We start from the raw sequence: 60,948 nt of genomic DNA, 5'->3' as shown, positions 1-60,948 counted from the left end.
ATCTCATCACATACTGTTACATAGACATAGACACAGTATGATCATGAAAAGGCAGAATTGTTTACTGTTGATGAATGCAGAAATGTGCCTCTGTTTAAGTGATTTTCCAGTTGATGTTGTTAACACTTTTAGAGCGGCACTGTGTCTAATTTTAAATGTGAACCTCATTGTAACCTTCCCAGAGGGATTTCTAACTGATTTTTGTGGTCTGCAATGGAAGTATGTGCGTGACATGTGTATGTGTACACAGTATGTGGTGTGTGGGCCTGTGTGTGTTTTTTTTTAAGTATGCATATGCACAGATGTATGGCGTAATGTGTGTTTATGGGCATTTCACACCATATTTGGTAGCAGTGTTACAAATGGTAATGAAACTGCTGAACTGAAACAATACTGTGGAGGTAAAACAGTGTGACTCAAATGGGATTTTAATATGGACTTAAACATATGTGTGGCTAACAAAACAATACTTTATTATTAAGTGTGGGAAGACCCCAGTCATAAATAATAAAAAAAAACATTTTTAACCCTACATGTGATTTATCATGCAGTGGAAAGAGGGTTTCAGATAATAGCTTCTACAGCATATTCCTCTATAAAATTATTTTAGTACAAGTTACATGTTTTTTGTTTCCTGGACATGGATTCATTTATGTATCAAGTGTCCAGATTGAATGACCTAAGGTCAGAAGTGCTTACCAGGAGTTCTGAGAAGCTGTGGCCATATATAACTATATCTTCTGAGGCAATCAGACTTTGGCGTTTATTAGATTCATGTCTGGTTTTGCTTGGGAGACAGGAAACAGGCACTAATTTTATGGAAACCTTTGCTACTATAGCTAAATAAAGATGGACTGAAACCACAAATGTGGAGGAAAGGGTCACATAGTCTTTACAGTTCTCTGATTCTTGTAAAGACTATTTGGAATTAGTCCAGGTTCTTTGTGGTATTCACAGTTGTAGGGGTGGCCCAAGAAATAAACAGGAAATACATCATCCACAGAGTGTGCCCATGGGAGGAGAGGAGTTTCCTGCCTGTGTGGAATGCTGACTATCATGCCATGCCCACAGCTGCTCTATGGTTGCACAGTGTCCAGGTTGGCTATCACCACATTTGGAATAGACTGGGGTCGTTAACCATAACTGTACGAGATTAATACTAGTACAGTGTACTGTAATAGAAGTGCTATATAGAACAAAACAGCTGCAGAATCAAATAAGTTTAACAATTACATTTGGCATTCAGACATGGAAAACACCTAATGGGGCATTCCATCCATCAACACAGAAGAATGCTCACATGCACAAGTACAATCAGATATTTTTGTTAAATCTCAACCATTTGAAGACTGTTATTGTCACAGCTGGACATCACAGTGGAAAAACTTATTGCTCAATGAGTTCAGTTCACATTTCCAAGAATAACAAATCAATATTTTCTGGACAAAACAGAGGTACCCTCCACAAGCTATGGATTTAAACCTCACAGTAACCCTTACCCTGGCACCATCAGCCAGTGACGAATCAGCAACCTGTGATGTTTACTTCAAGTTGTATACATCACAGACGAACTGGTGAACAAAGAGGAGCGTTCATATACAGCACTGTGGAGCAGACAAATCTCATGATGCACAGTGAGAGAGCTGCCACTAAAAAATGACTGAAATCTGAAATACTGTTGCATCTGTAATAGTTGCATGTGATAAGACTTTTGTCAGCATATGATAAAATGGGCCTCTTTCACTGTAGCTACAGGTAGCGAAACTCCAGGTATAATCCTCTTCCCACACAATACCTCCTAACTAACCTTTCCATAACAGCGCCTTCAGTGCTCTCCTTGTGTCAGGATTGTCTTCATGAAGTGTTCCTGCCAACCACAAAAGGTTTTACTGCACAGTCACATGGATTATTCCCTGGCAATTGGATTATGAGTATAGAACAAGTCCTCAGTCTAAAGAGGCACATTAGAAAATGGCTCTCCTTTGCCCCAATCGCATTAGTGCTGCACAGAGCTGCCAATTAAGAAGCAGTCAATGGTGGTCCGGCATGACTTTTATTAGTTAAACAAATTTGATGAAAGTTTGTGGTTTTGACCTTTTTTCTGCATTAAGGTGCAACTGGAGGCATTGAGGAGCACAGATGAGATGGAAAAGGCAGATTATTCAAGTCTTACTTTAAAACAACAGATCAGAGGTGCGATTATCTGCTATGAAAATGTTCTTTATCTAATTAGGTGACTCTAGATGAGAAAACAATTTCATCTTACCCAGTTAGATTATGTTATTTCTGGTTTGAAATTATCTTGTCCCAGGTCTCACTATATCCATTGCTAAATGCTGCAGCAGAGCGAGTGTGGACATTTTGACTCTGTGGAGCCTGTATCTCATGTAACAAGAGGTCTTAACTTAATAACCACACTATTGTGATTATGTTGTGAAACTGTTGTGGTCCAGAAGTAAGCCTTGTCTTACATCCAGTAAATTCAAGATTCCTCAATACATTGCTGGTTATGCTAAGCAGCTTGACATGAAAACACAAACTGCTGAACTTCGGATTCATTAACGTCTTAAAGAGCAATTAGACAACCCATGAAGTTCTTTTTTTTGTTGACCTTCTTCGGCTTAAATCCTCATCTTGCTGCAGTGATGTGGAAATCTCTCAAGGAAGCAGAATTAATAGATAAGTGGTTTCATCAGACTATGTTTATGCTAGATGCATTGTCAACCATGAATACTTACAGTGTGACCAACCGCAATAATAATTCATGATCACAATAACATTGTCACCAGCTAGAATTCATTTAATTTCAATGGTATCATTAATTACTTATTAGCTTGACTAGATTCACATATCAGACATCTGCGAGTCAACAGAAAGTACTTCTCCAAGGCCTCCCCAAAGTACTCCCACACCCAAGTTTTTGTAATGCTGACTACCAAAGGTGAAACATTCCTCAGCCAAGCTTTAAAGGTCTCCTTCGTCAGCTTAAGAGCTTCCTTCACATCACTTCACATGTGCCCAGAAAGTGTTGAGGTACATCATCCAGCCGTACCATCATCCACCCATTATCTATAGCTGCTTATGTTTTGCATGGTCTCTGGAGCCTATCTGAGATCACATTTGTCAAAAGGTTGGGTGGACAGGTCAACAGTCACAGGGCTCACATATACAGGATACAGACAACCACGGCCCTGGTTCGACGCTGGACCTTCTTGCTGTGAGGCGACACCACCACCCTGTCCTACCTTATGTAGTGCTTGTTGTTATGGAGTGCTTGTTGGGTTGGAAATGGTTAGAGTGGCATCTACACAGGCATTCCAAAGGCTTAACATAGATTTGGGTTATCTCTGGCGTGTTCCTTGTCTTGTGGATAGGATCCAGATTATTTTACTCCCCTTGTATTCCTCCTGTCCCAGCTTGACACAGAGGTCAAAGCCAGGTCATGTTCGTCCAACAATTTGCTCTGACTTATAGCTTTAAAGTTGCCTGGTCAGTACATTGTATGTGCCAACGATATTGCTTTTGCAAAAATTACGTTTTGGAGGAGTTTTACATAAAGACACTTTGTTTGCCCCTGCTGAACTCACTCATGACAGTGAGTGAACTTTCTGACTGATTACTTTTCTTTCCACACAAGTGTTATCAAAACGCACAATTGCAAATGTGAAAAAGTTGTGTTTTCATAAATCCTCAGTTTCTTATCTTGTACTTTTTATCTGAAAAAGCTTTATCAGTGTTAATCACTTTATGGCTTCAAAGTATTTGTTTCTGCAGTTAATAGCTTACCTAATTTCCTGTTTATTGTAAATGAGACGTGCGAGCCAGACCGATGCTGTATTTTTAGTAGTGTGTCCACAGTCAAAAGGGACAAAAATAACTAATAAAAGATGTCAAGATTCCTGCTAATTTCACTCGATTTTATCACCACACAATGCAACGCACAACAAAGCAAGACAACAAAAGAGCTATTCACAGCTAGACATGCTAAAAAAGATATTAGTCAATGCAGCTCAGAGAATATCTTGGAGAACAAAAAAAATAAAGTATTGAATCTTTGGTGCAGCATTTTCTCTTCAAGGTCAAAAGGCACACCTCAAAGGTGCACATCTTTTATTATTTACTGAAAATGGAAAGTGTACATTTAGGACAGATCTAAGTCATTAGAATCAGAATATGCATCACTTTCGGTATGACCTACCAAGAATCAGTGTTTTAAACACAGTATTATGTCAATGTACTTAATAATGTAATTATTTCTTCAAGAAAAATTGCTAAACATGGTAAACTGGCATGTGTGCATCAGAGGACTATGAACAATAGCGGCTTAGCCAGAAAAGGTGCAAAGAATGAGCAGTGAAGGCCTGTATGCCAGTGGTACAACGGGCTAACAAAAGACACAGAAAGGCACAGTCAGCCACTACCATAAGCCCAGCACTTAAACTAAAGAGTGAGTCAAGAGGGTCCGTCACCTGAAAACTGACATCAAATCAGAGCACGAGGTCTTCAAGTGTGTCTACAAGAAATTCTTTATTATCATAGTGTATATACTACAGACTTCTTCATAGATAGTTGTCACTAACATTCAACAGGACATTGGTATTGTACACAGTATTTTTGTAAACATAGTCCAGGAAAGCCAGGGTGTACTTGTTCACATTCATACGCAACAAAGTAGCCCAGGGTTACACTGAAGAATATTTTTTCTAAATATCATCTTAGCTATACATCAAACACCATCATGACTGTGGACTGTTACGTTTAAAATACTTTACATTCACGTTTTGTTATAAACAATTTGATAAATACAAGATTAGATATAACAAAAGAATATATTTATATATTTTTTATATCTTCTTATATATTCCACATATATTTGATTTTTTTCTTTGTGGCTTTATTCCTTTCAGCAAGGGTCTGTTTCAACGATTCAAGGTTAAAATTCAACTGCATTCCATAAATAAAAAGGGGAAACAGAATAAGATCATCAAAAATATTCCTAAAGGAGCATATTGGCACTTCTATGGTGATGATAAAGTGGAACGTCACAAGATATGTTTCAAATGAAAATATAAGGGTTGTTTTCTTGCGGTTAACATACTAGTGGATATACAGTGCAGTGAAAGAGGCATTTGACAGCTGTCACTCTGTGTGCTGTACATGAACAGCAGACTGTCTGATTGGCAACAAACACACACACACACACACACACACACACACACACACACACACACACACACTTTCTTTATCTCTCTCTCTTGCTCTTTCTCTCACTGTCTCTTTGGGGGAAAACCCACAGATATTCCTTAGAAGCACTAAACTGGCAAAAAAAAAAAAATTGGAAAGTAAAAGTCACACAAACATAATAGAAAGCAGTTTGGAACAGATATTAACAACCATTTGTTTTACTGAATTTTTCAGTAAGCAGCCAGGCACTGACCAGCCTTAGTCTTTGCGTTCTTTTAAAGCTTTAGGGTTTTGCATGCATTATTCCCTTTTTCTGTAACAGAATGTGACACAAAAGCATTATATCAGGCCTGTTTTCTCTTTGCTAACAAGCTTGACCTTGATGCGCTGTTGACCTCCAGCTCTTTGACTTGAATAACAAAGGACTGAGTCAAATCGAGAGACTGCCATCCACAAACTGTGGTTTGATTTAGTCAGTTCCTGAGTCAACACAGTTTTTTTTTCTTCCTGTACGGACTATAAGAAACGTGGAGTCTCGCTTGATAAGGCACTGACACAGATAAGCAACTCTGCCAACAGAACAGCAAGAACAGTTTCTTCCAATATCACCACAACAATAATCATCTGCTTAAAAAAGTTTAACAAATGAAATATTTGGGTCCCCTGTACAACAATACACAGGGAGATATGATTGTTTTGGTTTAAATTTTAGTTTCTGTCCCTTCTAGGAGATAAAAGCCACATCACAAATTATACAAAATCATATCTAGAGTTATGATGAATTAAAACAGTATATAAAAATCATAATGACGCATATGGGTGAGTAATGGTACATTTTACCCATCGGATGTCCCTCCCTTATGAGCTGTAGAATGGTATTGAAATGTTAAAAGGCATAATTCAGGAACTGAAGCTACTGCTGAAAACAAAGGCCTTGGCTAGTTAAAGCACAGGCAGAAGAGAGCAGAGGCTGCCGAGAGAGGCTGGAGCTCGGTGCTCTCCTTGTCTGTCCGACCACTGGTGGCACACAGGAACCCCAAACACCAGATGTGAGGATGGATGAGGGCATTCTGGGTACATCATCAGATGGCCAACCAATGTCTGAGCTGGAAAACAAAAGAAAGTCTGGGTGTGTTTTGTGATTTAAATGTCAAGTATTTTATTCCATTTTAACTGCCTTGTTTGACAGTTCCTCTCTTTCTTACTCTCTGATGTTTTTTTCCTTTAGTTAAAAATGCCATTTACAGTCCTTGTTTTATCATCACCTATTGTTTTCATAAGTCATTCTTTAATATTCTGATACATGAGCAATAGTCAGTGCACAATTCAATTCATTAAAAAAACAATGATTTGCTCTTACTTTGAACTGCCGCACATTTCCTTCAGCCACCAAATGATGTTCATGTTCTGGAGTAATGCAATAGCCTATCCTCTGCAAAATAAGCAATTACAACTCATTATTCCAACAGACACATTATCAAGGCATGCATATGGTAAATCACACCGCACTCACTCGCCCTTTAGTACTGCATATATCAATAGGTCTTCTTCAAACTTTTCTTGGAGAAGCCAAAGACTTGAGATGTAAGAGGGAATGCAATCAAATCTACAAGACATTAGTGAAACAGTCATTATGGACTTTATCTCTGACAAAATATGCCAATGCTTTTGGGAACCAGTGAGGAATCCTTATCAAGAAATTCAGAGATTTCTAGTGTGGTTATTATGTGGAGGAGACGACCAAATCTTGATAGGCGGTGACAGGAGTTTTCAGGAGGAGTGAGTGTCTTGAGAACCTGGGAAGAATCTTCAACCTTGAGCACCAATGGGAAATGCCAATGGGATGAGGGAATTGTTACAGGAGAGTGAAGCTGACACTGGCTGACTGCTGAGGGATGAAAATAGCTCTGTGGTGCTTTTGATGATTACGATCGCAAACTCTAAATGCTTTGAAGAAATCACTTCATCTGAAAGTGTTCTCACAGTGCCAGTGTCATTGAGTTGAGAGGAAAGTTCCCTCATAAAGATTGCTTTTTCGAGTTAAAGAACATGCAATATTTCCTTTAGTCACAATTATACCGTTTAGCAGTGCTTTCATGTGACTAATCTTCATAAACAGATATCTGCATACGAACGTAGAATGTTTATAGACAGAGCAGTATTGACCAATCACATATGGATGGGCTTTGTTTGCATGCAGATACTCATCATCTATCGCCTGAATTGTTTAGTTGAAATGTTTTTGTCACATCTCCAGTTGCTAATCAGACTGTATATAATAATGACCTGGGCACGGAAGAGGAATTTTTGGATATCGTGGTATGAAACATTGGCCGTTGCCCCCATAGGCTAAAATGTTGTCAGGTGATAGTTTTCCGAGATTGACATTTGGCCAGTGTCATGCAGTGTCAGTTTGCACTGTGTGTGAGCTCTTATTTATTTGTACCATATTTCTCAGCACAATCTGTTGCCACTGAGCACTTGTTTTTACCATAGTCCATCCTCTTAAGTGATCATCTCATATCTATCTATCTTACAATGACTGTTCACCCTGTACGACAAATATGTTTTGATACCAACCTCTTTGAATGTTCCCGGTACACTGAAGAATTTATACAAGGCGTAGACGGGGACAAACATCATGGAGGACATGGCGATACACCAGCCAACCACGTTAGACCAGTTAGGGAAGACGTACTCATCGTACTTCAGACCTGATGATGTCACAGTGCTAGCCACCACCACAAACTGTGATGGAGAGAAAGAGAAACCCACACTTAGGGAGTGTTTCATCTGGTTGGATTGGTGCTGCTTCAAATGTTTGAAGTCTCTTTATAAGTGCAGGTTTTCCCACCTGCATTCAGCCTGTACTCGCCCCTACCCTGCCTCTGATTTTTCTCTTACTGTAACCAAACAACAAACACTAGCCAATCAGAGGGGTATTAGACATTTTTTGGACAATTATGAGGGTTTCAGAGTATTGGATCGTGAACATGCACATTTTACATTGTGAGAAAAAGGTTGGATGAAGTTGAATATAATTGGTAGGAGTGGTGTTGTATCATAATATTTTTTTTTCCAATTACATGCCACATCTCCTATGTTACAATGTTACAATGGTGCATGATGAAAAAGCTCATTTAACAGAGAGGATAAATGTAATTGTTGCACTCTATTAACTTGGTAATTCTTGATGAGGATCTCTGCCCTTTTAGAGCACAAAGGCTCGTCATTGGGGCGGTACCCTATATAGCAAAATATATCTGTAATGGTAATTTATTTTTAATCTTTCCCAAAATGTAGAATGACCAATTCTCCTGCATTGTAGTTCTTGTTACTGCTAACTCCAACTGTTATCAAGGGGAGAGTGGAAACAGCAATTTGTATTAGAGGAAGCACATGGCTGTCTACACCCACTCATGGACAGCAATGGACGCAGCCATGTGCTTCCTCCGCAAATGGAGGCGCAAGCTACTTATTTCACACACTTGTTTCATTTTTCAGTGAGAAGGTGCAGAGGCTTGATGGATACGTTCTTCTTATCTAATTTATTACCTGAATTTAGGTATTGGTTCTAATAGATGTGATTTCTGTTCTGTGTTAAATCTTACAACTGAACTGGCAAGTACTGACACAAGTAACATATTTGCAACATTTCTGCTGGAACAAATAATACTTTCATACATCTTAAAAGCATTTGTGAACGGCAATTACCAGAAGACGTCAACCATTAAACCAGTTTAACTGTTGATTCTTAAAACATTCTCGGTTGATTTATCCTAAATTTGCTCTTGGTCTAGGATCAGCTGTTATCCCAGTCCAGTGGAATCAACCCAATGTAACAGCTTCAGTGATTTTTAAAATCCTCTCACCAGCAGGAAAGCCGGGCTGACAAATTTCCAGCACAGCCTCCAGTAGATTCCTGGCTTGAAGCCCATCATTCGCTCGATATCTTCACTAAAGCGGTCAACACCTGGAGTGGGCATTAAAAGTTAAACAGCAATGGTTACTCTGGAGATTTATGTTGCACACACTGAACATTTCATCACTGTAGGCAGACAGTCCTTTGTGCGAAGTATGGAGTCTCTTTGGACAGTCTAAGGAAATGCAGCACATGATGTACTACACCTTCGTAGTCCACTGATATATTTTTTCCTGATCTTACCTTGAGCCGACATAACTCATCATGTGTCTTTGGCTTATTTGTTTCATTATTTCATCAAGATGCTGCCATGCTGTTATCCATATTTAATGTTCTGTTTTTTGCTTGAGTTTCGCAATTTTCCTGCAGTATTTTCCTGTAATTTTACCTTCCTTTTCAACAGATAGTGATGAGATAGACCAGGCTTGAAAGGTCAGATAAGCCTGGTATGTCTTCTGGCATGCAATCTTATGACTGGGTGAGTGAATGAGATGTTTCACGTTTATCGTATTAATTTCTTGCGAGTATAAAATTGTAGTGAAATAAGAAATAAGTGCTCGTAATGTTAATGCAGTAATTTCATACCGTAAAACCACGACACTCCGATGGCTTCAATCAACACACCGAATAGAATAGAAGTCCCTGCTGCATACTTGTCCAGCAGGGTCAGGACATAGATACCACCCTACAGAGAGGGAGAGAAGATTTAATGTGTGTGCATGTGTGTGGTACATATTTCATCACCATAGAGATAAGTGGACCCTTGTGTGCAGTCGGTGAGTAATGGTCTCTGAGCAAAGACACACATCTTCATGGATGATGAGGGGTTTCTGTGTGTATTAGCGGTTTTGTACAATAACACTTGTCCCAGAGATCTAGCCTAGGAAAGGTATCATTCACTTTCTCAATAACTTTTTTGTTTGATTAAGGGAAGAAACCACATGAATCACTAATATAATAGTTTCGGTCTCCAGTGTCTCCTTGTTGCTGATACCATGTGAATGAATACGGACTACAGAGAAGATTTCCTTCCCGGATACAGCTCATTCACTTCATTTCTAATTTGGTAACAGAATGAATGCAATAACATGTTTGATCATTTCTTCGAAGAGTTCTGTGACATTTTACAGCCGATTTTTCGACATATCATGAACTCTTCCTTTCAGACTGCGGAGATATGCAGCTTAAAGCTGTCATTTATCAGGCCATTCCTACATAGATATACCACCACATTGGAAACATTTAAAACAGATTTCTTGACAATTTTGTAGTATAGGCTGTCATTCATTCAGCTAGATTTTTCCAAATAATTACCTCAGCAAATATTATATTGAAAGTCGGACTTTGACAAGGACTTAATTCAAACACTGAGTGTACATTTCTAGCACTCTGAAAGCTGATACTGACATTAGTAACGCAGAGCAGGGCAATCAGGAAAGTTCCAAAGGCTGTGGCGAAGGTGAAGAGCTTCCTGTTTCTCTTGAGGATCTTAAAGTCATCTGTCAGGCCTGTGATGACTGCCTCCATGCCACCCATCTGTTGGACACAGGGAGAGATGTGACACTCTGAAATCTCTACCAGCTGAAAGTGTTCTCTAACAGACAAAGTTCATTCGCCTTTGAGACTTTGGCTTCAGTCAGTTTTTTATGCTGACAGTGGTTGAGCCAGAGGAGATCTCTTCAGATTTCAAGATGACAAACGTTTTTCAGGTCATTTCTAATAATTTCAGATCATTTTTCAGTAATTGCAAATGTGTTGTACAGTTTTGATGTACAATGTTGTATTTTGACGTACAATCCTTAAAAATGTACCATAATGTATTTTAACTAAGACTGGCAGGAGTAAATGTGACTTATTAAATAGCAGTGTAACAAAGTTAACTTTGATTGGGTCAAACGTAAAATACTGACATGGTCGTCTGATCTACTTAATAAATGACTAAGGGATTACTTAGGGGCATTGGCTGATAGATAGGAGATGATTTACTATCCTTTATTTATTTAGTGCCTGAGTGAGTCATTGGACAAATGTTTTGTTTAATTTTTGCTGACTTCTGAAATATATTTTGTTGCAGCAGACTGAGGAATCTACTTTACTTTGCTCTCATTAGTTAAATTCTTCAACTCACCCACACCTTCAGTCAACAAGAATCATGTTGGTTTAGAGTTTTACAGGCCGGACAAGGATATCCACTCTTATTCCCTTTATTATTTTCGGCAATAGCCATCTAAAATAGCAGTCAATTATAATATTATAATAATAATATACTCAAAACAACTTAGTCAGTAATCAAGTCTTATTTTTGAATAAGCAGCCTATGTTAAAACCACTCAGAACCTCAGCTGTAATTATAAACGTTGCGTGCTTGGAGGTGTAAATAAACTGGAATATCTCAGAGGTGAACTTGCACAGGGAGTACTGGTATACAATGACCATTATTTCCCACCAAATGTCAGGTTTAATGGGCACCTCAGCTCGGCTACCTAACATCATACATGGATATCACTACTAGCCTGAGGAGGTCTCCATGTGCACTGTGTCTGCTCTGCACAGAAAAAGTAGCACTGAGTCAAATATGGGGAAAACTACTCCTCATTTAAGAGAAAGAACTTTATTTATTTTTTTTTATCAGACATTTTATCAGTGTGTATGTAACACAGCTGTCTCTGTCCATCTCTGTCTGCAGAGATTTCTACCTCTGGAAATAAGAATATGATTGTGTTTGGGACTCACCGCACTGTCAATGCCCAGAGTCAGCAACATGATGAAGAATACAATGGCCCAAAATGTTGAGCCAGGCAGTGTAGAAATTGCCTCAGGGTAGATGATAAACACCAATCCTGCCCCTGCACATACACACATGGAAACATGCACACGATAGGACAATAGGACAATGATACTGGCTGTCGGTGATTGAGTCCAGTGCTGATTTTTGTGGTTTTGTGATATAACATATTGCCCAAACTAATTTGTACATGTAATTTCACAGCTATTGAGGAAAAAAACTATTCTGGAACATCAGCACTTACCCTCTGTTGCCACATCCTCTATTCTCACCCCATGTTTATAAGCCATGTAACCAAGCACAGAGAAGATGGCAAACCCTGAGAAGAAACTGGTGACGCAGTTCACAGTGCTGGTCAGCAGAGCATCCCTAGAGAGAAAAAAAACACACACCAACAAACGGTTTCTAAACTGCTAAGCTGTCCAATCCTAAAGGTCGACATTTGTGCTTTTGGTTGTAGCTGGCTAAAGGTTCACAAACTCTGTTTGTTAACAGGGACAAACTGTCTCATGTTTAGAGACATTCAGCCAGTACCATTCTTTAGACATGAACATGTGAAGTCACCATGTGTTAGTTGATCTTCAGCCAAACACTGTTTCAGAGAGGATATTCGGGCTGATAAGAAGCTTTTGTTCTCTGCTCCTGGTTCGTGGTTTTATCGGTAATTAGTGTGCAGTTCTGTGGCCACTAATCTGCAGTTGTCTGACAAACTGAACAAGTTCGAGTTGACCTTGGCTGCCTCCTGGGCCGAGGGGGCAGAAATCTCTCAATTAAGAATTTTCTTCCCACTGACTTTCCCCACAATTTTTCTTTTCTTTTGAGTGCAGGCACTGATAGAACCTTCTCAATTTTTATTCAGTCCTACTCTTCAGTCTGGTCTCAGAGGTCATTACACTCTCACAGCTGCTGATGCACATCACAAATGCCTCACTGTAAACCATCTATATAACCAACTAATATATTAACTCTAGGCAGAGAGTTTGTTATTGTCCACGCAAGCATAATTGGACAAATTATTACTGAGGCAAAGTAGTAAAGGAACAAGGAATCTGTGTCTATATCACTACAGAAAGCTGCCCCGTTTGAGTACAAAGCGCTGCCAATATAATTTAAAAGAAATCCAATCATCTTCCAATACTATACAGATGAAGTATGATTTATTGATCTATTTAAATTGTAGTGCCTATATTTCCTGACTCATTTCAATAAGCTTTTCTTTTAGATATCTCAGTTTAGTTAACGGTTTAGCTCAATTTGGAAAAATATTCATCATAATCTAGAATCCATCTGTGCGAGTGTTCAAGCAATAGTCTGTGTTCAGTGCTTGTTTTCCTCACATCACCAGCTCTGCTGCCTTTGACCTAATTTGTCACTGAGGGCGTAATGTAAATCCCACCTGCCAATGGGGCACGAAAGACGAGGAAGGCATGAGGCCCTGTTTGAGTTACAGGAAGATGCGGAAAGTGAGAGAGGACAGAGCAGGAGGGGGTCTATAATTCTTAAAACATATGATATTCCACTGATTTCGCATGGAAGCCTCTATGATGACACTATACACTATATGTCATCTGTTGTGAGATCATTTATTTGATAAGAACTTTTTGAATTTTTAGTTAGTGGTACTGTCACAGCGACATCATTTCAGCCTTCATTGTCGTAGGGATTTTGTGGAGCTCCAGCAAAATATGTTTTGTCTACTGGGAGTAGTACATTTATAACAGTGATCGGTTAAACTGCTGTTTTGCCAACAACGTCTGTCTCCAACAGCACCACTGCAGCCTATTAATGTGGAAAAAGATTAGACAAGCTCACAACCTCATGCCTGCTTTTTCTGAAAGAGAGCAGCACTGTGACAAACCAGCCAACATACAGCCTTTGGCTATTATCTGGCAACCCTTCCTGGCCTGTACTTTATCTGTCCCACTCACACCTGGCTATTGGGGTCAGCTGAACAGATTAGCATCACCTCTGCTGCTTCGTGATCCAGTTACGTGCTGCAGAAGGCGAACTGCTCAAAAACAGGATGTTATGTTGCTGTGGGCTTGTTTTGGCCTATCAGAAAGCACAAGTGCAGGTTCTTACCTGTAGCAGTTATTGTCAAATTTGTTATAGCTGGCAAATGCAATGAGCACCCCAAATCCTGCCCCTAGTGAGTAGAATATCTGCGTAGCAGCATCAATCCACACCTACGGCAAAAATAAGATAAACAAGAAAGCTTATGAATTCCTAAAAACAGATGCTTCAAGGCTAAAATAACATACAGACAGGCACTGGCTTGAATGTAAATACTGATCTCCATTATTTAGGCCAAGCTGTGTGGCTTTTATTGGAGAGCACACATATTTACCTGTATGCTTTTTTATTAGCCAGGAACGCCTAGCTCCAGTTTGCAAAACATATGAGTTAGGTCTATACATTAGTGCCACAAATGTTCTGCAAAACAACTCAACTTTTTCTCAACTCTTACATCAGCTCAGCTAGTGAAAGATTGTACAGTATCTGAAATATGCATGTGTAGAGTATTCATTTATTCATACACACACATTCAGTATGGGAGACACCAGTGGGAATCTAGCCTTTAACCCTTTGGGTATAAGCTGCTCCACCCAATGAATTATGGAACAGTAATGCAGAAACAAGGCTCTCTAAATCTACCTAGACTCTGAAGCTCGTTAAGTCTGAGAAGATAAATCTGAAAGTCCCATGGGTAAAAGAAAAACCAGATGTCAAACACCAACGTAAAACTAAAGGTGTGTCCACCATTAAAATATGGGATTTCATTCTCAAAGCAAGAATTATTCCTTTTTTTCAATAGTGATCCCGTCCCATTAAAAATCTCCCCAACACCCATGGATAGGTTTGGGACCCACATGGACCATTTCTAACCTCTAGATTGTTGAGCCGCTTGAAGTCGATGTGGAGGTAGGCCCTGATGCCGTCCATGGACCCCGGCAGAGTTATGCCTCGGATCAGCAAAACAAAAAGGACCACATAGGGCATGGTAGCTGTGATGTACACCACCTGAAATACACACACAGAACAAATGGGTGAAAGGGAAAAAGTATATCATAAGACCCCTTTTCTCATTGAACAATTCTATCAATAAAAGGGAAATTTGATTTTGTGTTGATTTTGACCCTTGATTGAATTTGTTCATAGATGGAAGTTACACGCAAGCCTAACCTAAGAGATTTGGCTGCTTGGTAACTGTAATTTTGTTGAGAAAACAAAACTTATTAACATTCTCCGTATTGCATACCTGTCTGGGTGGAGGAGAGCCAATTCAGGATCAATTTTGAATCCTTTCAAATCCCACAGTTGTCTCCATCTGTTGAATGACCGACCAAGGTTGACTTTTATTTTCGCCCATGCTCTTTAGCTATCCTTTTTAGTTTTTTTTATTTGTCCTTCAGTCAGTTCTTTTCTTTTCTCTTTTCTCCTGTCCCAGTATCAGCCACAACCACAGAATATAATGTCAAAAGTAAAAATTCTCTTAAGAAAAGTCTCTTCCTGCTTCCTCTCAACTCGCTAAGGTACCACTCACTGCACAACTTTGGCTGGGAAAAGGTAAACATAAGCTCTTCTGCTATGTGTGCCGTGAATCGTTTTGTCTGATTTCAAACTGGACCTGGGAACAGGCATTAACAACTAGTGTATATTGAAATAGCCAGTCTTCTTGCTGGTGGTCTTGTTTGCTTACCTATGTCATACAGAGGCATCACTATTAAATCGAGAGTTTCATCACCAGTTAAAAACTCCTTCTAGTGTGTTTAATCAAAAAGAAAACAAATCCCACTCCTCTCTGTCTCAGTTGTAAGATTATGTGCTCCAACAACACAGCATGTAAAAAGGCTGTATGTGCAATATATGGTGGGTATAATAACTTAAACAATATGATTGTAATTTAAAAATCATTGTTTGCTTGAATTTGTTGCTTGAATACAAGTAAACACAGTATATTATATAGGATTTAATGTAAAGAGTAAACATTTGGCCTGGTACCAACCACTTACAATGAGCTGCTTTACAACACATCTGCAAAATGTAGCAGATTCACAGCTACCAGTCAGTGATAAAGTTGGCATAAAATGGTTCTGGTTCAAACTTTTGTAATCAAAAGAATTAAAAACTGAGAAAGCAGCAATTGTTGCTGTTGTTTGAGTGTCCAGTTCTGTACCTTTCCTGAGGACTTGACACCTTTCCACAGGCTGAAGTAGAGGATTATGACCACCACGACCAGGCACAAGGTCAGCTCCCAGCGAGGCAGGCCCAGGTCATGGATACCCCTACTCTGATGGAGATGTAACACACCCCGTCTGCAGAAGGACACGCACACACACACACACACACACACACACACACACACAAAACAGAAAAATATATTTCATGCGATATATTCTTTTAATTCGATTTACAACATACCTTATTTCCTGGAACGGTAATTTTTCTGTGGTATGGCATGTTGTTGTTTTTTTTGGCTACAACAACAGTTAGAGGCCAACCCAAATTCTCCAGGAGTGGGCGGAGTCTAAATAAAACAGCCCACACTGTAAGCGCCTGAGGTGAGGGTGGGAGATGAATCATGGGACAGAGGCTCTCTTACAGCACTTACTGTGCACCTTCAGCCAGCATTTTCTACACTGTCGCCCTATGTCAGTGTTGGCCAGAGCATACAGCAAATGAACTCACATTTTTTCAACACCAATGTAAATTAGATCACACAGCTGTCAATTGACTGGCTTTTAAAGTGAATTCATCTCTTTCTCTCTGTACTACACACAAAATGCTTTGAAACTGTCAGTAATTTAATATACTGTCGTGTTTAAAGTAATTGTTTGTTGATTATCAGCCATTCTCCTCGAGCAAAACGCTTACTGTCAGATCATGGTGAGCGTTTAGAGGTTTGACTGTTTTATCATGACATGATGAAACAAAGGGAGAATAACGGTGTCTCTTCCATCCCTATCTAAATATTGTTTCCAGCTGCAAGCTCATTCTTTGAATGTGCGTTCAGAGCAGTGGGAAAGAAGTGCACAGCTTCAGTTTACAACAGTGCAGTTGGAGTAAAGTTAATGTGATGTATTACATACAATTGTGGCTGCTTTAGTGAGAAGTTGCTGTCGATATGTTGTCCTGACATCTGCTGACGGTATTCAACAGAAAATGGCCTTCAAACATGAGAATATGCAGGATACTTGGGAAGTATGCTTGTTTGTTTTCTTTCAGATATCGAGATAAGACTGATATCTAGCTCATTTCTGTGCATACCGTTAGCTTGGGTCAGGAGGTGTTTAGTTAATTGTAACATAAAGACTGGAGGCACCCTAACCCCTCACTCTAACACCCCCCCCCCCCCCCATGCTGGAACTATTTCTTGGTGAACAACCGTTGGTGCAGATGAAGCATAGTATCTCCAAACAAAGTGTTTGTTGGATGGTCAAACAACATTTCAAACCCCCCATTAAACTGCTGTTTGTCTATAACTGACATGTTTACACTTGTGTTCATGCCGAGTTAAACAAGGAAGACCCATTGCGTCAATAAGACAGCGTCAAAACTGTGACTAAATGCTTTTTTTCCTTGTTTTTTCTGGGACAGAGCCAGTAGTTTTCCTGTCTTTATGCTAACAAGCGATGTTAAAAACATCCAAACTGTAGCTCCATACGTAACACACAGACATGAAAGGGATCTCTTCACCTCACTCTCTGCCTAATAGGTCCAGAAAGTCCCAGGAACCAAACTGAAGAGCTCAACAAAGTGACTTCTGCACATTTGTGCATCCACTGCATCTAAAGAATCCTTAATTAGATCAAGTATATCAATAAAAACCAACAGCTTGTTTAGGGGAGGACAGAAATTTCACCACAGGAAAAGATCCTGCAGTGAACGCCTGTGTTGCTGGAAAAGTCCCTATGGTCAAAAAGTACCATATGATGACACAAGACATATGGCTCATTTGTTTTGACCAAAAGTGACCAACACTGGCCATCGCTGGTCGTGGTCAGCAGTTTGTGCAAATTGATGTCACAGTTTAAATCTTATCTTTATCTTTGTGTTATTACACTTTGTAAGCCATTCTAAGGCGTAAAACTAAATGCTTTGTCCCCTGCATTGGCAGTAATGGACTAGACCATCTTGGACCTGGTCTGTATGGCCACAATCATGCCAGTTGGATTCACAGTGTTGAGCTGACTTTGAACTGGGCAGCGGTTCTTTTGTACATGGACATACTGTCCATGACACTATCATTTTTGTTAATGTGGTTAAATGGTTGTATGGTCAAACATGGCAATTATTGCTAAAATACTTGATAAGGTTAATCCAGCTAACAGTTTGTAATATTTTAAGCTAGCACTGGAGACCATGAGGCGCGCAAGACACAATGCATTTGTCTGTGTGTGGTTGCTGTTGGTTTACTAAAACACTTTCTTAAACACTGGACCAATTTGTGTTAACCTTCAGCATTCCTTGTTCATATCTAGGTTATTATTTGTTAATGGTTGACTTTTGCACCAAATTGTAATTATTGCACCAGTATTTTGTCATTGTGCTACTTTTATCCTGCACCAATACATAGCCAATAGAGGGCAGCATAAGACAGCTAAAGCTACATTTATTCACCAGCGTACCCAGTCACAGTAAGCTGATGTCTAGAGACCACAACTGTTGTAATATTCCTTTATTACATAACTGTATTTATTATTTGTGTATATCCAATTCCACATGTTCATTGCACATGTTCTGCTGAAACTGTGTTGTTGGAAAAGTCTGTGGACAATCATTTCTACATTATAGTTTCTGCCTGCAACTTCTAACACGACTATCCTTGTGCTGTAAACCAGTTATAGAGCCTGTACACAACGTCCATTAAAACCAGGAGCAGGTTGTATTTTATGTGGATATCAATAGTCTACAGTAAAACATTTAAAAGCACTTTCCTTCTCACCACATTTCTCCTAAAACTTTCCACAAGAAAGATTCAATTAAGTCAGCATGTGATGTTATGGGTTTATAAACAGCGGAACTGGATTTGGATCTGATACTCAGTTGCTTACACTACAGCATGACACAAGAAAAACATGCAAAGAAGTATGTTCAGACATACAATCCGAAGGGACTGAAGGATCTGTGAAACTCCTCTTTAGCGTTGGCTTATCTTTGACTGATAATAAATTCAAAGCTATACGGTCTTTGGGGGAGCAGATAGCGTGAAGACATCAGTTTATTTGGGGAGGGAAATTTAGAATCTATGCTCTGAACTAGAGACCTTGTGTTGGTGTTCTGTTTTAATGCCCCAAGGCCTCCTTGCTCATCTGATAGCATTGATAGTACACTGCCAGTAAATGCACAGTGTAACATCAATCCAGGTCCCTTTGGCCCAGTAACTCTAAACACATTTACTCTTATCGTCACTCAGCGGGCTGGTTATGCTGCTATCCTAACACTCAGTGTTGCCATTAGCAGGCCTCTGTATACTTGAGGCTGGCACAGCATTGCATGCAGCCTGGTCTTAATGTTGGTTGCATTACGAGAAAGAGGGAATGTGAAAAACACATAAATAAAAGGGACAGACCTGAGTATGAAAAACAGCTGAAGGGTTCTATCTCATTTGTGATCCTGTCCTTGTTATTTTAACAGTAACTCTTTCAACAAATATGTTAAATTGCACATGAGATCGAAGTGAAAGCAATCTTCTCAAGTGTCAATGTAATTAGATCTTTTTATTTAAATGAGGGCTATTCATCAAGTCTAGTTATCCTTGACGTGACCTTACATGCGTTTGCCTCAGGCTTGATCAAAAGAAAAAGGATATGGGCGCACGCAAGCAAAAGGGTCAAAAAACAACTTTAAATAAATAAAACGAAATTCTCTGGATGTCAAGCTTAAATAAAGACAGTTTTTTTTTTTTTTCTATTCTCAAGTTAAAATGTTTATACCTGCAAGCAGAGAGACGTACACAGAGAGCTCAGTGTTTGTCAGAACATGTAACACTTTCCTTTGCATTTTGATACAAGAGCGTTCATGAACTGCACACTCAAAAGTCAAGCAGATTAAATATTCATATGAATTATTTATATACATGGCCACTTTGTGTTCACTTAATTGCATGAGTGACACACACTACATACTTTAAGCCCAGATATTATGTAATTGGGACTTGCTAGCCTGATTTTTAGCTTTTCCCCTTGAGATTAAGGGCCAGGTTGTGCTCTAAAGAACTAGTTTGGACATGCTGTTCAACCAAGTTGGAAGGCAAAAGTGTTTTGAATGGCCAACCTTGGGGGCAGGGTGAAAAACTGACTGATAGAGATGGATGACATGTGATAATGGTTTGCCTATGGGACAATGGGTGCACACTTTTGGACAATCTCTGGAAGACAATCATGGTGTTGCACCCAGTTGTGCAAATCACAAGAGACAGAAATAGAAATTCAAACCCTGCTTATTTTCTCACCTCTACACACCTGGCCAATCGCTGCTTGGAGTGAACATCAATGTCAGGATGTTGGTTTCGGAAAGTTGCTGAAATTGTCAGACATGACCCTCCATAACTATGTGAAAGCCCATCCCGGCTGCTTCATGATGAGTGATGAGACAGCTTTATACGGTAAAGTTAATGGATGTGATTCTGGGATTGGGGTGTTAAACATCTGGGAGGTTCCTTTAAGCACTGAGGCTGCTCAAGTTGTCAAATAAATCACAGGGAAATGCACAGATCTCTTGTTTGCAGGTCAGTCTTTTGGCAGAAGTCATGTTTTGGGTCTTTGCAGGGCCTCTTCTACCCCTCATCTTCCAAACAAGCCCTGCCATATGATTTAAAATGTACTTTCATATCGCCCACATTGAGTCAAGTCATAAGGAGGTTCACAAGGTATTGATATCACATAAATGTATCATCGCGCCTGTCAACAAAACGTAAGCAGACGCAGAGTGTCGTGCTTTCACTTTGTTGAATTAAAAGGCAAACCAGAGTGCCTAAGTTAGATTGTGAGAACACGCTCAGAGATTACAAGGACAAATGCGCTTGGATAAGGTTAACGCCATTCTGTGGAGTTTGAGTGGCCAACAGGCAGCTTTCAGCAGACCACATTTTGATAAGTTTTGTGGTGAATGAGCTAATATCTAAGTAAAACTGTTGCAAAGTGTCAGTTTGTCTGCAAGAATTCATGGAGATGAAGGAAAACCTGACATGGAATCTCAGTGATACAAGGTGTGTGTGTGATTTGGCCTTTATGGTGGACATTACCAAGAACCTCTCAGAGCTGAACCTCAAGCTCCAGCCAGCTTCTCAGCCCTCTGCTTTCAGATGTGAAATAAGTAGAAGTGAAATTAAAACTGAGGAAAGTGCAGCTGGAAAGAGGAACCACTGTGCATTTTCCTGCTCTGAAAGAACTAAAGCTGCTATGACCTCTGATTATAGTGCTGAGTGTGAAAACTCCTTCAAGCATTTGGTGAGAGGTTTGAGGACTTGAAATGAAAGGAACTGAACATATTTGCTCTTCAATGTGGAACCAGCTGATGTGCCGAACAAACAACATTCAATCATTTAGCTGCAAAGCAGCGACCTGCTACTGTGAGCAGCTCTTTTCTAAACTGACTCTTGTAAAGACTCAGAGCCCCCTCCTCCTCATCTCCCCTGATCGCATGTGCATAATACTGTATATAATACAATGAGCTTCTCAGGTGCTGCCCAGTCACCAGTGACAGCCATATGAAAAGTTTCTGGGGGTGCCACTGAGAATGGCCCTTGATAGGAAAAAGGTTCCCCACCCCTGAAACAGCTGGTGAAAATAGTGGAGCATGTAGCAGCTAAAGAGCAAGACATTTCTCTCAGAAGCTGAAAACAGAGCTAAAAGGCAACTTATGTTCATCATGTGTCCAGAAACATGATTCAGTGCTAATGTTGCTATATGAATCTACTTGATGTGTCAATGAGCACCTGTTTGTCCTGCACAGTGCCATTATCTGCACTGTTAGCAAATCAGTTACACTGCATGTACTTTAAATGAACTAAATGACATACACTTCATGATCAGTACTGTTGTGTGTGCGATCATGAATAACCAGCTATACTGTAAGTCTTAGGAAATGAATCAGCTAAAATATGAACTTAACAGTAATACTATACTACATGAAGCACTAAGTAGCGAAGCACACCAGTTGAGGTGCAAACTCAAGTAAGCCCGACTGTTCCATTTTACAGTGGGTTTTATTGTCCTGTTGATTCTTGCCGCAGTCTACACTCATGATAGCTGAGGATAATAGGCTCAAGAGGGGTTGTGGATGTAGAAGATTGCAAGAGGTGAAGCAAGAGTTGGCCTCACTCTCTCATGCTGTGCTTTGGCATTGCTCCTGTGCTCAAAGCTAGCTGTAAGCAGGAGGATTTATTGTCCCCTACAGAGCCTAACCCCTTCTAAGGTCTCTGTTGAAGTACCCTATTGTGGCCAGTCTGTCTGCGCACATCTAGAATTTTTTTCCTATGTGTGAAGTGTAATATTCCACCTGGAATATATATTGTACTATCTGATTTTATGGAAAATGTCTGCTCAGTGAGCAATATTGCATCACTTTTAATTTACAAGCCTGGAGCTTTTGTGTGAACACTGATCTCGTCATATTAAGTAAACAAACTACTAACAATATATCAGCTTTGAGAATTGGTGGAAGTTGAAAGATATCATCTGATCAGATTAACAGACTGAATGAAGCAGGGGTGGAACTTTTACAGCTCAAATATTTGCCGAGATGCATGCTCCATGTATTCTGTGCGTCATGCTTAGCATGTGTCCCATGTTGTGTCCAAGTCACTTCACAGACTTCCTCTGGGCTGCACAGTCAGTCTTCACAGAAGCTGGGGAAGAACTGGCTGTCTTTGAAGTATAAACAGATGGAGCCTTTTTTTGCACTTCAAAGGTTGCATTTGAACTTTTTATGTATACACTTTTTATAGTATAAACAGTTAAGACTGGGTAAGTCCTCGACTCACGTTTCAGTGACCGGTCCCTCTCTTCACATGGACAGTGGTCCACTTGTTTCATGGGGATGCACATGCAGTTCAGGTATTTAGATAACACTCCCAAACAAGACAGCATCACTTGCACATGATGCTGTTTGTTGTTGAATGGACTGTAGTTAATACGCTGACTCAGCCAAATTGTATCTGTTACAAGTGTCCAAATGAAACAAACATCCACTAATAGACAACGAACAACACAGCAAACAGAGATGGTCTTTTGAGGACAGTGACGACATGCAGGCCAAAGCTTTGATGTTTTTCATGAAAATACTGTAAAACGAACTCTTTAGTAGCATCTATCCATGTAACAGTGGATAAGACCTCTGCATTTCATATTTACTGTGGGTTATTTGATCCCTCTTTTTGTTGCTTTTGGATGCTTGAATAGTTGTGATGTACAGGATTTCCTGATCCTGTTAAAACCTTAAAAAGTCAGGTTACCCTAAAGTGGTTCTGCTACATTGTTTTCTAAAGTTGCATGTAATGTAAATCATGCCATTATCTACACAGGTCACTATATGATAAATGAGTATATGGTAAATGAATTGCTCTGATTTTCAGAAATGACTCACTCATAGTACTCTGCTGCCGGGGTGATCTTGTACTTGGCGTAAGACGTTCCATTGCCGAGGACAGATCCATTAATGGCTTTGGGATCGGTGCAGTTTGGACTGTTCCAGCTGTTGTCACATCTGAGCCAGGGCAGCTCGCTGGTCATGGAGGAGAACAGGTAGTAGATGGACCAGGCAATGATGACATTGTAGTAGAAGCCAACATACAGGGCTATGATGATCACTGTGTAGCCCACACCTGAGGAACACAGGTGAACAAACCCATGAAGTCATTGTTGTCTTGTCAGTTATATGTTACATCCCAACATTATAGGTTCCATAAGGTGTATTGCTTCCAAATAATTTCTATCACTACATGCTTCATCCCAAATACTGATCTGTGCAGATATACTTGTTATATGTGATAACACTGAATAATGTATTTGTTTTAGGAGGTGTCATAATCCAAAGATAAATAAATCATGGACAGCAAATACAGACTGCAAAGTTGAGTCAAAGCAATAGTGACATAATTCACATCAACAGACACTTTATCTCAAAGAACGTCTCCTCCTGTTAGCTGCGTTCGTGTGTTAGCTCATTTCTCGAACCTCTACAAATCTGAAATATTGTTCAGACCCATCCACTCTGTGTTCCTGCTTACTTTCTGTCATTTTGCACTTTTTTTGGAGGGGTACACTTTGGGATGAGTTGTTTTGTCTCCATTGGAATGTCATAAACCCATCACCCACTCATTCTCGGCAGGAAAAAAAACAAGCCCTCCTCAGCGCTGACGCCAACAAAAGCAAGGACTGGTGCTGATTCAGTAGTGGAGACAGAGGTACATGTCTGACAGTATTTGAAATATCCAGCATAAAACAATAATCTGTTGAGTAAGAGTCATCAAAGTCAGATGAAGTCAGGTCTCATGTGCAGCTACAGTTTTCCAGATGCATGGGTAACGCTGTAGTTTACAGCATGCAACGTAATTCCTCCCAATTTACAGTGTTTTGTGAAACGGTGTACTAGTACAGCATGTAGACATAGACATAGACAAACTTTATTGTCATTCAGTAAATAGCAGGTGTGCTCCGAATGAAATTTCTATTGCAGCAGGCTCAGCACAGGGTTGAAAATAGTTTAAAAAGTATATGTACTGATACATACATGTTAGGGAATAGAGTCTTGATAACTATATTGTTTTTCAATGTGATCGGCCTACTAAGGGAGGTTGTGTTGCCATTTTTGTGGAAAGCTATTTATCTGCATCTGTCCATACATCTGTATCCAAGCAGAAATGTGTTGAATTCTTGGCTGTAAGTGTTCATCAGGGGGAAAAATAATACAGGGTACTAGTTACTGGGTTTTACCGTTCACCTTTGACACTTGTGGGTGTGATAGATGGTTCATTTGACTTTATATCCAGCTGCGACAGTAAAGAACTTCTTAGCCTGGGTGATATGGATATTAACTGGTTTAACTGAAGCTTCTGATATTTTGAAAAATCTCTGCAATGAAATCCATCTCACTTATCTCCTCCCCTACTGGGCCAGATCCAAAGAATACACGAAAGGCCAAACCTTTATATGTTACCTCAACCAATAGACAACAGCATTACAAATCTAGTGCTCTTGTCCCTCTTGACTTCAGTGACCACTGCCCAATAGCATGTGTCCGTTAGATGAAATTACAAAGCATGAAAACGAAATCCCCGCTGATGAGCAGTATTTTGTCAACAGTGTAATAAGTGTCTCACTGTTATTTAAAATAATCTCAAAGCAAAGGAAAACCAGCTAAGTTTTGGAAAACTGTTGAAACATCATCATATAATTCTACTTCATCCTTACCGGATGAAATTGTCTCAACTATGTGATGCATTCAAGGAACACGTTATTTGATCAGGTTATATGCTTGGTAATGTCGGACCTCCTCCCACTTTCTCTGATCACAGTGCGCCTTGCTGGCAAAACAAAGCTAGCATTCAGATCTATTCACTGAAGCGTGTTACGAATCTTAAAGTGTTTAATGCTCTTAGTTCCATTGATCCAAAAAAATCCACAGTGGCTGATCAGTTTGAGCCAAGGCTGTTATTATTGGCAACCCCATTTTAAGTTGAATGTTTAACACAATTTTAATCAGACTGTGAGCAGAAAGCCCTGACTTGTGGAAGGCAGCCTACGTCCTACTGTTGCATAAAGGTGGTGAGTCAAAGCATTTTCATCTCAACACCCCATTTCAAAATCTTGTCAGTCACGTTTCGGACCAGAGCGTAGTTATGTGACTGTGTTTTGAAGTTTTGAATGGTGTTGCGAGTGCATTAGATAATAAGCAGGACTGTGTTGCTCTTTTTATTGACATCTAAGACTTTTGATACTCAAATGACTCTTCTCTCAATGGCCCTTCCCTCACTTAAGTAAAGGAAATGATGACGTGTACTTATTCCTTTGTATACGACTGTCCTTTAGAGCTACACAGAGGTCACAGGTGAAAGCAGCACAGACTGTCCTCCATGGAGCTGTTGTCAAGCGACACTATAGAAATGTTTTTATATGGTGCCTGTGGTTTTGGCATTAGGTCTGCTCGGCCCTGTACGTAATATTAAACAGCTTGATGTGCTGAGTTTTGAACCATAGCTCGTCATATAAATAAAGTTTGTCAGTGACTGTAGTGTGCATGTCCTTTACTTTTCATGACAGTTACACTGTGACAGGACATTAAACCGATCATCTTCTATAAATGCAGCATCATAAAAAAGCTTTTCTGCTTCATGAAAGTCAGGGGTAGGGATGGGTCATATACAGCCAATGAGACAATTTGATCTGGCTGAAAAGACAGTTCATAAACACACCATTACGTGGCGGTTGATATCAACAAAACGTAAGTAGAAATAGCACTTTCCAACAGAAATGGACAAACAATTTTTTTTTGTTTTAAGTAAAAGGAAAACCAGTATGCCTAAGTTAGTTTGTGTGATAGTTTGTTAGTTGTTAGTTTGTTTCATAATGATGAAAAAACTGATCTTGAGTGTCATTACAGCTTGAAACATGCTAAACTGGATGAGCTAGCGCTTGGATTAAGTTAAGGCTCTTCTGCGAGTTTGCGTGGCCAACAAGCAGCTTCCAGCAGACCACACTGTGACAGAGACGGTGTTACGAAGGAAAGCTTTGTGGTGAACGAGCTAATAGCTAAGAAGCTGAAACCTTTGTGAAGGAGTACCTCGCTGCTGTTGTGCAGCTGCTAGCAACGGACAAAGTAAAACTGTTCCTGACAGCCTACAACATGTAATTATCCAAATGAATAATAATAATTTATCCATTTCTCTTGGAAAGCCTGACACTGCGCTTGTACTTATGTTTCATTGACGGCGCCATGACGCATTGACGTTATGTCAACTGCGATGTGTGTATTGTGCTCACGGACCTCTCGGAAAAACATGTCAGTTTGCTGTTTAATGTTGTTTTCTGTATCGCAGAAAAAAGTAACTGTTTGGGTTAGGGTTATACAAATGTACATTGTACGTATTTAGGAACTACATGGTTTGCCGATCCTCATTTTTTTTATCATCTGCACCCCTCCAGTGTATGTAAGTAGTTTGTGGTATTTTGAATTTAAATGCTACATAGAACTCATTATCCCATCTTCCCCCAAACTGCTCAGTGATGATCATACTGTAACCTGTAATAGAGGAATAATAATACCTGGAGAATAAATTACATTAATAAATTACAAGTCCCTAAATTGTTGCCCCCTTAATTCCAAAAAATCTCAAGTGTTACTGATGCATGTTGTTAGAGTGCCTTTTCCCGCTGATCCACACAAGCAAGCTAATGCTAGTCATGACAGTTTAATAGCTTTCTGAAGGTTTGGCTTTACAGTAAAGTCCATGACACAGGGAACAAAGACAATTTTGTTAGTCCCCAGTTCCAACAAACTATGCAAGCTTCAGTTTAAAGTTTACACCACATAAATCTTTGTCAGTTTTTTAGAATGTGCTCAGTGCTCACTCTCTGTATTGATAGCGCATAATAGATGCTGTTTGATTTAAAATTTTTCTTTATGTTTCTGACTGACTTCGTCCTCCTCAGCATGCCATGGACGCCAGCCTGGTTTGGTTTTGCTTCACTCATTTGAAATCGACATTTGTAAAAACACAGGCATGGGTTCAAGGTTGCAAGTACAAGCAGAGAGAGATCAAAAACTACAAAGAGGTGAAACAAAGAAAGAGGTGCTGTGACAGAGAGATTAGTTACAAGTGACACTTATGGGCCTATGAGGGGGAAAGGACAAGAACAAAGGGATGAAATGAAAGGGCAAGACACTGAGGAGAAGCAAAAAAGAGCATGACTGAGCTTTAAGTAGCAAGAGGTTAGAGAGAAGCTGAAGTAAACAGACATGTGTGTGTTCTTGTGCACATGTGTATCTGTGTGTTAGCATTAAAGCTCACCTTTAAAGACAGGGCATATTTTCCAAACTGTAGCTGCCCCTTCCCTGTTGTACTGGCCCAAGGCAAGCTCCATGTAGAACAATGGCATCCCCGCAATGACCAAGAAAAGAATGTAGGGGATCAAAAAAGCACCTGGAAAAAAAGAAACAATTACATTTCATGCTAAAGATTTTTAAGTATCTTGAAGGTAATCCCCTGCTGGCATGAGTTACATTCTGCTTGTAGTAAAAAGATATTGCAGGATATGTGGTCATTGTGGAAATAAGTGCGAGACAAAACAAAATTCCAAAAAGGAAGAAAAAAGTGGCAGTTGGTGGCGGGGGGGTCTTGATATTGTTGGAAAAACAACACACCACAACACATGAGCAGGAAGGCTCACAGCTATTTTCATTCTGTGCCTGATTAGCACATCCACCAACGAGGAAACGACCTCCTGTAATTTAATTGTTTTTGACACCGTCCATCACAAATGACACATTATCTACAGTGATGAATACATTTTGCTGAGGGCCAATGTGATTGACAGCCGTCAATGGTGGGGGTGACCCTTTAGGGCACTGAGCACAACATGTTGATTTTCATCACGTGAATGACATGGAGACAAACAGAGGACGGGGCACACCTTCTGGCGAGCACTCTGTTGTCATGAGCGTCGAAGATAAAACAGCACTGTGTTGACAACAGTCCTTTGTTGATTCGACTACACACACTGTAGTTTTCTGCCTCTCACTACAGCGCAGCTTCCATGTTCAATAGTTTTGAAAACAGTGCAAGTTGGCAATCCGTCACTCCTTTTTTCACACTTATGGGGTAAAACTGAACTCAGACGCTTGTTTCCAAAGTTGTTATGGCAAGAAAATAAACCTTATGGGATATATTAAACTGGATGAAGCAAATATTCATATAATTTGCAAGTATATAGCCAAAACATTTCGTAAGTCATTTGACAATATAAAATGGGGTTCGGGGTCAGGTTTAGAACTACAGTGGCTTTCCACGCGTGCGTGCCGTTATCAAAGGAGACACTTTATTCCTCACGTAACACATAACACTTTCTAGTATCAATGGTTTCAAAGAACTGAGAGCACAACATTGGAGCAATTTAGATTGAGAGATCTTACAGATTACAGAGATAAAAATGTCATTTGTTTGCCCAATTTTTGGAAACATTTGAAAGGAAAACACTGAAAGAAAAACAGTGTTTAAAACAACATGTCAGTGATTCCTCTACATAACATCTGCTTTTTAAACCTCACCTTCAGTTTTCAGTAGTTGAAATGCATCCACCAACCACTTGCTGAGCTTGTATATATCCAGATAAATCTTACTGGATGTTTACACTATATATTCAACAGCTTCTAATCAAATGAATCATGAATTTGAGCCATGAATGGCAGGGGATATTGTCACAGTTTCACAAGATACAGTGAAGTAATAGATGTTTTACAAAGTATCCCTTTCCATGTGCATGCCTTGATGAAATGAGGTATTTCCTTCAGCATGAAAGTTAAATGCACTTCCCCATAAATACGCGTGGGACTATTATTACTGACAAAGACTCAGTTAAAGAGATTAAAGGAACAACAACATAGCAGAATAACTCAAGTCTACTCCAAAGTAACAGCGCCGAACAAGTTGCTTTGCACATTTTTGAAAGTAAAAATAGTAATGCTTTGGCACCTGACTCCAAATAAAGAAAGATACAAAACATCAATAAATATATGTATTGTGTCTTACGTTTAGGATTTAGTAGCTGAACCTGGCGGCGCGCCACAAGTTTGTGACCGCTTCTAAATGTTTAATCATCTGTGAACGCACATCAATCCATCAGACATACATGGTTTACTCACCTCCTCCATTTTTGTAGCACAAGTAAGGAAATCTCCAAACATTTGCCAGGTCCACCGCGAAGCCAATTACCGACAGGAGAAAGTCTATTTTCTTGCCCCAAGTTTCTCGGTTGTCCTCGGATCCGGGAGGACCTCCGCGGTGCCCGGGGGTGTGAATGATGGAGGAACTGGTGTACTGGACACCATTCTGGTCCTTCACCAATATCAGTTCTACCTCTTTTTTCTCCACATTGCACGGTTTCAGCGGGGCCACCGATGAGAGCTTGTGTTCTGGCAGAACTTGAATATTCATCTTCTCTGTTGCGTACGATGCCCAAGCTGGCCCGGTGCTCTCACGGCCCCCTGCGGGTTCTGGCGGAGCAGATGGTCTGAGTCGGTGCGCTTGGATGAGGACGGCAATCCCGCTGACAAAAAACGGATAAGGGAGTGCTCTCCGCCGAAACTACAGCTGATACACCCGCACACATGGGCTGGAGAGGAGGGAAGAGAAACAGAGAGTTTGGAGAGGTTTGGTGTTTGTGCGTAAAGTTTCAGTACAATTACGCACAGCGAGAAATACAGGTTACGACTTCCGGACATGAATAGGTGACATTACTCTAAGAAAACAGACCCAATGTCTGTGTGCTACAAATACCAGTAAAGCATTAACATTAAACATTGTGTCTGTTGTCTGATGCAGAGCAATAGCAGGCGTCAAGTGAAAAATACTACATACACAGCCAATTCCTCCCTACGTCACCGCGCGCAATTGTGCGCAAAACAGTCTACTCAATCAAACTCTTTCCTAAAAACATTACTCATAAGGATAATGAGAAAGATAAATGGTTATTAGAATATGTCACCCTTACTAAAGGAATTTACAGGTCTGCAAGTGAAAGGCTTTCCTCCCTACTTAGTAAAGCTAGGGACACCTCTCCATGACCCGATGCTGCTGATGTCCAGTTGCATCTGGCGAAAGACTGCCCATTCTGAAGGAACTATAAGACTCGCCTTCTCCAGCAGAGACGATATAAAATGCGAGCTTTTAAATCGGTTCCTCTCTCTCTTCCACGTGATATTTTATAATTGAACACTTTCTTTCCAGTTTTATGTCGACTTGGCTTGATCGTCTCTTGACGGAGCTGAAGTTCCCATAAACTTGTGCTTCTGCTTCTGGCTTGTCTATGCAACAATCATTCGAAATGAGAGTGGTTTCAAGATTAATCCATGTTTCGCGGAACATAATGTGACAAACTACCTTTTCTATAAATCAAATATTCAGTTCAGAAAACCATGATTTAGCTTTATAAGTATGGACGTATTTATTTATTTATGCGACTGTCATTTCAAGAGCGGGTTCTAAAGATAGTTCATGTCTTTGCTTGGATTTAACATTTAACAAGAGACATAATATTGCTTTACCTTCAGCTTCATATTAGTACATGCATTTCAAATACAACAAAACTTTTAATGTTTTAATTTGGACTTTATCTGTTTCTTCTCTGTACCAGCAGATTGAATTACAGTTTTCTAAGAAGCCGTAAAAGCATTGTGTTCCATGTGTAATTCAATTCTACAGCAGCTTTTGCCAGTGGCAATGATTTCTATTAGATATGGTTGATCAGTTCATCCCATTAAAGTCAATGAATGTCCCCTTTGCTCTCCAGTGCTTGTTTTATAAAACCCTAATAGGGCTGGTTTTGGGCGTTTTTTTTTTGTTTTTTTTTTGTCAAGATTGAATAACTGGAGTGATGGTGAAGCAAAGGAACAGGTAACAAGAAAGTATAATGTGTTGTTACTGTTGTTTTCTCCTGAATTAGTTCTATTCTTTTGCACTTCGTTTGGTATTGACAGGTATAGTGTATGATAAGGAGTGTTGTGTCTAAATATGCGGTCGTGTGATGTACATTCAGCAACTGGGTTTCTTAATAAAACAAGGCAAAATGTTAAAATAATGCACAGTTACATAGTCTGATGGAAACTCCACTTCAGAAGTGACTCATAAAGCAGGTGCATACTGCAGGTGACATACCGAGAATAGACAAGGACAAGTGGGAACTGAACCTGCAACCTTGACCGTCCTGTTGAGCCCATAGAGGTGTACAGAACTGCTCAAGGCAAAGTTATATCAACCATCACCTTTTACCTTGGTCGTCCTGGAGCCCTGCTTCTGGCTGCGCACAATTCTTGAGACCTCCCATCTTGTTCTTAAGGGTCAGGCTCTCCCATGCTGACCTGAGGATGAGAAGCTAATGTAACAAGACGCAGCCTCTCAGCAGTCGCAGTTTGACCCTCTGGATTTAATAGTGCATTTGGTTTGGGTCACAGCAAACATCACTACTTCTGCTACGTTCTGTCCTTTTACCTCTGTACTTACTAAGTGCAAGCATGCATTGTTGCTTGTTTACATCACCTCATAAACTAGAGCCACCCCCCCCCAAACACACACATGCGTACACACCACACCCTGTCATGACCTTTCACCCACCTTTTTCTGAGTAATTAGGTGACCTCACAGTTTCAGTCTGTATTAATGCCTGCTAAGTCTGCCATTAATGTCAACTCTACATAATAAAAAGTGCCTTAACTCAAGTAAGAATAAATAAGACTCTGCTGTATATGTGTGAACCACTACAATGTGAAAATATCTTTAAAAAATGACATTCTGACATTGAGGACCATTTCTTGTTTGGTCATTCCATAGACTTAAGTTACCAGGTCATTACCACATGGTAATCAGGTCATGGTATTAGCACTGAGCGGGGTTTGTTTTGTTGTGGACTACATTAAAACTCTGCAGTTTAAGTCTTTCCAGGCCTCACAAAAGAAGTGTCATTAAGCTTCTCTCTCTGGACTTTACTAGTATCTACAAAGATTTAAGCACCACAGCAATGTTAAGTCTTATTCCCTACATGCTGAATACATTCAGTTTGAGTCAGTTGTCCAGTCACAGAGAACAACATTTCCCAGCAGCACACAACACATCTGGAAGATGTAATTCACATTTACCATCAAAAGGTGCAGGCAATAAAATGAGCTCCTTAGCAGCACCTCATGTCGTTCTTCAGCCAACACCTGTGCTCCAAAATCAGTCTGTCAGAATGTGGTGCCACTGTCCTTGAAATGCTTAAAACAATAACCAGATTTCTGGTTAGTCTTCTTCATCTATATATATCAAAGAGTTTTACCATTCAGTAGGTCACACCCCATCAATCCCCAAGCGACTGGTGAATGGAGAACACAATAGGGGGCGACGCACAAGTTGGGTTTGAATGGTGGGTAGTAATTAGGGGGCACAGAAAGGGAGGCTTGACAGCAGGAGGATTGGCATGATTGCTGTTTGAACTGTGAGAGTGCTTGGGAAAAAAAAGAAAAAATGGCCGTGATTGACTGACAAGTCTCACAGCAAGATTCAGACTAAAGATGAGATTCAGATGAAGATTCGATGAACTTACATCTCCCATAAGAGACACATTTTTAAAGTCTACACTGATGCTGAAGAAATTCTCTTATGTAACTGTTGCATAAGACATCTCGTTGCACAGTCGTACACATTTTAACACATCATACTCGGTTCCGACAGTGGAAATAAAAAGAGAAACACTGCTGACAGTGATTGAACATGTTTCTTTCCTTGTCTTGTAGAGTGTAGAGGGATGAGCTTGAGTTTGTTTGGAAAATATAAACACTTCCACACCTTATTTGGCCAGTCTCACTGACAAGTAAAAGACAAATGTCTTTTCCACAACCTTAGGCTGACCCATTCTCTGGTGTTACACAGGAAAAGTTGTTGCCTGTCATCCAAAAAAACGTTTGGAAAAGAATCAAACAGAGAGATGTGAAACACCCAAAACATTGAGCAAGAAAACAAACCATGGCCTGCAGATACCGGCGATGGACCACTGATGTTCCTCAAACCTTGCCCTCACCAGGGACCTGCACTGTTCCTATAAACCATCACACAGGACATGAGGAACAATCGCTTTCCTGAGAGAATAATAGGAGAGAGAAAGTCAACAAGGTGTCATCTGGTGGGATAAGGAAATGTAACAATGAGGTTTGGAGGAACTCCCTGAAGAGCTGAAGGAGCTGGCTTGCCAGGTTCAAGCCTCCAGGAGTCAAGGTTGGCGCAAGATGTGTGTGTTGTGTGAGTGTGTGGGTGTGTGTGTGCATGCCTTGTATCAAAAATGCGTAAAGATCCACGTCATGACAGTGTCTATAGAGGTAAACACCCATCAGAGTTAACTGAACTCTCTGCATAGAGCTGGATGGAAGCCATGACACAGCAGTGGGTCCATCATAATGAAAGGATGTCAAGCTGCCAAGAATTATTCAAATTTTATTGCAATTGATGCAACCCAAAGTTTGCCAAAACACCCAAAATGTCATCTAGAATATTTCAACTGGATGAGGTATTGGAGTCAAAACCTTTAACAGCCCTTATCTATCCAGTGTTCACAGTATTTTGCTCATTCAGTAGCTCTAGCCAACAGCTTACTTACATTTGTCTTACCCAGTGGTTCTCAAACATTTTCTGGCATGCCTCCTTGCAGAAGGTGGAAAAAGTTCAATTTTTATCAGTCAGTAATAGGGGAAGCAAATAATAAAAATGGATCCAAGTTGAATATTAATGAATCAGCACAATAGCAACAGTAAACTGTTTATTTTCCCAATAGAAATCATATTCACTCAACTCAGTTTCACTCCATATTTTCTCTCGGTCATCCATCCCTGTCTGCAGCGGCCTTAAGCCCCCCCGGTGGGCCTGCCCCCCTGTTTGAGAACCACTGCTCTAACCTGTAGGTTAATGCTAATGCACACTGTGTAGCATGTTTGAAGCCTCGCATCCACGTCTGGCATGCACGACAACAGAGGGGTCACAGGGGTGTATGTACACACCCAGGTATCCTGTTTTTTTAAGCAGGAATAACTTTCTCTTAAGTGACATTCTGTCAGCATCTTTGCCAATAAAGCCCAGTCACTTTTCAGTTGAAACTGTCTGTTGAACCATTGTGCTGACAGTGAAACAGCCTGTTGTACTGTGTCTTTGAAGTCGTGCACGTAAAACTTGAAGACTGTATATACTGTATTTATAGAGATGCAAAAAAATGTGTTTATAGTCTCAATGGATGGGAGCGTAAATTCAAGTTAGTAATTATTCAGAAATGTGTTACGATGCAGTATTTACCCTCTATAAGTTGAACCCATTGACATTATACAATAGTAAAATATCCCCAAAGTTTTTCAGATAAGTGGCTGACTGGGTCTTGTGGAGTGGAACTCAGCCCGGACTCATCCTCATTTTGCCTGAGACAGTCGAGCTACCTGGATAAATTGAGGCACACAGTAGTGTCACATCAATTTAACAGCGAGCCCTGTCGGTTTTGACCTTTCTTTCCAGCCTGGCACAGAGAGTCCCTCATCCATATGAGGCCCGTGTCCAGCGTGGGTCCACAAACAGAGGCTGCTCACTCACTCAGGTCCAGAGGAGACCAAATCGGATTACCAACACATATCTCCCACAATCTACTGCGACAGGATCACCCCCCAGGCAGGGCTGAAATGGATACAGCAATATACAACAGCCATGCAGAGGAAAGAGGGAGGATGGAGGGGCGTGGGACCAAAGAGGAGAGCGGGAGCTGCGGGTAGGTAAGGAGTCACACTGTTGTAAGCACGGCAACAATGTGACTTAATTGATTCCATGCCATCTCATCAATTTCGATTAAAATGAAATGAGCCTCTGTACGTTTGAAAAGGTTAAAACAAATTGAAGGTGGAAATCACAGCTGGTAATCACAGTTTGTCTAACAGCGGGCTTTTAATGAAGTGGCCCGCTCTCCATCATTCATCTCAGCCTCCTGTGTGTATATGGAGCGAGAGCATTTTTGTGTTTGTGTGTGTGAGCACATATGGCATGAATTGTATTGAGAACAGCATAAATTAGGTTTGCATTAGCATCATGGCCTCCTTTGCACCAATTCTGTGTGCCAGAGGTCGTATTGTCAGAATATACAGGCACATATGATGTATAAGAAAAACAAACATTCACATGGTGAGTAATCCTTCAGGATCTATGTCCATGATATGTTGTTTCCTTAATGATAAAATGGTCGATTAGCAGACACATACTGTATCTGTTCATGATCCCGTCTTCTTCCCATCTCACAAGCAAAACAGGTCAGTTCACAGAAAGGCCCAAGCCAAGCAGGTATAACACATAAGTCGTATCATGTCTTCTACAGTGACAGAGTCAGCTCGCGATTAAACACAACATACAGCAAGTCAAATATTTGCTTTGCAAAATTAATAATTCAGTTCAAATAATTTCATGTTTGATTCAAGATCTTAAGTCAAGGCCTAAAAGAACACAGGAAAAGTCAATATAGTCAGAATACCAAATATCCAGTGTTTTTAAAAACGACATGCTCTTGAGGGTTCGGTGTGACACACATGCACACACACTGTGAATTATCTTACACATACCAATAGACACCATACCTTTAATTCGAACTTAAATCTCATCCATGTCGATGCCAAACATTAATGAAGGATGTAAATGAAACCCATGGGCAGAGCAAAACCAAACTCAGTGAAATAGTAATAGATAACTGCTGCCACCTCGTGGTGGTTTAGAGAACCGGGTGCGCAGCCATGGCCCCTTCAGTGTGCCTTAGCTTCATCATAAACATGAAAGTCATTACACGTTCCCTCAGTGGTGAAGATAAAGACACAGGCAGAGTTAAAATTGTATTCTTGTTTTATTTTAAAAAGCAAACTTTGCAGTGTTAACAAAAAAAAATCACATAATTGCACTGCACCTTGCTAAATAAATAACAGTGCCGCTAGTTAATCAGAAAGCATACCCCGCTGGAATATGCTGTTGTGAAGAAGCACTGTTGGCTTTTTGCTCACAAATTGCCCTATTTTCAGTGGCTGATTTGCTTTAGTAAAGTTAAAGCTGCGTAGACTCGCTGCTGTCTCAGCAACAACAATCTTCAGTAGAAATGCAAATGGATACACATGCAAAGCAAACCTCTGGCTAATTATACAGCCGTCTTACAAGGTCTGTGTCCCTGAGCACCGGAAAAAAGTGTAATGCACAGCATGTATGCTCTTCGTACACAAAGCTTTAATACAGAACATCTGTGGGTTGCCAGATTAGAAAGATCTTAATTAAGCGTACTGTACACTAATTATACTGCAACACAGAAGCACGAGAACCCTTTGCTTATATTGAAAAAGGTGTTGGTTTTGCAGTTTTTTTCACTCATTTACAGAGGACCACACAGACAAAGGAGAAGGTACACCAAGCTATGCTCATCTAAGTCCACGCACGAGTAAACTCAGGCTACCGAGAAAGATGTATACAAGTCAAGAGGCAGATAAGGAAAAAAAATATTCAACTACATAATAAAACACTGTCGCTAACATCAGAACTCCAAAGACTGCAGGGACTGGACAATTAAAACACTGACAAGAGTTTTCTGACATATTTTCATCCTATGACTAACTTTTGATTTTTTTTTTTTTTCCCCAATGGACACATAACCAAAATACACATAAAACCTTAGGGATGAAAAGAAGACATTTCTTGTGCAGTGGCTTGGGAAAGTGGTTCTTTAAAATCTCTATAAGGCACTAAAATCGAAAATAGAAGCACTCTAAACACCATCTATAAAAAGGCAAGCACATAATCTATGATATGGCTCTGCTGTGGCAAATGACTCGAATTTGCTGAACGTTGTTGGAGTGCGGACGACCCTTTTGAATCTTCCTTCTCAGTGCAGTGGATACAGCGTTCTGTCTCTCGGTGCAGTGAAGGAGAGTTCATGGCCTCAGTCGTCTTTTTTGTCCGAGGCGCTGTCTTCCTGTTTTTCCCCTGAACTGGTCGGACTGGCCAATTCCAGATCACCCGGCCTTGCCTCCTGGATTGCTTGGTATCTCTGAAGTTCCAGGTAGGTGGTGAAGAGCTTGGCGTACTCTGGGTGGGTCATGGCAAAGGCCTGAAATTCATCTGAAAAGCATGTCCATAGAGAAAAGCATTAGGATACACTGTCACTTGGGAAAGTGGAAATACAAAATGTAGCTTGGCGTTAATGCTCTCAGGGCAGAGTCTACTCACTGAATGTAATGAAACCAGAGCCGTCAGCATCAATCTCCTTGAAAAGCTTGACCATGTTTAGATCTGACACACCCAGAGCTGAGCGCAGCAGAGCAGTAAATTCTTCCCGGGTGATCCTCTCATCCTCATCTGTATCAAACAGCTGCACGAGAGAGGAGATAAAAAAAACAAGAGAAAAATGTATTTCACAATCAAATTTCTGAAGGCTTAGAAAAAACACATGTTATTTATGGTGTGAAAACGGGCCGGTGGGTTAGGAAGAGCTTACATACAATTGAAGAAAACTCGCCTTTGTTAAATTAGGTGGACAAAAATAATATTTTGTTCATATTGCATAAACACTAGAACTGTTAGTTCAAAACCACATTTGACTTTATGGCCAGCAAAATGACTCCACGTTGTCCACAACAGACACACATTGTTAACTTGACATTATCCAAGCCTCTCTGAATGCTGCCTGTTCTTCCTACAGTACTGCAGCTGCGCTCTAATATCAACCACTGCAAAGGCAGGGCTGGGTGACTTCACTTAAATTTCTCTTGCTTTCTGCTTTCATTTTTGAATGTCATTTTATATATTTCCTTTTTATATATAGTGTAAAAAGTAAGGAATACACATGCTGCAGATGGATACTGATCATTTGCCACAGGTTGTAGTTACAGCATCTGATAAAATCCAAACCAAAAAAAAAAAACAAAAAACAAGTGCTCAAATCTGCAGAAAATGTACTGTATGATGTGCTCGAATCAGCATGAGTGATGTGTGAAGAATTCAGGCTGTTCTCACGCACAAAAGAAGCTTTGGGTAACCAAGGTAAGTGGATACCACCATACATTTCCTCCATATTTCTGTGTTTCTGTATTCAGGACTGCTTCTTCTTCAGGCCCTAGCAGGAGCACAACAGTGTCAGAACATTTCTGTCGTACCTGGAAAGCCAGTCGAAGAACGTCTTCGGTATTAGCTGGTCGGCACAAGATGGTCACGCCGATGACATACTCTCTGAAGTCTATAGTGGCATCTCCGTTCTGGACAGGGTCAGAGACAGCAGTGAAAATACTTGTGACAGTCAATGCACAGATTATTATGATGGATAGTACTTTATCATTTAGGGTCTAGAAATAGTTTTTTGTCTGGTGTCAGCAGTTTTGAATGTAAAGGGATTATGAGGCCTTTAAAGGGTAATATATAATTAGACTGGAAAATCATGTATTTTCTGAGGAAAATGGATCCTCTGGATGTTAGAACATGCTTTTGTGATTTCAGTCCTCTCTTCCCACTCAAACCTCTCGTAGGCATAGACAGGAAGGAGGCCAAACTACTTTGATCCTCTTCCAGGCTGTGTAAGTCCTGAACCCACACCACTTTTGTATTTGTTGGTACACATGATATTCAGTGACGTGATTTGTACATGATTCTCGAACATGAATATTAAGATCATTGCACTTCATGTTTTCACCCATTATACTTAGGGTGTGTTTCCTGCAGGGCGTGTCAGGGCCAGTTTTTTACTGCACTAAGGACAATTCCAACACCATGACTGTATGTCAACAAAAGGAGCTTGAGTATTTCACTGGCATTCATAATGGTGCTATTCATATACACGTCTCTCACTCTGTCAAACAGTGCAAACAGCTCCTGAAGGGGTGGGCTGACAGGTAGCTTCAAGAATCTGGCAAACTCCTCGATGGTGATCCGTCCTCCTTTGCAAGAGCTGGCCATGGCTGCGAAGCTCTCCAGCTCCTTCCTCACATTGTCCCACTTCAGACTGAGGGAGCAGCCATACGAATCATTGTTAATGTTCCTGCCACGTCACACCAACAGTGTACTTAAGTGAGATGTTCTTACTTGAGTTTACGGCTAATTTTGGTGAACTCGACCAGGCCTGCCTCCATGGGCAGCGTTAGCTCGCCAGCTGAGATCATCAGGCGGCAGTCTTCATATGTGTGGTCTGTCACTGGAACTCCCAAAGCCCTGAAGGCAGACAGTTTAGATAGAAAGTGTTAAGCTCAAATGCTGTGATGTTTGTGAAGAGCTGGACGCAGCAGGACAGAAAATGCTATGACAACACTGATGTAGTACTAATGTCAGTAGAAACACAGAATTATTGGTTGAATTGAAATAATGGCCTTCGTATTAAACAGCATACTCTTCACCACTCACCACGTATTTCCTTTCCTCATCAACTTACATGTTCTCCATCTGTTTTTAAAGGTACAATGTGTCAGAACTGGCCACCTGTCGAAGGCTGCTCCAAACTAACAGGGGGCAGCGTAGTACCAGAGTAACTGCTAACTGCTGTACTCTTTGCTGTAGCTATGTATGTCTGTAGTTAGCTCAGTTAGCTGTGCAGCTGGTGGCCCTGTTAGCTGACTGGAGTCTATCCCAGCCAAAGCAATTACTTTTCATTGCACAATACTGCACTCTGCTCAAGCTATAGACTGCAGAATGTGCATTTAAGGTCAATGAACTCTTACTGGGCCATAGTATCTCGCACTCTGCTAGCAAACAGAGCCGGCATTTTCTTCTCTTCCTCTGTGGGGATATGTGGTGGCAGGAACTGAAAAACAGAGCAAACAGATGAAAATGGTCACAAGGAAGATCAAGCAGAAAGTAAACTATTAAACCTTTGCAAGCATGGAAACCAAATCCAGTAATGCAGGAAACACATCTGGTGCTCAGGTTGATTTAGAACCTTGGAGTAAAGCATAAAATCCAATGACGATAATTCAGCAAATTAAGGTTACATAGTGAGCTTTCTTTAGTTACACTCCATAGCAGAAAGTAGCGCTGATGCTACCAATAAAGATTAAATTACTTTTAAAAAGCCATCACATGCTGTGTACTGGCTTTCACATCAATTTGCAGGAACAATAACAGTTTGTAGTTTGTAGCCGGCGTATTAGGATGGAAACTTTGGGAAATGCCTGTTACCTCTATCTCTACTGTGGTGTACAGCTGGCTCAGAGTCAGGAGCAGCAGCGTCTTCCTGCACATGACACAAGCAGGACAGTCGGTTACACGTCTCAATAGTACCAACAGCTGCTGTAACACAAGGCCATAATGTTGTTGCTATTGTGTTAGAATTGTGTTTACTGTCAAGGAAAATTAGCAACAGACACCACCTTCACCACACTGTACACCCTATCTCAAGATGCACAAGTGTGGGAAGCATACTTACGAGCTGAACCCCTGCCAAGTCCAAGAGACTGTGTCCTGGAGGAAAAGGTAGAGGGGAATGCATAAAGCTTCATAAAACATTAACTGTGCAGTGTGATACAGCTGAGCTTCGAGGGTTGCTATCTGAAGAAGTCTGAAATGGCAAAAAACAGGATGTACAGACCGAGCTTACTCAAAAATCCCTAACTTTTTGCTTTTTGAAATAAACAAACTGCTAATACTGTAAGTGTTTGTGCTGTAGGCCAGCCGGGTGCACATCATCTTTGGCTCTGCCTCTATATCTTTATCTTCCGTGCAAATTAGCAGCAGTTTGGCTTCTGTGAAGTCTGCTCTCCAGATGAGGTGAAGCACGTTCATGCCGCAATACAGTCGTAACTACTCACCAGTTTGTTGGGATATCTCATAAGCACAGGCTGCACAGGCACCCCCGGGATAAAGGCACCTAGTGGGTGGGGAACACACAGCACGTATATTATTTATTTCTCGTCATGAATGAATGAAAGTTGAACAGGTGTGTCTTGTGTGACTAAACAAAACTAATTTTCCCACTTCCATCAAAAACAGTTTTGTGGGCTTCACTTGACAACAAGTCAATGCACAAACCACAGCACATAACTGAATGAATGGAGCGGTGTGGTATCATGAGCTGTTTCTGCTGTGTCACCTTTGTGTGGATCACATTTAACTGAGAATGATGGATGTGCTATAAGCAGCAGATGGAGCTGTCAGTAATTAGCTGATTGCTGTTTCTATTTTTTTCTTTGATTTATTATTTTACTTTGACAAGTTTTGCAGCAAAAGGAAAAAAAAATAAGATTGCACTACAGATTGCAGATTATAATCTTTTGTGACGTTTTTGTAATTTCAGCAAATTTACATTTCCTCTCTTACCTTGTTTGAAGGTGATAAGACATGAGCGATTTGTACATGTTCCCTCTGGAAATATCAGAACCTGAGGAACAAGGAAAAGGCTACTGCCGCTTACAACAGACAGAGCATGCTTTTGAAATAACGGCACCTGTATTTGAGTCAGCATTGTAAGTGCTTTAATTCTCTGAAAGCGTTAGAAAAAAAAAAAAAAAACACAATTGTACAACATGGTCTTCGAAATCTGAGAAAGGAAACTGTGAAACCAAACCAACATCCTGAGTTACAGCTCTTGCTGACAAACTTGAAGTCTTCTCTGCAGTTATAATCCAGGCCAACACCACGCTAACATTAGGGCTACTTTTGCTTTGGGAGTGGTTTTTGTGTTGTGACAGACCTGTGGCCAGTGACCTCCTGACTTGGCTCTGCTGTCAATCTCCTGGATTGTATTCTTCCTGGAGTCTGGGTCCTTTCTGGACACCAGCACTGGCTGAAGACAGCGCACAAACCCTGCAGAGAGAGCAGCACATATTCACATGCAAACTAATGTATAGGCCTTAATTGCATGACTTCATGAGCATTGAACAGAGCACTTCCTGATGATATCACCACATGTAACTTATATTCATCAACTCCACAGCACACTCTGTCTAAAATGCTCAGTCTGCATCAGCAGGATAGGTGGGATAATGTCTCTGCATTACATCGCTTCCAAGCCCTCTGTGATTGAGAACAGTCTATACAGAAGACATTAAATTGTACTGTCAGATTAAGACAAACAGAAATGACACGTTTCACACTTACATTTCACATTTGACACACACATTTTTGAGGGTGAGAGGACCAGAAAGCCCCCACAAACACATACGCCCCTACTTTCCTGTACGACAGCAACAAAGCAAACAAAAAGTGTCTCACTGCCAAAGATGGGCGTAGCCAGGTTCTCCACACGGGAGACGGTGGAGGGCAAGCCTGCGACAATGCACACGATCCCATCGAAAAAGGTGGAGTGGGGGGCCACAGCCAGGATGGGGGCCTCACTGCTGCTGACCTGCCTGCCCTTGACCACTACTCTGAAGCCCATGCAGAAGAAGTACGTCCTTCCCAAGGCAGCCATCACTCTCCGACACATGAACCTGAACATTTTAGAGTACAAAGCATTTTCCATGAAACATCTGGTTACGTGGAACATGGACTTGAAAAATATTCACCTCCAGCACTATTATGTGGCAGGGGAGCAATATGTCACATTTTTTTTGAACAAATACACTGAATGGAAGTGTTTGAGCAACAGGAAGAGTTGCACCATCTTGTGCTTTACTGTAACGTGCCTGTTAGTTCCGCATAATGTAGAGAAAGGGTTAGAAATCATAACATGGACTGAGACGTTGTGACAACATGGCGAATGGTGATGTAGAATTTTTGAAGCTTCAGTGGCCAATTCTACTGAACAAATACTATTTCAAAACTTGTCCTTTCATAGTAAAACCTCAGCTTCTGTGCTTTTACCACCTTGAGAATGTCTGCAATAAATAAGTGACAAGATAAGCCGTGACCTGCCCCATTATCGGCCATAATCATATAAAAAGCTGTGGTCACAAGAGAGTTCCTGTTTGCAGTAGAACTGCACCTACTATCTGCACAACTGAACAGGTTAAAATGCTGCACCCTGTTTAGTACTCAGAGGTGAAATACTACAATTCTGCCACTAAATATTTTATATTTAATGTCAATATACAATTTATCATATGGTGAGTACCTGAAAATGATTTTTACATACTGTATATTCATAATGTGTCGATATTCACTGTGCCACTGGAAGACCCAATTAATTCATTATCATAATCATTCGATGTCGGTCTGAAAACTGGTCTGAATATTTAGAAAGAGACAAATAGTGTTTTCACTTTATCAAGCCCCACTAATACCACTGACTGAGAACTGAGGGGAACTGAGCTGGTGTAATGCTTATTCTGCAGATATGATCTAGAAGAGTATGATTCAGCAGTGCAAAAAGCAGCTGCACATTCTTCAAGTCATGTCAGGAACTATTATTTTGAGAATGTGCTGCCTTCACTGTGTTTTACTGCTCAGCTTATGAACCCAGGAAACACAATGCTTCTGTTACTTCTTACTTCAGTAGGATTCACTATCACAGCTCATTGAAATTCAATATATTTTTGTTAAATCTCAGCACACCCCTTCACCAAAGTCTATGTTTACATGCACCGAGTGGGATGGAGTTTAATGGTGGTGACAAAAATGGTAGTCACAGTGTTCGTCAACAGAGTTGCTTTGCAAAAACCAAATCTGCACTGATAAGAAAAAAAAGAAATTAAGAAAACAGAATTTTCTGTTTATGTAAACAAAACTGATGTCAATAAAGCAGGTGTACTGTTAAGTTTCCTAAATGACTGAGTGGTTTTGAGGGGTCAGCAATGTGGGAGGGTGTTTTGGATCCTCTTTACCGCCTCCAGCCTGTCATTGGTTCCACGGCTCCTTTCAGAGGATGCTTGAAGGTTATGATGACAGCCACTGGCCATGTCACCATCAGAACCAGGGTGATGAGGATGGCCCGGATGGGCACCAGGAAGATTCCCTGGAGGACACACTGCATGAAGAGGGACGCACACACACACACACCATGAGTTACGGGCCTCTCCCATACAGGCAGGGCTGTCGGCATTGACATTCCTCATAGCAGCAATATGCACGAGTGTGGAAATCCACATCACTGGGCAGCTTTTCTAGAAAGCACACAACGGCTCTCATTGTTAGTGCAGCACATAACAAGGCTTTGCAAGCCGATTGTCAAAGGCTCGATGGGGAAGATTATGGGCCCTGGTTACACGGCAGCCTGTGTGTGAGTGTGTATGTGTGTGTAATCTCACACATCGGATGAAACAGTGTGTGAGCCGCGCTGCCCAAAGCGACGCCTATACTCTTCAAAGGCTTGCATTTACATGAGCACTGACCTTAACGCCATACTCACTTTAATTATAGCAGCTTTGCTTAGTTTGGTGTCTTGAACGAAGGGGTTGATGATCGCCGGCAGGAGCAGGGACTGTTGCCTCGGCAGGGCGAACACTCGCTGTGGCGGCATCGCAGTCCAGTGAGCGAAGAAACAGGCAGATGTTTGTTTGTTTGTTTTTTATCTGTCGAGGCGCTGTTATGTGATCATCTCACTTCCTCAGCGGGGACGCTGCTCTCTCTTCGGCCCCGTATCAGACGATCACTCGGGCGAGCACAGACAGGAGCAAGCGAGAGCAGACCCGGACTGCGTTTCGAGGCAAGCTCCACCTCCAACGGGGTCGCTGCGGGGTTCGACTCCGGTCACCGTTTTTCAAAAGGCGGATTTGCATCAATTTCCGCTCTCTGTCTGTGAATGTTTGCAGGATGCATTCGCTCCATTTGACGTATTTCGTAGGAATATTACAAAACAGGTGGAAAAGAGGCTAAAATTGTGCTGACACTGATCATCCTTTGTGAAAAGAAAAACACTGATTGAGGATTCAGGCGTCACTTTATCAATCTGTGCAGAGCTCCAAAAATACTGGAAGTGATGCACAAGCAGCGAATGTGCAACGATTTATAACAAGGTTAACGTGTTTGTTTACCAGCTCTCAAAAATGTCCACAAGATGGCGCAGTTTCATAACAAATTTCATTTGGTTCTGCTTAAAAAAAACAAAGTCCTGCATCCTTCCCAGTGAAAATTATTTAACAGTGTTGGAAAGTCAATCTTTGCTCCAGTACAAATTTGAGGTAATGTTTTCATTTTTGTGCTGCTTCATACCTCTATATTCACTATTTTTTTTTTTAAATTATACATCAATTAATTATTGCACTTTACTCCACTGCATGTACTTTACAGCTGTACTAGTAACTGTCAGATTTTCCCTAAAAACATATGAGCTGATGAAATATAACGCATCGTTATAGATCTAGGGAGCAATCTATAAAGTAGTTAAAACTTGCTCCACTTCTGCCAGCTACAACATTGAAGTGATGTTTACACGTCATATTATCAGGCTTCACCATCAAAGAAATATAAATAAATATAATGTAAGAAATATAAACAATAACAGGGAGTATTCTGTCTACAAGAGGAGTATTTTTTTTTACATGTTTAAGTACATTGTGGTGATAATTTTCACAGACCACATCTTTACTTTGAATGCTTGAGTTGTGCTTTTATTTTGACACTGTGGTATTTATATTTTCCATCGCTGATGTTTGGTTGCTGAATTCACAAGTCTGATGGTGAAAGTGCACACCTGTGTCAATCACCCACTGGAATACTTTAAGCAAGTATTTATCACTGATCCACATTATGTTGACCATCTTTATTGATGACAGTAACAAAGTGCACAAGCATTAAAAACAACACAAAACACAATGACTGTATTGTTAAAACCCAAGAGAGAAAAGAGACTATTAAAAAAAAGGTTATTAAACAATACTACTGCGGTACTCTTGTCATGATTCCATCATGCAGCAAACTGATACAGCCTCTAGAGGCAACCTGTGCCTTTAATCTTTCTGTACCATTAGTGAAGGGAAATGCAACATGGAGTTGCCATGGAAATAATTTGGTCTCCTTATTGAGCAGTTCCCCTGTATAGTCCTATACAAAGTGCTAACCAAATGAAGAATAATGTGTGCCTGCAAGTACTACTTTCTGACATCCAGAGGATATGAATATAAAATGTATATATATATATATAGTATACACACATATATATATATATATATAGGACTATATGCAAAAAGCGATCTCTAAAGCACCATTTTCGGTCAAACACGTTGTGCAAATCCATTTTTTCAAATGTATTGCACAACAATGAGAAAATTACTTAATCAAAAGTGATACATTTATAAAACTGCACTTAGTACACTGGACATAAAAGTAATTCTAAGCCAACACGAATTCCTCATATGGTCTAAAACAGCCTTTCAGAATTAAATTTGCATAAAACGGCAATATCTCACAGCACAGTATAGCACTGCGTTCAATGCAGTGTGGACATACCTGATGTCTGAGTTTTTAAAAAAACAAACAAAAAAACTATAAAACAATAAAACAGGGGGTACAAATTGTAATAAATCTGCATCAGCATAACAAATGAAATGTCAATATCACACAGTAATATAGCAAATATCCAGTTGCCTATGTTCAGCCTGTGTATAAGGTCCCGAGGTGCCCTTTCTACAAAGCTGGAGGCTGGTTATACAGGCTGGAAGGAACATGTCTCCCACAGAAACGTGCAGAGTTGCCAGGACAAAAACTTACAACAGTGTGCACTGCGGCGACCGCAAGTTGTGTGCGATACTACAGCAATGTCCTCATGAGGCCAGATGTCATTACAGGAATTAGCCAGTTGCGAAACATTGTGGAAATGCTCAACAACCGAGCCAGTCCTTTGTGATCTCACCCAACTTGACAATCTTCAAGCTGCTGTCTTCCAGTTTGAAATAGTGGTTACCTTTGAAGAAGTAGCTGTAATCTGTGAAAGACAAGCACAAACACACTGTTCGCTGTAATAACAGTAAAATATTCAGGCTTCTCTAACATGATAATTGGATAGAAGCATTCAATCAGGCTCTGCGGAAGCTGGTGTTAAGCCTCTCTCTCTGATCAAGAAGTGCACAGAGGCACCTCTGTAGAGGGGCACAGACGTTCTTTATATACCGCAAATATTTTTGTTCACTATGTGGGGAAGGGACTATGTGACGCTTACAGTAATGCGTGTCGGCTGGGAGAGCAATAATGGAAAAATCCCTGGTTAGTTGCCATAGACAGAAATTTGCATACCCCCTCTAACCTCAAGGATACATGGCTGACGGTGACAGTCTCAGCGGAAGTTTACCCGTAGTGTCATGCCAAAAATTCTCCACCAAGTATTTCTTGCACTCTAGTTGCAATGCCCTGCTCACCAATGCGTAAAGCCATGAGGGATGTTAATCATGTCCCTCTGCCTGTCTTCTATAAACATCAGACCACAGATGACTCCCTAACTTCAGAACTACTCCCTTTGACCCGTTTTACTTGTTCATTTTCTCTGAGCAGTCAGTTCCTCTAAACTGTTCATTTCTGGGTTATGACACTACATGGCGTCATTGCTTACTGGATTGTGGGATGTGAGGAGTTTTATTGACAGAAGCACAGTGCCAGACTAGATTTGCCTGCAGTGTCACCAGATGCAACACCAGTCTGAAGACTACCAGAGAGCAACAGCTCTGATCCAGCTTCAATCAAAGCATCACCCCCACCACAAAATCCTTTTCTTCCCTCAAAGTCTCCTTCTAGACTACAAACAAAGTTGTAGACTGAGGATACAGTCATTACTTTGTATTCTTTGATTTACAACCAGTACAGTGATCATTGCGGTTTTATGTAATCACAATTCTTATAGCCCTATAGTGATTGGTACATTAATGTAGAATTTAATTCATGTCACAAAAGATTAGTTTATGCTTGCAGTATTCACATCATGTCAAAACCTAATGTGGTCACTGGTTAATTTTTAGAGACTCTAGACACACGGATCTTGGGATAGCAATGTTCAGTCGGTCCACCATTTGGTCATGGTTGAAATATCTTAGCCTACTATTTCTAACTATTGAATGGATTTCCATGAGATCTTGCAAAAACATTCATGGTCCCCAGAGGATTAAGACTAATGACTGTGATCATCCCATGACTATTCATCTAGTGCCACCATGAGGTTACTGTTACTGTTTTTAGTGAGATGCCTCAACTACTATTGGATGAATTATCGTGGAATCTGTAACAGGCGTTCATGTCCTCCTCAGGGTGAACTGTAATTACTTTAGTGTTCCTCTGACTTTTGATGCTAATGAGGTTCAAATTTTAACATGCCCAATATTTTGGTTCGTCCTTGCAAAAGGAATTCCTATCATCCTCAGCTGTAGTTTTGTTAGTGCTAATTTGCAAATAAGAGGATGTTAATGTGCTAAGATGGTGACAATTATACCTGATATACAGTATATGAACATGCTGCCATTGTGAGCATGTTAGCATGTGGCTCAAAGGCTTACACAGCCGCTAGCACACAGACTCTTGATATACTGTATTTTCATTTTGAGTGTGCGTAATTTGTAGTAAAAGACCATTCTGCAAAACCTCCATTTTGGTTCTTTCATTTTCAACAGGTTTAGGTCATGCATTCAGTGCTTGTGCTAGCTTCTTGTCAAATGTTCATTCTTCAAATCATACAGAACCTTTAAATTCACAAACGATATCAAAAGAAAGGTTTTTTTTACCAATGCCATTAAGACTGAAGGCAGCGTCAATGCCATCTGGGATGCCATTCCAGGAGTCAGCAATAAGTTTGGGGAAGCCAGGGTCCATTCTCTTATTTTCGTCATCGTATCTGTACACATAACGACAGTACATTTGTATAATTCTTTAATACGTGCCTCACAGTTCCCTCACAGACACAGACACAGACAGACACAGACAGACAGACACACACACACACACACACACACACACACATAAACGGAGGGGCGGGGCTTGCGGACAGGCAAGCCAGGCAGTTGCTTGGAGCTCCTGGCCACTAGGGGGGCCCTGGCCACTTATTTACAACAATGATTTTTGATAGGCTTGGGCTTTCAGGGACCTCTGTTGGTCCCTGGACCTCACTTTGAGAACCACTAATCTATTTTTTCAGTATTCATCTCAAATGTCCCAGAAATTTTGCATTTATGTGTGCAAAAACCAAATTTTTGCAGCGTGCACGGGTGGGGTGGGGGCCCCAGGGATTTCTTGCTTGGAGCCCCAAGACACCCTAGCAACGCCACTGCACACACATATATACACACACACACACACACACACACACACACACACACACACACAGTAACAGTTACAGGTACAACAATTAGTCCTCTACATCATGAATTCCCATGTTGTGCAAGGGCTAACAGAGCTGCTGTCGTTTACAGTGCAGATTAGGTAAGACTAAACTCTAACTAGATGCAGATGTGGCCTAGTGCTGCAATAAGAGGTGATGACATCAACAAAAAAAGCTTGGGTTTTGGGCTCTAAAATGGTTGCAATAGCTCTGCTCCTCCTCACCTCCAGAATTTATCCCCAGCAAACAGGTAAGTCTTCCTGTTCTTCCTGAAGTTGAAGGCAGCGTCGATGTTCTGCAGGTCAGTGGGGAGGTCAAGGCTGGACAGCCTCTTGGGATAGCCTTTCTCCAACTCATCTGCTTTGTAGACCCATATCTCGTTGCCTGGGAGAGAAGAATAACTAGAATGAGTGCAACCAAGGCTAAAATAACACTGAAGACACATGTTTTATTGATGCAAGGTAGTTATTTTCACACAGAACTGTCTGATCAAGGCACTATTTCATATTCCTGCAAATCTATCAACCAAACATATCATATGATGTGAGCTCATCGGCTAACCATTCAGGATAGTAAGTCTCCCCACAGCCAAACCAGCTCTGCTGTTATTATCTTTAAAGCTGACAAATATATTATGTAAATTTCATTAGTTATTCAGGAAGGTTGTCATATTAGTAAAATGCAAAGAATGTATCATAAACCACTAATAACTATGTTGGAATATCTCAAGTGTCTCAAGAGTGCAGACCGCACACAAGAGTGCTCAGCCAACATTCCTGCTTCTCCTAATGCTTCAGTTCGTGGAAATGCCTGACCGTTAAGGGAAAAGCATCCAAATGGTAAAAGAGTGAAGACACCTCTTCATTACTCATGGAAGTGGAATTGTCTGTTTCTCTGATCACCACAGAAGTGCAGGGACGATATGAACGGGGTGTACAGTTCATGTAATATGACATCATCATTCAACAAGGTCTAAATCCACCATTTCATCACGTTTTCTTGTTTTCTTCAGCATACCTGCGAAGAAGACTGTTTTTTCCTCCACTGGGTTTTCATAGGCAGCATCTATCTTGGAGGGCAGGTCTGGCCAGTAGGTAGCCACTAGCATGGGGCCGTTGGGTTTGCTTCTGAAGTTGACTGACCTGAACAGGAACCTGGCACAAAGAGAAGGAATGGGTGAGCGATCGTAAGGTTGGTGAGCTGGAGACAAAATCAGAGTAAGAGTGAAAGAGGGGCAGAGGGGACTGATGAGGAGGCGGGGGAAGTGTGACTGTGTGTGTGTGTGTGTGTGTGTGTGTGTGTGTGTGTGTGTGTGTGTGCGTGTAAGAGGAGGTTTTAGTGCAAGTGCTTCACTAGCCGAGCCAGCCACAATGGCCTGATTCATGAGCATCTGGTTCTCGTTAGGACTAAGGCTGCCGACGCCAGCGGAACAAGACCTATCTTGCCCGGATTTCCAATACACAGCTGCACAACAACGGCAGATTCCCAAACTCTTTTCCACTGACCTATTTTTTAAAAAGAAAAAGATCTGCAAATTGCAAAAATTAGTTGCAATTGTGATAAAAAATGGAGACGAGAATAAAACTTTACTAACATACCCCTGGCATTGTATACATCTGTCAGTATGAAAGGAGAAACATCTGAATCCGAACTAGCCATCTATAAATTGTATTATTTTAACAGTGTTTTTGTGGATAGTTCTATTTGTTAAGTTAATGCGGTGTACCAACAAAATCCAGAGGGCTTTTCTGTCTTTTCTACCTGTATCTATTCAATTAAAAACAAAAAATGAAGAAATTATCTGCCTAAGGGGTTGGTTAAGAAGACAGGAAGTAGAGATTTTTCCAAACCATTGCTAAGACTTTAAACCTTCAAGTAGGTAATCCATTTATCCTGCATTTGTTGTTATCTAAGTAATGTCAAAACTGTGTGGTAATGCATGTTGATGTTCAAGGTCTGTAACACATTATGACGCAACAGTAATGTAACTATGTCAGCTCAGTTTAAAGGAAACCGTTTAACTAATGTAAAGCATATGATTGGGCATAAATGGCTGAAAACGTGCACTGTGGTAAGTTCAAAGACCCATCACAAACCCTGCGTGATGTATCAATCTTGCTGTGGTCAAGTGGAAAACTGTCTCCAATAGATTCGGTGGAAACGCCAACTGGCAGTTAAAAGGGTACACTATGAACTAGCCTGCTTTAAGGTTAGAATGTTAGATGTTTGTGAAATCTAACTTTATTTTTGATACAATTTTTCTGCAATATCCATTCAATGTGTTTACATTCGGTACTTATTCAGGTAGTCTTTATTGACAATGTGCTGGATTCATATTGCCTTCCGAGCACAAGGTATTCACAGGAAAGGACTTGCATCTAATCCAGCACAATTAAATCTCAACAAGTTTTTTCATTAATTTTGTAGGGAGTAACTGAACCTGAAGAGGCAGCCGCAATAAGCTGATGGGTGAAGAGCTGCAGGCGACAGGCTGCGCACCAGCAGCTCCTCAGCAAGGTAACCAACCAACTCCACTCTGCTGTGCTGTTGTATAGAAAACTGCTCACACACTGTGCACTGCAGCATTCAAAATCTCAGAGTGGTTGCAATTATGTTCTGTATTAAACAATGTGAGTTTGTTTGGCTGCACTGTAAACATATATACCAGCTGTTCTTCTGTGTGTTTCTCACAAAATAGTTGCTCAATGTGTGTTCGCTGTGGTATTAAACCACACTTGATGCTGCCATGGTAACTACTGGTACTACACAAAAATCAACTAGGACTGAATATTAAGGATTACAACTTAAGATAAATAGTACAAACAGCCTCTGTTGGCTACATGCAAGGATACAAGCAGCACACAAGCATAGGTTACTTTAAGCAGGCTGAGTAAGGAGGCTGGCCAAACTCTCTCTATGAGTAGGCTTTTTAATTGTCTTCTCTGTAATCCTCCAGACAGACAGATAGAGTTTTATGCTGAGCTGAGAGAGTGCTACAAGCATTACTCATTGTATCGTGTCAAGATTTGTCCTACATCAGAAAAATACTGAGCCAGGACAAAAGACAGGATCCTACTTTTGCAATGGGAGAGTAAAGTTAGAATGAGCCCGTGGAACCAAGAGGGCAATGCTTTTGTTGAACTTTGCTTGTAGCAGAGCTCAAAAGGCTTACAAACCTGTCATGGCCTTTAGGCAACTCATTAAGCCTCTGCCATGGCCAGAACAATGGGTCCTTACTGAAACTTTACTAATCTCAGACTACAGAAAGATATACTGTAGTTACTCTGTCCTCCATTTCTCAGTCCTTTGGTGCTGGAGCATATTTTCTCATAGCAACTGAAATTCAAGGAACATCAGCCTCAAATTACTTCCTGTGGCTGTATGCCTCTGCTAACCAGTCAAGCTGCATCCATGTCTGTCCAGACTCATGTAATATATGCAGTGAAGACTCGGAAGGAATTTAGTAAAAGGTACTGAGTGCACATCTGTGTGGTACAATTAATGATTATTGGACAGCAATACTATGTCATTTTATGAGATAATGCAATCATGAACAGATCAGATGATTATCATTATACACTCGGACACTAGTTTTATAGTTCATCAGGCTGAATCTTCGGCTGCTAAAGCTTTATCTGAAGTATTTGAAGTGTCTGGTGAGGTGCAGAGAATAAAGTTTCAGGCCAGCTTAATTTCCTAAAAATGGGTCAACGTTTGTCTGTGCTGCTCTGCCGATCACTGCAAAAGTGAGAGCGAGAGCAAGGTAAAAAGTAATTTTGCATTAAAGCTGGGTTTGCGAGACGGATTGTGACTTGTTTCTCTCAGTTTCTAACTCAAGGCTACGAAGGCAGAGGAAAACCAGGCTAACTGAAAGACTACACTCTTTGGTACGGAGGTATGCTGCTGGCCTGTTTGCTTTGGACACATTTCCAAAATGGCCATGACAGATATACAGCTCTGTTAACCTTCAAATTGCAAGAGCCGATGTTTCAGTGCAGCTAGACGGGTTAGCACATCATAACGAACAAGGATGCTATTTGTCTCTTCTATCAGTTCCTTTTCTGCCACAATATTGGTTTTGTCCAACGTGACTCTTTCATTCAAAGTGGGGAATTCGTCTATAACTAACTTCAGCTGCTGTGATGAAAATGTTCACCTTCCTACGGGAAAATACACTGACTCACAAAGACTGTTGACGAAACCACAGCACGTTATGAAACCCCTCTTCTACATAGGGTCAGCCAGTAGACACAGTAAGCTTAAGACTCTGGATCCACTGGCGCCGCTGAAGGAGAGGACTGTAGACTGTGTTTAGGACTGATGACTGTTATGGTTGTCACTGCATGAGTGGACCAATAGTTTGTTTTTCCCTCTTCCTAATTGTCACATCATGAAACAAGCATCTAAACCACAATGTTCAAGTGGCACAAGATTGTAATATGAGAAATGGCAATTAACAAGAAACCTCATGTCAAACTGCTCATGGTTTGCGGGGAAATTATTATGAAATCCAACTTGTGTATGCTGCCTTATATCACTTGTACAAGTCATAAAACCAGAAACAGGCTATTGGGTTTTGTTTGTCATTCTTCCCACCAGACTCTGGCAGTGCTTGCAAGGTTTCGAGAGAATCAAACATGGACCTCACATTGCATTTATGACTCAGAGAATTAATGAAAACATTACAGGTAGCGTATCCAAATAACATGATCGAGAACTACCACTGTGGGTGGATTTACTGTCTGCATTCATACCACATTGTCCCCACTGTACCTCATGTCTTCATGTGGCACATGTGCATTTGCTGAAGTCTAGTTCAAGTCAAAACAACATTTGGACTTTTTGTTTGATTTGATTTGATTACCTGTCCTTGAAGAAGAAGGTCTCTCCTCTGATCTGTGCTACAGCATCAAAGATAACTGGCTCTTTACAGATGTCCATTGGAGTGACTGGACCCTGGGTAGGAGGCAAAGGCTTGTCTGTCGGGATGCCTGTTTATAAGAGATTTAGCAGAATATTTCATTCTTGAAGAAGTAAATGCACACTCAATTAATTTCAATTAATCTTTCCTCACTTCTAGTGAGAAAAACACTTTTTCTGTTGTTTAAGTACATTCGCAATTCCAAAAAAAAATAGGCACTCACTCAAATAAACAGATTGTGATAATTTGATAATCCTTTTTGACATATGCTCAATTGAAAACAGTACAAAGACAACACGTTTGATGTTTTACCTCCTCAGCTTCATTGATTTTGTAAATATCTGCTTATTCTGAATTTGATGCAGCAACACGTTTCAAACACATTGGGACAGGAGCAACTAAAGACTGGGAAAGTTGTGGAACGCTCCAAAAACACCTGTTTGGAACATTCCACAGATAAACAGGTTGATTGGTAACAGGTGATAGTATCATGTTGTTTTTATTTCCATTTTACACAGCACCACAACTTTTTTGGAATCAGGGTTGTGTTCAGTTTAATCCCTGTTGAGGAAACTAGCCACTCCTGACGTTTCATCTCACCGTAGAGCTCCTGGATGCCTTTGATGTCATCCTGAGAAAGTCTGAAGTCTTTGGTGAAAGTGTAAATGGGGGCCATCAATGCTCCGGGGTCCTGAGAGTGCTCCAAGCCAAGGGCATGACCAAACTCATGGGCGGCCACCAGGAACAAACTGTAGCCTGGAAACATGCAATGAAGAAACTTCACTGTAGTACCCCTTTATAAATGATTGATACTTTACAGTGGAAAATGGGAATTGGGTAATATTAATAGGTCTTTCAGTTCTTCGTGAAGGAGTGGTACTTCATGGTGTCTGATGGTGGGACACATAAATAAGACATAATGTTTCTGTGTCAAATGACTTGTACTTCCTTCATCAGGACAATGAAGACTGACAACAGAAACCTGACATCTACAGTAGCTTTATTTTCCTTTGGGTCGCAAATGTGCCTAAAGGCTGACAAAATAACTAATGCTTAGTGTCTCTTTAATTGTCCAAACTGTTTGGCACTGGCTGCTGTGTCCTTTGTGGCAAATCCACTTTCCAGAACTACAGAGGGAAATGAACACACATATTCATACCTTGGTCAGGACAGAAACCCCATTTGCGATCATCATCATAGCTCTTGGTGGTAGCGCACCACATCTTGCCATCGCTGCGTCCAGATGAGGTGCAGGACTCATAGGTGTCTCCCAGGAAGGTGAAGGGGAAGACACAGGGGCTTCCCTCTGCGTTTCCTCCCACTGTAGACATGGCTGGAGGGAGCAACAACAGGTAAAGCTGTAAATGTGAAATGTGGAACATGTAGTGAACTTAGTTCAGTTCACTGTCTAATGAACTCATTCATATTCCAAAATGTTTCTTCAGAACAGTTTGGTCTGTATTATATTGTGAAGTGAGCACAAATGATGTTGAAAACAGCATCATGAAAGCACTGGCACAACACACACCACATTAATAACTAATCCACCGGGCACAAAACCAAAAAGCACCCGCCCAAATTGATTTTCTTTCAAAGAGAGATAATTTTCACTCTGGCAAGAGTGGTTTTGTGCTGTTTTTCTTTTTTTTTTTTTTTTTTAAAAAGATAATTTCGTATTCAGCACAAGCTATCACACAAGGCTTTACAACAAAACTACATTCCTCATCAATTAGAACCAGATGAAAGAGTGTTCGTACCTCTTGCTGTCTATCTCACTGTCTGTCTGCCTCCCTCCATACTACACCATCTCAACCTTAAAACCATTCCCACTGACAGAATGGAAAATAAGCCCTGCCACTGCACATTAAAATGCTTTCACAGCCACGCAGCAGACCACGAGCAAGCCCGAAAACCCCAACTGGAGCATTCCTACAGACCAACACGCAGCAGGGCACCATACACTGCACATCAACATAAACACAGCCAATAAAATGCACTGCATGCATCTAGGAAGCACAGACAATGTATACACCAGTATGCACATATTTGAGGATACGGATAATACATTTTTTCTTGAAACACTAGGCAGTATTCTATGATGTGATGTGTATAGCAGGCAGTAGGTGACACCACCTACCAGTTTCAGGGCAGAACCCGTAGGTTTTGTCAGCGTCATAGTTCTCTGTGGTGGCACACCAGCGGTAACCGTCATCCCTGCCTGAAGTGGTGCATCCCTCATACTTCTCTCCCTGAAAGGTGAAGGGGAATTTGCATGGAGCGCCCTCTGCGTTGCCACCCAGGGTGAAGAGCACTGTAAAACAAAAATCAACAAATACGAATAAGTGTTGCAGAGAAACTATTAGCATTATAGAAGGTACATTTTCACAGTTGTTTTCAATGCTTACTAAGAATAAGCTCCAATTCCTACACTGTCATTGCAAACAACTTTGACCCCCGGGTGATTATGTAAGCCAAAGGTGCTCAAAGAAGAGACAACTGAATGAAGAAAATAAGTCGAATGAAAATTTTTTACATCAATACAAAAGCTTAACAGAACAGACGGCATTAGTACAAACCCGTGTTCTCATCATATAAAACAACTTCGTACATGTGTACTTTGGCAGTCAGTTGTAATAGGCATGTGGTGATGTTAGTACCATGGACAGCAACGTAACACAGATAAACAAAATGTTTAACAAAGCCCAGTGTTCTAAAGTGGGGCAGTGACTTGGAAAGAAATATTCCATAATCCTCTCCAAACAAAAAAACAACACTTTCCTGGCGTACTGTTCAGCCTACTTTCACTATGTCCAAAATCAGCAGAACAGCTTTAAACATAACAATCATCTGATATGAAGAACTGCTTGGCTAGAATAGAAGCCCCTCCTTTAATTTCAGTTCAGTATGATGCAAGGAGCGCAAGATGACAATGCAATACAAATCTCAAATCACAATGATATATCGCTCCATCAAAAAAAGGAAAGAGAGCCACGGGACAAACTTACATTCATGAGGACAGAAGCCATATTTGCCGTCATCATCAAAGTTGTAAGTGGTTGAGCACCACAGGAAGCCATCGTCACGGCCCTGAGACGTGCAGCTGTTGTACTCAGTGCCCATAAACAAGAAGGGGAATTTACAGAACTCTCCGTCAGCATTGCCAAACTTCACCTTCACCACTGTTGAAAAAATCAAGGATCATGTTGACATTTTAACTCATTTTAACTACAACTTTACAAAACTTTTTCAACTTTATGTTAGTCATCTGCTTTCCCAAACCATTGCAAAGGTGAACGTGAACTTAGAAATGTTTTTTTAACTAAAAAATAACCTACTCCAAGTATCTAAGTGTGAAGACTTTCTGCACCAACAGACAGGGGAAATAGGTTTAAAGATTACTTCTGCACAAATGAGGAATTCAGACAAGAGGATCTGAATAATGGGAAACACATAAAACTATCTGGGTCACTGCGTACAAATGCATGCAGTAGAGAGTTTTTTTTTTTCAATCCAGCTTCCAGATGGCTGAGGTTTGTCAATTCGAGTGCCAGAAAGTTCAGACAAAGTTAAGAAAATCAAAACAAAGTATGTGACAGTTCAATGCATTATTAATGTCAAAATTTGTGAAGGTCTGCCCTGTCGTGTCACCAGCGCTAATCCAATACACATCGCCTGTGGTACCGAGGATTGGGTTTGAGTAAAAGGCTAGATATTTATATGCAAAATCCATACATTTGGCACTCATTCATCTTTGCACAAATCCATACTAGGTATATACTATGACTGCTCGAATCACAAGCAGCTTCAGTGAAAAAAGTGTGGCGCTTTTGCAATAGGCTTCTGTTTTTGTAAGCGGTGTTTCTCCATAACCTTGGCCCTCTCCCAGCGTCCACTGCTCATCATCATCAAAGTGGGAGTCTCCTCCAATTCCTGGCCCTGGAGCAAAGGCATGAGCCAAGAGGCCGTCTTTGCCGTCGAAGGGGTAACCATCTCCGTGCTCTGTTGATGACATCATTCAATATTAACACTTTGAGGCAAAAATCTGAAGTCGATTTTTTAAACAAGAGCAGTCAGACAAATATTTCTCACACATGTGACATTGGTGTGTGTATTAGCACATCAAATTATTCCTTACTATTTTTGTCTCTGAAACAGCTGTTTCACATCCTCTGTAGTGGCTGCTTTTTGTTTGTGTCCCACTATAATTATCGGGTTCTGTCTCAACAGGGTCAGCTACGGCTAGACAGAATGATTTCATGACACTGTGAGTAAATATCAGATGGTTGTTTTAGTTGGAACGACTGGGATAACCTGTGTGAAGACCACAATTCCCATTATTTTATGAAGTGCTCCTAAAATATAGGTTGGTGACGTGTGGAGTCACTGTAATAACATGTTTGTCATTGCTGCTTCTCCACTAGTCAACAAGGCCGTGAACTTCTGTTCAACTCTTTCCTAACTTGGGTTCTATTTATCCTTTCAGATGCTGGAGGGAACTTCATGTAATCATAACTTAGTTATTAGAGTGCTTAAATAGCCCTAACGGAGAAAATCTCTGAATTGAGTCGTGCCATTCCCGTACTGTTTCTCATATCCCAAGGCGAGAGATGAGAATAGAGACAAAAATGACAAATGGGACAGTTACAGTAAGCAGGTTTTTTGTTTTTTTTGGGGGGGGGGGGCACATGGGAACATTCAGCTGCAAAATAACCTAATTTGTTGATGGAATTTGAGTTGCAGATATACATGACATGAAACCACTAAGTGGTAGACACCGACTGTACTATATAGTTTATATACATGTCATACCATTGCGGCCAAAATTAATCATGATGTCAGCCTCTCCGTCCATGAGGCGGGTGAATGACAGCGGGGTGACGTCACTCCATACTTTGAAGGCTCTGAAGAAAGCATCATTTATGACTTCCTCGTCCAGATCAGGAGTGTATCCGAGGATTCTACAGAGTTAACAGAGAGTCAGGTTCATTCTACAACAAGGACAAATGGAACAAAGTATATTATGAGAGCAAGAGTCTATGCTTTGGACATGGCTTTTTGAGTGTTTTGTTTATGAAAGGCATGTAGAAATATCATAACATCTGTTGAGATCTCTTGAGATGGAAAAGAATCCAGCTAAACTGCTCCAATAACCATCTATGAGTCATCCGGTGAAAACGCTCCTGAAACAGCGTTCAGCCACAAACTCTGTTATATGCCTGTCTGCATGGCCCGTTCCTAAAAACAGTGTAAGATCTCTCAGTTGTTATTGTCTTTGGCTCGCAGTCTTCCCGACAAACACAAAGGCAGACGGGCTGGAATGATCAGGGCACACAAAACCACTGATATAAATAAACCAATCCCACATTGTTGTAAACCTCAAACAGAACGAAAACAAAAAGACCTGACACATACTGTGTAGGAATGCTGCTGTTCGCAAGACACTAGACGCAAGCGCACAGTGACTGTCTGGATGGGGGTGGGGTGGACTGGAGGTTGGGGGGGGGGGGGGGGGTCAGGCGGGGCAAAGCTGTGGTCCATCTCTCAAAGCAAACACACTCTGGCTTTGCATTTATTCCTTTGTGCACTCATCAAACACTGGGCGATTATATTCAAACTGCTGGATTGTGTTGTTATTGAGTGACTCAGACATATTCCAAGTAGTGTTTCTCAATTCTTATGCTTTGATTTATGGCTAGGTGGGGTCATGTTAGTCAAGCTGTGATTAGCAGACATCATATATGATGTCCTGATGTGGCACAATGCATCTAAAATGACTAGTATTAGGCCCTTACCCTTCCTATAGGCCATACTGCTGAAAACTTCCATGATGTCATTATTTGAGGATCACTAATGCAGAGTCAGAATGCACTGGGACCCATTCCCATCATAAAATACCCCTTTCAGGATCCAAATTAGCAGTTACGGTGCCAGGCAATCCAACGCTGTCAGGAAACGTGGAGATAATGTAAATTCTCTGACCTGTAAGTGATGTCTTTGTTCTGCCACATGGGTTTCCTGTGGAAGAAGTTGTAATTGGCCACATCTGGGACGCCACAGCGGGGCATTTTCATTTTTTCCACAGTTTTGGAATCGATCTCTCCAGTTTCTTGCAGAGAGAAGAACTTTTGCATTTTCTTCAGGGTGTCCTTGAGCACCATAAGGTTACATCTGTCTTGTGGGCATCCATAAAACTTATTCAGATAGTGCTAAAGGAGAAACAGACATAAAAATGGGTTGACTCTCCTGG

General features: G+C 40.8%; 3 protein-coding genes across 4 annotated transcripts in view; all 3 read right to left on the bottom strand.

The window, feature by feature from the left end:
* Positions 1–4,502: 4,502 nt before the first annotated feature.
* On the bottom strand, positions 4,503–30,751 carry slc6a2 (solute carrier family 6 member 2). Its single transcript, XM_076750559.1, has 15 exons — positions 30,646–30,751; positions 29,754–30,223; positions 27,904–28,035; positions 23,481–23,718; positions 16,069–16,207; positions 14,778–14,912; positions 13,974–14,077; positions 12,136–12,260; positions 11,840–11,952; positions 10,514–10,642; positions 9,692–9,791; positions 9,057–9,157; positions 7,765–7,932; positions 6,545–6,616; positions 4,503–6,290 (listed from the first exon to the last, which is right to left on the bottom strand). The coding sequence occupies exons 2-15, from the start codon at positions 30,043–30,045 to the stop codon at positions 6,267–6,269; spliced, it is 1,872 nt and encodes a 623-aa protein (XP_076606674.1). The 5' UTR covers positions 30,046–30,223; positions 30,646–30,751; the 3' UTR covers positions 4,503–6,266.
* A 5,723-nt stretch (positions 30,752–36,474) lies between these two features.
* lpcat2 (lysophosphatidylcholine acyltransferase 2) lies at positions 36,475–45,526 on the bottom strand. Its single transcript, XM_076750434.1, has 14 exons — positions 44,894–45,526; positions 44,370–44,512; positions 42,820–43,037; positions 42,299–42,411; positions 41,926–41,986; positions 41,418–41,476; positions 41,036–41,070; positions 40,789–40,843; positions 40,332–40,414; positions 39,703–39,828; positions 39,469–39,622; positions 38,784–38,882; positions 37,858–37,999; positions 36,475–37,749 (listed from the first exon to the last, which is right to left on the bottom strand). Exons 1-14 carry the CDS (start codon positions 45,002–45,004, stop codon positions 37,571–37,573), a joined length of 1,578 nt encoding a protein of 525 aa, XP_076606549.1. The 5' UTR covers positions 45,005–45,526; the 3' UTR covers positions 36,475–37,570.
* A 705-nt stretch (positions 45,527–46,231) lies between these two features.
* Positions 46,232–60,948, bottom strand: part of mmp2 (matrix metallopeptidase 2) — a 15,489-nt gene continuing 772 nt past the window's right edge. Inside the window, exons 2-13 of one of the 2 annotated variants that reach the window (XM_076750302.1) lie at positions 60,681–60,907; positions 59,511–59,659; positions 58,572–58,700; positions 57,707–57,880; positions 56,839–57,012; positions 55,861–56,034; positions 55,290–55,457; positions 54,645–54,759; positions 50,798–50,934; positions 50,005–50,164; positions 49,188–49,297; positions 46,232–47,407 (exon numbers count right to left, since the gene is read on the bottom strand). In XM_076750302.1, coding sequence (XP_076606417.1) covers positions 47,304–47,407; positions 49,188–49,297; positions 50,005–50,164; positions 50,798–50,934; positions 54,645–54,759; positions 55,290–55,457; positions 55,861–56,034; positions 56,839–57,012; positions 57,707–57,880; positions 58,572–58,700; positions 59,511–59,659; positions 60,681–60,907 — 1,821 coding nt within the window. In that variant the 3' untranslated portion in view covers positions 46,232–47,303. Of the gene's footprint in view, positions 47,408–49,187; positions 49,298–50,004; positions 50,165–50,797; positions 50,935–54,644; positions 54,772–55,289; positions 55,458–55,860; positions 56,035–56,838; positions 57,013–57,706; positions 57,881–58,571; positions 58,701–59,510; positions 59,660–60,680; positions 60,908–60,948 lie in introns of both variants that reach the window. The other variant, XM_076750215.1, reaches the window with a different exon arrangement.

This window comes from Chaetodon auriga, chromosome 1 (genome assembly GCF_051107435.1).
Source record: "Chaetodon auriga isolate fChaAug3 chromosome 1, fChaAug3.hap1, whole genome shotgun sequence".
Taxonomy (NCBI): Eukaryota; Metazoa; Chordata; class Actinopteri; order Chaetodontiformes; family Chaetodontidae; genus Chaetodon; species Chaetodon auriga.
This window is presented reverse-complemented; position numbering and strand designations above follow the sequence as displayed.

Bases quoted from the DNA above. Each gene is read 5' to 3' on its own strand.
- slc6a2 (XM_076750559.1), bottom strand. From the start codon at position 30,045: ATGAATATTCAAGTTCTGCCAGAACACAAGCTCTCATCGGTGGCCCCG. The intron at 14,913-16,068 runs GTACAGAACTGG...TGTGTATTTCAG, and splicing joins GTGTCAAGTCCTCAGGAAAG to GTGGTGTACATCACAGCTAC. The intron at 7,933-9,056 runs GTGAGAGGATTT...TCTCCATCACAG, and splicing joins TCAGCCCGGCTTTCCTGCTG to TTTGTGGTGGTGGCTAGCAC.
- lpcat2 (XM_076750434.1), bottom strand. From the start codon at position 45,004: ATGCCGCCACAGCGAGTGTTCGCCCTGCCGAGGCAACAGTCCCTGCTC. The intron at 43,038-44,369 runs GTAAAGAGGATC...TAAAATGTTCAG, and splicing joins CCAATGACAGGCTGGAGGCG to GTTCATGTGTCGGAGAGTGA. The intron at 38,000-38,783 runs GTACGACAGAAA...TCTCTCGTGCAG, and splicing joins TTCTTCGACTGGCTTTCCAG to CTGTTTGATACAGATGAGGA.